This window comes from Anopheles bellator, chromosome 1 (genome assembly GCF_943735745.2).
Source record: "Anopheles bellator chromosome 1, idAnoBellAS_SP24_06.2, whole genome shotgun sequence".
Lineage (NCBI taxonomy): Eukaryota > Metazoa > Arthropoda > Insecta > Diptera > Culicidae > Anopheles > Anopheles bellator.
The window spans coordinates 59,901,718-59,966,888 of NC_071285.1; the positions used below are offsets into that span (position 1 = coordinate 59,901,718).

Here is a 65,171-nt window from a genome sequence, read left to right on the forward strand (position 1 = left end):
TATCTAACTTATCAGTTAGAGTTTGGCTTTGCTATTGATTTATTTCCTGCCATTGATTTAAATAGAAATAATCACTTTCGTTCTAACTCACTCTCGATGTTTCGTTGATGTGCTTATCCACACTCGCCTCTCGTCGGGACCAACCAGAGTAACAATATCTCTCTTTCTCTGTTTTTTCGTCTATGTGGCCGATAGAGACATTCGTTGTCAAGAAGGTACGAAGTAGATATTTGTAAGTGACTGTTCCACTTTCTGCCGTATTAATATGCTTTCGTCCATTGTAGTTACCTGTCGTTCGGTATCGGTGTGCCGATTAATCTCAACAGAGCAGCAATGTCTTCCGCCTCATGGCTTGTGTACATAATCCACCAAATACGAACACGTTCTACAATTCACAGGTAATGGACGCGTAATGGACACTAAAACTACTGCTACAGCAGTCAACGATTTAACAATTTAACAACTTAGACTTGACGATTACTTAGATTGCTTAGATTTGACGGCTGGGCAAATCAAAACACTGCTTCGTAAACACGTTATCGCTAACAACTCATGATTGAAATAGAAAAATCCCCTTCAGAGAGAAGAGCTAAAATTTTACCGCTTTGCTGCTGAACTCTAGTTTGCGACTGGCGATCCTTTGTTCTGTCGATCGATGATCGATCGGGTTATCATTCTCGCTCACGCTCTATCTCATTCTTCGTCATTCTTCTGTCCTGTTCTTCCTAGCACGACGACGACGACGCGTGAACTCTGCGTAAACTCTAGTCGGTGGTGATGTTCCAATTACACTGTGGTTGTTCATTCGAGTATTATTCGCTTCGAGTTCTCGCACGATTCAACCGTCTCTGTCGGAATGGTTACCTGTGTCTTAGGGTAATTTTAATTGCTCCTTCTCGACGGAAGAACTCTGTTGGACATTCCTCTCTCTCGCTCTCTCTCTTTGTCGAGGACCGTGTTCGGTAGCACTAGTTTAGTAATAATACTTTGTACTAATTGTGAGTTTATACAAATGACCAAATCAATACTAGAAATATCTAATCACTAAATTGAACAGTGCTTGTGTTTATAACGTGAAAATATACTGCAGAAAATTGCTCAATCGAGAAAATGCATCTGTCCACCGAAGACTGATGGCAATTTTCTGTCGCATCGTACAGCGAGTATCAAACGCAAATTCTGCGTCTTGCAACTTGCAACGGTGTGATGGGATAGGCAAACAAAGCTGTTCCGAGACCGGTGGCTAAATTCGCAGTCGTAGTGCCAATCAGCTAACAGTCCCACTGGAACCGGTAAACCTGATTGTCAGGACCGCAGAATTGCCATTGCAGTGTTGTCGCTACACGACACTGCAATCGCATTCAAGCCGCTCTTCAACTACCGATAACTCGGGAGGCTAGTTTACTCGAGGAATCTGGCGGCAATGAGGCAATGTCGGCACCGAATTAGAACGATGCTCAATTTTCTTTCCCCCTCTCCGCGCACACCCGCGACAGGCCTTTCCTAATGCTTCTTGATGGGGTCCGGTTGTCCATAATTCCCACAACGCATAGGCAAGCGACTTCGACAGTGAACCAGGCTTATTAGCATTTGCATGACGGGAAAATGGTTGACCAGTGGCCACCGTTACATTTTATCTTCACCACCGGGACCTGAAACCGATTTAATGAACGATTCCGCCGATGGTGCATAACCGTTACCGACATGTTCACGGTTAAACTTAAATTGAACCCAACAAACGGAAACGGACGCTGCATTTAGAAGCAACCGTATCTTGTGCTTGCTATCGTAACGGATTGAAGGAAAACATACTTGGCACTGAGGCCTGTCTCTAATTAGGACCTTATTTTGTTTAGAAAGACTGTACAATGCTCTTATCTTCCCACGGGCCAAACAAGCTTACCAAGCCGATTGTTGGGCTGGTTAAACTATACCGAAACAGCCCCCAGTTGTATAGCCCACGGATAACGAGCAGAGATCAGGAATTATCATCCGTAAATGGAATTATCATCGCGAATTACAGCTGCCAAAGCATCGAAAAGTATCATCACACAGCATGGTGCGATGACGGAAGAGCAACAATGTCCGTGTCTAGTCCTGGCGGCACAAGAGAGCTCGAGCCAGCTTTGAGTGATCTGTGAAGGTTCCTCTTCTTCATACCCGATGCAAGCTATATTCCAAGACGCTGATACTTCCAGCGCACAATGCCGGAGGCTGCACTCTGTGTGCCAGTTGAAACCATCTCTAAAGTCCTCGGATGCCAGCAACATTGGTGGGTGGTTTGGTAATTATCAAAGCCCGCCAGCAGCGCAGTTCTGGCAGCTGAACCCCAGCACCCTTGTGCTTCGGTGCGAGTTTCACGGACACGGATGGTACCGCGGCGTGCGGTACTAAATGAGTTCAAGCAGGTTCGCATTTGTGCCAAGATAACTGCCATAAATCTCTTTGCCACGCTGCTGAATGTTGCCTTCGAATCGAATTTACAACCCATCGGTATCCCAACGAGAGATTTAGAATCGACTTTCCTATCCAAGGTACGCTGAAGGTAATTAAAAATACTCCTGCAGCACCATCGAAACGAGGTACATCAAACAGCAAGACGGTTTGAAGCTGACCCCGAAGATTCGTTAATTCAATCTATAATTCATACGAAAGCCGGGGCCTCTGGGGAGTTCCTGCGAACGGTTGAAACATAAATTCCAGACCAAGACCATTTATGCTCCTTTTATTGGCCACCGGGGAAAGGTGCCCACGGGTCGCGGAAATTAAATAAATTAATTTAAATGTGCCAATCAGGAAACATTTGATTTTTATGCCAATTAAAATTATGCCCCCTCTTTAGGCGTCGCAAAACGGGTAAATCACTGCGACTAGGAACGGGAAGGATTATGACTCATTAAGTTATTTTTCCACCAAATAGCAGCTGTAAACACCGTTTTAATTAAATACAAACATGTCCGCCCGCCCAGAACCGATTATTATTTCCGGTGCACAGGATGTACACAATTACATGTTTACCGGAGGATCGGATGCATCCGGTAGTTCATTTGATGCCAACGATGGATCAATGGCACCATATAATTGCCATACTCGAGAAATTTTAAAGCCAGAATCGTGACAAAATTGATGTGTTTAAATTTAAATTGCGTTCTTTAAGAACCAATTATAACGTTTTACAAAGTACTTCCTATTTATCGTGCAATGAGCAGCAATTTGAACTAACACTTCGAAGAAGGACTTTAATGCGTTGCAAGCTGGACAAGGTTTAAAGGTTAAAAACAGACCATAAGAGCATGGACAGGTTAAAAGCAGAGCAGGGACTTCTCATGCACAACCTCAGCCCCTCCGGTGAGGTAAATCAACTAATTTATTTTAGCACCAAAGAGCCGCCGGCGCTATACCTGCGCTTGGTATAATTAGACATCCTTCGCCCATACATTGAAAAGCACGGCATAGGAGCATTTAGAATGTCGAAAATTAGAGTGCCTAGAGCTGTTTGTTGGATTAGTTTTAATTTGCAAGACAAATAATAGCTTCTTCGGCCGGATTCTGTCGTCAAACCTCGGAGGTAGACGGACGATTTCCGTTAATTGTTGAAAGTGAAGCATTATTTTGCAGGGTTATCCTCTGCACGGTTGAATTACTGCTGGAGTTGCTACACATGAGACATGAGTCATGAGGGCACGGCCTTAGTATGTATAGACCTGATCTGGTAAATGAAATAAAATAACAAACTTGACACAGGTCTACTAAATTAGGGCTGACAAAACCTTATCAGCGAGGATTCACTCTATGAACCAGACCAGAACGAAGCGCCGTCCAAAGCCATTTATAAACACATCCTCACCCAAACCGGAACCTTTTCCATCGTTCAATCGATGTCGCCACCGACTGGGGCTTCCTTGGAATCGAACTGCTGACACGTCTGGCACGTCGTGGGCAATGTGTCGATCAGCAGCCGTGAAATTAGACAATTTGTGCGCTAGAAAACAGAGACCAAACTTTTGGAGTGTTTCGAGCGAAAACCACCCAATCAGCCCTGGGACCGTGAGGGCTTTTCGTACAACAGGATGACGTTGTGTTCCGTACCTTCCGAAGCCGTTCGAGGGCAGATGCTTGGTTTGTAACGTGGCCAATTTGCCTAAGCCCATAATAGATTTGGATCGAACCGATCCGGCTAGACGTGTAGCGGTAAACGAACCCAGCGTATTCCCAGAACCCAAAACTCAATTTCTCAGTTGATAAACCATCAAAATCAAACCCCTTCCGAGGCCAGGCTCGACCCGATCCGAGGTGCCGGATCTGATTGGCCGTATTTGGCGGCCATCGGACCGGTCAGCAACGGATCAAAAAATCGACCGATAAGCCCGGCTTCGATTCTTCGAGGCGATGCGCACGAGAACTGGCCTATATATGTTGGGTGCGCCAATTTTTCGCCATCGTCAGAATTTTATACTTATGCAAATGTGAGTAGAAAGATGTAGAACGCATTCGAACCGCACTTCGAGGTTCAGATTTAGTGACCCTTGTTTGCCAGTGAAACCCGAAGGCCGATGTATTCACGGACTACGGGGGAACAGGAGCAAAAAGGGAGAGAACATAAAAACTCCCATAAAATGTTTAAAACATACCACACAAGATCGAGAAATTGACCATAGGAAGGCGTGAAATATTTGAGGTAAATAGGAAATGAAGCAGAGTGTAACTGTCATTCAAATGATTTTTTTACATTTAACTAACGCTTTAAAGACGAACGACCGCGTTACTGACTAAGCGTAAAACTCGGAAGTGCGTTAAAGCTCAGCTTTCATGGGGTCACTTTGAGATAGAATCGGACACATTTCCTTTTAGTTGGTTATCTTTTCTGCTTTAAATCCATCATCCCAAATGTAAATTAGAAACAGTGACGCTTCCCGCATCCGGAGCATGGCTCTGAAAGTAAAAGCCAGTTCTTTATCAACGTTTACAACACCATAAAACGAACAGCCGTAAAAAGTTATCTCCAGCACCGTCACTGGACACGTTTCATTTGTTTAATTTCCTTCTAATTCTATTAGCTGGATACGTTGGGGTTTGCATCTTGAGATGAACGTGAAAGAACATGAGTTCATGAAATATTCAACCACAAAAATAACTTCTTGGCAGTTGCTCATGGCGGAGCTGGCAATGCTGCTCGCAGAGGTGAAAAACACTAATATTAAAAGATTGCCAGGTACTTCATTAACATGTGGTAATCCGAAAACCATTAGTAAAATATGCAGAAGGTTCTCGGCTGAGCAAAATATGCAAACGTCAATCCTCCTTTGGCCATCGTTCCGTTGACCTTTTCGCTGTTGCTAATATTGCATTTTTAATGAGGCAGTCACTTCTACTGACAAGAGTCCGCTTGTTTCCAGCGATCAAAAACTCAAGAGCATACGCAACGAATGCAAACGACCATCGCCCATTCTCAGCTATTGTTCCACATTCTCCGGTAACTCAATTTCAACACTGCATACCTCATTAAGACGAAAATTGAACCGTGCAGCTCGGCCAGCCAGGGATCTCGGCCTCGGGCTGGGCCCTAGTTTCCTCTGGACCAATCACACGAACAAAGCCACGCCGGCGTCAATTTGAGGACTGTCAGACGCAAATCCAATTACTGCAGCCCACGGTACATTCACTCCGGAAAAAGATGACACCGGGATTCATTTCGGAGCCGCGAGAGTTCTTACGCTGGGCGGCAGCGGTCCAAATTGTACGTTAAAAACATCCCGTCATCTATCTCTGCTTGGTCTCCAGGGGTCATCAATGGACTGGAAACTAGAGATGGAAAAAAGTGGAATTTGAAGTGCAAAACCCGCGCAGCTTCGGCATTCTTGAGGACGTTCTGTGGTTGGCGCTGAACACACTTCAGTGGCGGCCTCACTTTCGGGCATCTCTTCACAAAAATGGCGCGTACCTACTTGAGTGTTTCTCTGGCCTCGAAGCACCGATCTCCTGAGAATTACGCGAAACGCAAAGTAGCGCGCAACGAATTTATTTTCACCCCACTTCGTTCCGCCTGTACCACATGCCGGCGATGGAAAGGTGGTTGTTTGACACTTCACTCCAGCTTGTCCGCCAAAGTAACTGACAGTTCGCGAAGGTTTCGCCTTTTGGCCAACACTTCCGGAGTATGAAAGGCGGCAGCCGTTGAAATTAGCCTCCAAGATATACGCTTTATGTTTTACAGTTCCAGTTCTTATGGTCCCAAGGTTATGAATCTTGCACCATGAGCACCAATCTTTATCCCGGGTAGGTTCAAACGTGCTCCATAGCCCAACTTGCGTGGCGTTGTAGTTATTGTTTCAACAGGCGCTCCATTCAGTACCAGGTAGCGACGCCCTAACACAATGCCGCAGTGGCATGAAAGCAGTTTTTGACCTTGGCAATGAGCTTTGGCCCCCGCGAGCCACCCTAACCCGGCACTCATTGATCCAGCATATAGATCTCTTATCTTTCAGGGCACAACGCTAGCGTTCGAAATTGGCTTGTGGTTCTTACCGTTCACGCGCCGACCAAGGGCAGCTTGCTCGCTTTAATTCCCTCTGTCAGCCGTGGAAGAAGGAGTTCCCGGCGGAGTGTCTTGATGCCACAAAGCGGATCGGTAGGCCAGATATTGAATGTTCGCGCGCTGTATATGTTAAAATTGAAAGTCCCCACCCTCATCATAGCTGTCACCTCGATGCCATTAATCATGGTTATGCTGGACGAACGTGTCGTGCATACAGCCTCGAACCGCGACAACGATTTCCCACGACATCCCGCGGAAGTGGTGACAAATGAGTGTGGAGTCGTTTATCATGCTTCATACCTACTCTGGTCCGCGTGTTCCGCCGCTCGCATTGGCGGACCAAGAACGGAAGACGTCGTGGGGTGAAGTCGTGGCTCCAACGGAACGTTTGGCGGATGGCTTCCGCTTCACTTCCAATATGCTAAATGACACGATGACGAAACTACCTTTGCAGTTGCGGCATCGGAATGCAAATTTATTTCGTCCAGGGCGGGACGTGCATGGAAGTGGTTCAGATTCCTGTGAAATCGAGTGCATTATAATTAAGTCAACGTGCACTCGCTTCCGGTTTACGCGAACCGTGACTTCGGTACCGGCTCCTGCAGAGCAGTGGTCCCGGTGAAGATAGAAAAGAAGTCCAGTACTTATAGTATAGATAGTACACTTGATACAAACCGCACTTTGCCAGCACAGCTTATAGTTTATTGGCAAGAAGGCATTGGCAATCATCACTGTGACTTTTTATGCTGCATGGGCTTGATGGCTAAAAAAAAGGTAAAGGTGCTTCAAAAGATCACAAACTTATATAATAAGCTTTCCGAATGCCGATGCCGGTTTGAATTAACATGCGTGACCAGCCGGTTTTCTCCGTAAGTAAGGCTTCTCGATGGATCGAATGTTGCTCTCCTGGTCCGCCAAGTTGCGCCGGAAGCTATTCTCACTCCGCAGAAATCGTCCCAGTTTTGGAAAGCTCGCCAACGACAGTGCGGCGCACGCATCTGACCCGTGGCATAGGGCCACACTCGTTTGCGCCAAATGTTGGCAGTGATTTATTGCTAATGAAGTAGGAGAGCTGCAGGCAGCAGCCTGTACCCATTAGAGACCCTGCAGCCACGTGTAACAGTATCCTGGGACAGTCCGGCCCGCGATGATGGGAGCTAGTGGACCAAAAAGGAAATGGATAAAAAATCGTTTAACTTTCCTTTGGCGACGCTCCACAACCGGGCTGGGCCACTCAAAACCAGCTCAGGTGGTCAGGAACGCTGATGCTGCTGCTGCTGTGGCCAAAACGTATCCTCCATGATACTATCCGGGTCTCTCCTGGATGATGAAATCCCTAAGCAACGCCGGACCCAGCGCATGTGGCGTGAAAAAACCGACCATATCCGGCCATTACAGCAAAACGATCCTTGCACGCGGCCATATAGCAGGTGCAATAATCTAGAACAAAAACTACACCAACTTCTAACTCTCGACGGAGTTGACCTATTTCCTCTACGGCAATGCTACAAATTTTCTGTTTTGTTTTAATTCTCATCTAACTTAATTTATCTCATCTGTAAGACCAAATTTACACAAATTTGCACAGTAACCAAATTGTGAACTAATTGTCGAATAGCGAACAATTGTTTCCGCTACGCAGGATATGATACGTTCGACTTATGTGGCTGCAGATGTTCTCGGAATATGAAAAGGATTAAAGCCTTTTCAATGTTTCCAAGTAACTATTAATTCCCCGTTTGTAATTTGTTTTCCATTCTCCAGCTCATACCATCCGTTTCCGTATGTTTTTCCAATTGATTTAACATTAGTGTAGGGAACAAGTTTTTAGTAGCCTTGAGAATGCGTTTAAAATGCACATCAATCTCGTGATGTATGTTACCAGTTACCAGTATATGTGTAATAATTTCATTTTGCTTCTCAACGTACGGCACGCTGTAACAGGTTACAAAAGCCTCTCTCATCTTTAACCGACATGAAAGCATCAAACATGGTGTCCGAATTCAAATTTGCTGTTTCCGGCGAATGTGTCACGCGTGTCCTATCGGTTGATGATAAATGAACGTATTCATCACCTTCCGCGAAACGGAACATCGTGGCCCGTGCGCGTACATCAGGTGCGAGACGAATATATGCAATAATCCACGATTTGAATCGTTGATGCCCTCGTCTACGAAGTACGGGGCCAGCCGTTCACGTCCGTCGAGTTTTTCGTTTGCGGTTGCCGAGAGAGATGGATCCGAGCCGAGGTTTCACGCGTGACGGCCCCGGTTGCGGTGCTTCATCTTGTTTGACGGGCGAATGACAGACGAAATCCATCACACGGCGCCGCTGCTAACATGGAAACTATGGTCAGTACCTGTTGCCAGGAAGAGCCTGTAGCGTAGTATCGACGGCGGTCCCTTTAGATGCTCGAAAATTGGCAAACCCGTAATGGTGTTTGGATTGCCAGGACTGTAACTTGCCCTCGACCAGCTGGGGTGAGTTTGCTGTTTATCTTGCAACGCTCGCCACAACGAACTAGAACTTTCAGCTCCAGTGTGGGCAGATCTGCGGAGACTGCGGAGTACACGCGATGTTGTAATGCTGATTTCGTCTTTTGCGTTGACTAATACAAATATGTCCGATTGATAATATTAGGGATTGTTGGCAGTACCTTGGGTAGAAAATTCGCTTATTGAGGGCTTAGACACGCCCGATTTTGTGTGACATTAATGGATATTACCCCGCGTTGTTTAATTCGTTCCGATCGACCGATCGACCGTAATCGTATTATCCCTGGCCATCCCCAACCGATACCCAAGCCAATGAAGCCGTTTTCTCGATTAATCTGTTTGTACCGGTCAGGCACAAAGCGCGTCTCCTGTGAGTCGACACCTGACGTGCCGTAATTAACCGCACACCAAATTAGGTGTGCGGCCACCAGCTAACCCGCTCAGCGCGGTATTAATGCCACTTGACTTCCTGACCCGCCTTTTCGATTTCCCTGTCAAAACCATCGAGAAAAAAGCGCACCCTGTGTAACGGTAGGAAGGTGTTTGCCCGTGAACCGTGTCAAACCGAGTCATTCATGTCCACCAACAGCCGGTAATCTAATTGACTTCCGACGGGCTCGATAGTTGCTTCACTGCATCGCATCTGGCCCGAGGAAAAGAAGAGCACAAAACTAAAAAAAATTTGCGCCCAGTTTTCCCGCAGTTTCCACAGTGCGATAAAAACAGGAAACTTCTGTCACAGTTAACTTACCGGAATCTCTCCAGTCCTTGGAACAGGTCCGTGCGATGTAGCGAAGAATAGCAGGAGGCAGAGTGGAAACCCTCCGTCATCAAGAACAGCTTCTGACCGTATGCGCCAGCTGGCCGGATGCCAATCCGGAAGGGCCAAGATTAAAATTACCTTGCTCCATCTCTTTCTGCTGCGGTGCAACACATTGCTGAGCGGATTCAAATCAAAAGTTTTTCCCATCAAAACATCTTTTCTCGTTCCGTCGGCCCCGGGCCCAGTTCCGGGGTAGAAAGTTTTGCACAGTGCCAGTGCTAAAGAGTTGACCCCTAGGCGGCGTCGGTTGTTGACAACATCTTTTTTACCACGATCTTACACTCCGGCGAGCATTGAACGCATGAAACATGATGCGTATCCGTTTAAATCGAAAAGAATTGAACCGTTCACCAGAGGACAACGGATGGCGCGGGAACCCGGCGGGCAGTGCCACGGTTTAGAGGCGGAAATCGGACAACGCCCGTTGACCCGTGCTGCTACGTGCGGTCCTCTGTGGGTGTTTGCAAAAGTTTCCCAGGAACTTGGGTCCCTTCCGACTACCATTGTGACCGCTTATTTGTGCGTTTCGCACCAGACACCAGGCGTCTCCATCGATTTTTCCTCGCAAAGTTGCGACAAATCTGTGCAAAAAAACGAACCAAACCGAGCACACTCGAGTGAAAAGTTGAGTCGTAAATTGTTTTTACGGGACAAATATTACTTTTCCCGGCGGTTTGCGGTGGTTGCCTCTTCCGTAATCCGTTTCCGCCGAGCGGTCGGAACGTTTGCGTGGCAAACTGGCACGAAACCTTCTCTGAGTCGGGGTTCTGGTGGTTGATTACGATTTGAATTTATTGAATTGACCTCATTACTCCATCCGACAGTAGAACTGAGCGATTTCGGACATTGATTTCTTCTTAGAAGCCTCATATGGAAAAAAAACCATTAGCCTGTGGCCAATTCCCGAAAACGTCCACTTTAGAATAATGTTTCGGTGAACATGACTGCCAATATTGTTGTGTTCATTTCCATTTTTTAATAGCACTTTAGAGGACTTTGAGCGACGCACCTGGCGTAAACGAATTACGAAGCGTTTGCGGTTTCAATGTTAATAAATCATCGTATTATCGCCGCCCAATCAAGCGCGGTGCAAATGAAACAAATTTAATTTAATCGCTCATTAACGCCCATTAAATGTCAATTAGTTGGCCGATTCAGCGACTCCACTCGGCGAATGGCACGAAACCAACGGCATACCATTCTTGATTTCCGGTACAAAATAACGCATAAAATCAGAATACTAAAGATTGCTGCACCAAAACTTAGTTTCCGGTAAACAAATTAACGAACGTGAAGGGGATCAATTCGCAACCTAATTACAAGTTTCACTTTTCCGTTCTCTAAAAATCGCTTCTGACAGCGAAAAGCTTATAGCGTTTTTTTTTTCAATCACCCACCGATTTAGGAGCAGCCGGGTGCTGGAACCCTAGAGGATGCCAGGTTTTGCCCCGGTCATTCGTTTACGAGTGTAATGCAATTTTCTTAGATGTACCTGGCAGGCCGCCATCAGGGGCTCAACAATCCCCGGGCGGGACAGAACTACCATCCTTCCGGTCAATTTTCAATTTCCGACCACAGCTGGTGTGCCAGCCAGTTGACCGGCGACGGATAGTTGCCAAAGCTAATATGGGAACGAGCCGCACCGTGGCCACCAGTGGAAGCGATATTCAAATGTCGCAAAAAATGTGGCCGAGCTCAACATCATAAAACGGCCACTGGAAGTGCAGTGCCCAGCGTGGATGTTTTATGTATACCTTTTCTTGCGCGTCCGGTGCGATGAGGATGAAATATTAATCAGATAATAGCATATCTATTGGCTCAGTAGACGCCATCGTCATTCGATGGGCTGGAAAATTGACACTTTACTCGTAACGGCGCTGGACCCCATGACAAGATAATTGATGTTCTGCATTGGCATTTACCAGTTGCCAATGTGTGACTAAAAGTTGCTTGTGATGTAACAAACCCCGATTTAGATATTGCTCGAACTAACTACTGTTTACATTAGTACAACCAGTGCTTCCATCCGCTTACAGGCGGCTCAAGCAGACCTGACATCCGGAAGGAAATATGTAGTCCGACAGAACGGAAAACCCAAGAAACCTCCCCAGGGTGTTTTCCATTATTGGCCCCATATAACGAAGCAGGATGTGTCTGGCGCTCACTGGCCGATTACTCAGTGCACGATAGTCTTCCGCGTACAATCAATTCCATTTCCGTAACTCTATCGTTGCGCTCCGTCGGCACGATTTTCCCACGACCCACTGGCCACGATCTCAAAAGACCGGTGGTGGGGTGGAGCGAAAGAAATTGAATTTCCTTTTGGATTAATCTCAGACAGTAAATCTCGTTTCCCGCCAACCCGTACGGATTGTTCGCAAGATGGACAATAAATTTCCCATTGTTTCGTGCCCGAGCCATTGCGCCACTGCTCGGACAGCGAGATGAGCCATCAGTGCAACGTCGAATGCAACGTCCGAAGCGATCATTGATCGACCGGGTGAGTATTCCCAGGGCAGATCTGTGGGAGATATCCAAGACCCCGCCAGTTACTGACTGGAGTCGCGGCATCGGTGCATCGGTCGGTTTGGAAGGCAGTGCCTGAAGCAAATTCAAGATAGACGGTCGGTTATTACAAAGTTTCCCGTCTTTCAATCAACTCCATCAATCTGACAATTTACAGCTTCAGCTTCAGCTCCAGCCATTCTCGCCTGCGTCTAGTCATTCGACAGATGTGCGTAAAATTAGGAACAGGATACACGCCATCCGACTATGATTAATCGCGAAACATGTCTTAGAGGCAACGAAGGCAAAACGGAGCCCTTCCAGTCAAGCCAACCGGATCGGGACCATAATTGACGGAATTGATTGCACTAAGATGATGTCTCGCTTAGCGCGGCGCATAATGCAACCCAGAACCGAACCGCGGGAAAAGAACTTCACTGGAGCCGGTCGTTGCTTTCTGTCCGGGCATCTATTGAGACCTCTGGCCCACCAGACCCGCCGTCGGATCGGTTCCATTAGATTTAAATCAATCAAACGAAACCGTGCCAACAGAGCAGCGTCTCGGTTGCGCTGCCCGGAATGTTATGCATTTGAGCCATTTTTATTCTTGCAAGCCGTTCCATTTCCTTATCAAGACAAATCGTTTTCATGCCACGCGCACCGCTGGCCCAGCTCCGAGTTGCAGCCCCGAGCTGTAGCTCTCGTTTTTCATCAAATATGCCCCGACAGATGTTCTTCGTTTTTCTTTACATTAAACCCTTTCATCGAACGTTTGTTTATCTTTCCCCATTTCGGGGGATTTCCATCGGATTTTTCGAGGGATTTTTGGAGAGAAATTCAAAGCGACACTTTTCCTAAAACCCCGACCTAGGTTATCAATACGTTTGGCAGAGCCCAAAAAGGTCGCACAATCTGACACTGTTTGGCCCACAGGCCCAAAATGTAGGGCCTCGTCAGCAACATTGTCCCCACGGCCAAGTGTACGTTGTGACATCATTACTGTCAGCTTAACGGAGAGCCGCTGCTAAATCAAGCGATGATTCTTTTTCTCGCACAAATCCGTCCAATCAACCAATCCAATTTTATGCGATCATCCGCTCCGGATTCCACGGATTTGATAACGCGGAGCGTGTGAAGGAACCCAGCAGAAAGTCAACGTGTATGCAAAATGCGAAACCATCTACCGTCGATTGACGGACGCGTTACCCGTTGGTGCGTGTTCCAAACCGTCCCAAAGCTAGCACACAAGTTAGGCCCCCGAACAACATAAGACCCGAGCATGTCAACTTATGAGCCCCTTCGCTTATGCTAACGTTCTCGAGATAGATGAGATAAATAAATGTTGCCCGGCACAAACGACGTCACGGAGTGTTTTGGTAAATATTTGCAAGTAAAATAAAAATTTAATTATTCGCACATTAGACACCGCACACATCGTTAAGCGCATCTTCCGGCGGATGGCGAAGGGTTTGCCGTTCATAGCTGACAGTTTAAAGGCTCTGAAACAACGGATTTCGAATGGTTTCCTCGGAAGCTTATCATCTTTAATGCTGCCTAGCAAAGAGTCATGAATGTTAAAGAAACACAAACACACGGCCGCGAACTAGTTCTTCCTGTAAACGCAAACAAGGACAGCGGTTGTGGGGAATCGTCTTGCTCGTGGTCACCATCCATCTTCTGTATGCTTTCCTTCGGCTGGCGGCAAGTATAAATATTCTGCAAACGTATCGTAAAACTTGCCAAACACAAACAGTGCCTCGCCAAGACACAGCACCGGCCGCTCCCCAGCATCGGCCTTCACCAGAGTAACATTGTTTAGCACGCCGAGCGAAACGTCATTTGCATACGCGCGACATAAGAAAGAAAGTATGCAATTATGCGAACTCCGGACAAGTCGATGGCAGTAAACGATAGCGACAAACTCACGACCGTGCCAAGATCAGCGTTCAAGGTGGCTTATCCTGTGAGCCCTCGCAAGGCTACCAAAGCAAGTCAAACAAATTCCCTTAACCTAATGGCTGGTTAACGGTAGGACTTCATCAATGTTGGCTCGAGACAAGTAGTGTCTTCGTAGCCTTAAAGTCGTCGCTCACGTTTTTGTGATAGACACGTGTTCACACAAATATAATTTATGTAAAGCGTTTTTTGTGCCGAAAAACGTCTAATTACTGTTTCACAATGGAAACCTTAACAGGTAAAAGGAAACTCAATAACATATTGGCCAAAAAGGGAGCCAGGTTGCCAGGTTGCGCAGTGCTTACCTTTACAGTTAATTCGCTTTTACTTTTCGATCTTTGATGTTCCCTGGTTGGCGTTTTACATTTTGAGCAACGTTTTTATGGTCACTCTCACCACGAAGGTACCGTCCGCGGCATGACAGCAACAATTAATGTAAATTGTAATGAAAAATTCCCTACGCGGTACCCGGACGCACCGAAATTTGTTGAGGAATTTGATTGGTCCCACGGATCACTTTACTTTCGTTCGAATACAATATGCATCGGAATTCAATTTGCAGAGCGCAAGGTCCTGGCCAAAGTTGTAAGTTTTGTCAGCGGCGAGAGCTCCGTTTGGGGCTCAAGACCATCGGTATTTCACATAGCACCGAGCCCATCAAATTATTCAAATTCTAATTATTTTGCATCACTTTACATTTTCATTCTCAATGCAAAACAGAATGGGAACGTTCTTTTAATTCGTGTTCCTCACTGGTTCAACCGCACAATTAACCAAGTAGATGCACTATTTACTTTGTCCATTCTGCGCAAAAAGAAATTTGTATTTTCACCCAAAAAGATGCAAATCGATAGCAAAATTAACATGGACCTCCGGCTTTGCCTTACCGTAACCAGTACCGAAGCGTGTTTTGCCAGTAGTATTTTAGTAATAAACGTTTTCTACTTGAACCTCTTCTATTAATGTCCGTAGTTCACGAATACGAGGAGTTCTGAATTTGATAGACAAAACATCAAGTCCGCTCGTCAGCCACTTTGCACGAATGAGGTCACAGGCGTCGCTGGTGTCCATAAAAAATAGTTTCTGCCATATTACTAACAGCATGTGTATGTTTGCATCCTACCTGACCAGTAGATGAACCAATGAATTGACCGTGCTGTGCAGGAGTTATGCAGCACAACGAACCAAGGGGATTCATTTGGAAGCTTTCGCGAAAACTATCCCACCAACTCCGGTAAACTTTGCGGACAGCAGCGAGCCAGAAACCTCGTGCCAGTCCTCTGCGTTCCCCCGTTTCATTTCGTAACCCATTTCAATGTGAACGGAACGATAAACTTCTCTCAACGTGCTCCGAGCTGTATACACAACGCGTAACACTCCTGGACGAATTTAATTACTTTTTGATGCTGCGACGATTTCATAATTTCGACATTCGTCCTACGCTTCATCGCATTTCCTGGCCACGGAGCACGTACTATTTTATGCCATTGCCGCCGCCCCACGCAACTAAGTGACTACGGAATCGGAACCTCTCACGTTTAAGGCCGCTTTCGACGTGTTCAAGGGATGTTGCAAGATTGTGCGGTCAAACTTTGTTCCCTAAGTTTTGGGCACCCACCTGCGCCTAACGTCACCCATATGGTAACGATATTAAGTTGGATGCCGGAACTAAATTCAATTTAACGTCTTAAGTCTCTCCAGCAAAAGCCTTCGTGAGACAGTCCAAGAAAGCCGGATTTTCATCAACAACCCAATCATAGAATCGTATGTCAAGCAGGCAGTGTCAAAACAATATTACCATGGTAATGCATGTCAGTGAGTTTCCAGTCGCTTCGTACATGAAGCACGGCAGTTTGATGAAAAGTTATCCCAGTGCACCACGGAAGTCACGTCTCTAGGCCAACGATAAACGAAAGTTGTTCGCTTTTTAATCTTACCTCTAGACTCGAAATAGTTCTTACAATGGCACAGTTATGGAAAAGAATTAAAGTAAAAAACTGAAAGAATGATTTCCAAATTACTGACAAACAGAAAAGCTAAAATTACATGTAAACATTCATGCGATGGCCACAGCTTACGCTGCATTCCTTAACGGGCCAATTTTTTGGCTTAGTTTTTCTTAACACTCCGTTTATTCGGGGCACCCAGGGCTTTCTAGCAGTCACGAACTTCGCCGTACCCGACGCATGCTACACCAAAGTTCCGCTGGTCTCAGAAACAGAGCGTTTACTGCGAAATTCCCGGTATCTTGGCCCGTTTTGTGCAATGTCTCGGCAAACGGCAAAAAATGCTCCGAAACTTTCACCAACTGCAAGTCCTCGTGCACCAGTAACGGAAGCAAAACCGCCCTGCGCAAGGAATTGCATCGCTCATAATTAAACGCCGGTTGAATACGTCCGAAAGTACGTATAGAGTACGAGCGCACAGTGCGGCCCGGTCCTTGGTGCTTTCTGTATGATGAAGGGCAACTATCAACTAACTGCTTGGTACCCCACATGCTAGCATAGGTCAACTGGTGATTTATGGTAAACGTGTCTTGCACTTTTTTGCTGCTGCGGCCCACGTTTTCGGTCGCTACAGTTCCTCATTTTTTACGCTCGGAATTTCGGAGCGGACGACTGCAGCAAAAAGCCCCGCTCTCGCCCAGCAGCGAAATCATTTCAAATCCTTCGTACGAGAGCAAAGCTTAATTTGTTGATCCTTGGTACCATCGTCACCGTGATTAATTGGTCAACAAGTTTACGTCGGAGCAAATCGGAGCATAATTAGGTAAACTTTGCCTACGCGGGTCGGCTGCTGTTCATGGGTACGTGGAAGGCCAAGTGCAAAAGTTTCGCCGTCCGGCCAGCAAGCAACGCAGCAGTTTTCGATTGACCAATTTAAATGAGGACCATCAATACAGCAAAAAATGCAATCCCCACAAGCAAACTTTTGATGCATTACCGAACCCTGTTCTTGTGCCCCGTGGTTTACAGGTGCTGCATCCGGGGACACTTTGTGTATGCAACTCTCACCGCGAAGGTTAGAGGTTGAAAAGAAAAGTTCCGCTGTCCGTGACTTTGTGACCAACCTCGTTAGTGTGCATTGTTGACGTTTTACTGGCAACTGTTGATAAGGTAAAACACTTCCTGTTGCAATTTTATAGTTTTCCGCTTCCCCGAAAAGTTTTCCGTCTACAAAGAGGAATAGCTTTTGCACTTATGCTGTGTTTTTATAGCGCCAATCTATGAAACAGAATTAGTCAAACTTACATCCTTTAGGGAAACTGAAGTTTTCGGGCTTCGTACACAGTTTCACGTTTTGACATATACACTTTTACATTTACTATTTTAATTTGGATTTTTATGGGTTTCCCTATCAATTTGCGCCGAGATGCAAAACAGCTAACAAACTAAGGCCCTTTTCCTGCTACTCCCTGGCGCTCTATTCCTTGTCATTCCGATCTCTCGGCCGACAAGCTCGGCTGCACACCTCATTATTGTACCTCCTAACAGCAACGCTACGACATGGTCCTTCTCAATTTCTGACCGTGAAGCGTACAGTTCCATTTCTTCCTCTAACCTACCGGCCCGTGGCGTCATTTAGATTGAATTGCATTCCGTGCACAACCTTTTGCCGAGGTTTTATGCTGCCACTTTCGCTCGACGGACGAACGCAGTGTCTGAGCATCTCCTGCAACGCAACAATCCAGCCTCACAACACACATTGAGGGAAACGGTCCATGTTTTGCATACAAATCGATGATTTTACTGCGGACCAGCGCCATAAATTTAACGATAATGTGGCAGTGATTAGCGCCTGCAACGGGTGCCCACTTGCAGCCATTCAAACACTCTTTCGGACTGATCATACACAAATGGTTTCGCTTTAAAATGCATAACTGCAACGGTTGGCTCCTGTTGGCCCACTCGTGCCATTTATAGATTTGCATAATATTTTGGCATTCGTTTATTGCCCCGGGATCGTTGTTTGGCATTTTCGGACCGAGATGATAGCCTTGCAGAATCGACGACACTATGAAATGCATAACTCCTGCTTTTATAGCATTGCAAACTCTCGTTTTGATAAATGCTTTGAATATTCGACCATTCCACAAGCAATTAGCATTCTGTGAAGGCGAATTTCCGATCTGTAGCCAAAGCTATCGAAAGCTAGTTCTCGTCTGATTACGTATCCCGATCTTCGACTCAGCATTGAGGTGTCTCCGTGCTCAAATAGTGCCAGTAAGCGGCTTACGCCCGTTCGCCTGGTCGGGCAGGATGTCGAGTTCGGTCTCGTCTTTCTCATTATCAATCCGCTTATCAGTGGACAAGATCATTTTTGGGCTTTCTCCCAGTTTATCGGTCTGTGTCCTCGAAGGCAGCTCCTCCTATATAACAGTGTACCAGGGAGCAAACATGGGACGCAAAAAGCAAACGGAATTGCAAATGATGTGCTGAAAACTGGGACAACCCCCAAAGTTGGTCCAATCCCGGTGTTCCCAGGTGCTGTGGTTCATTCATTATGCATAGCTTTTATGGTATTAATCAGTGTGTATGTCAGACTGGCCAATGAATTTTTATTACACAGTCCGCAGTTTCAACGCCAGCAGCAAAGGGTTCGCTATGCTGCGCTCCGAGAAAGCGCTGATGTAGTAAACACAGCGTGCCGTCCTCCGGGGACTCATTAGTGGCTGGCCCGATGAGACGCGGTTGTCCACGGCTAGTTGCCTGGCTGAAGTGTAATCTTCTCGATAAAGAACCTTGCTGGTGTCTCACGATGCAGTACTTGGAGTAAACAAAGGTCCAATTAACAATTTGCGGTTATTCTCTTGGAGCTCAAGTGCCTTCAACAGAGTGCTGCCCTCAATTCCCCGATAATGAAAGGTACTTCAGATTAGAGATGAAAAACCAATATGTCCGTCGTTCAGAAAATATTCAGTACTGTTATTGTACAATCTTCTAAGGGTAATCAATGAAAGTGGTCCTTTTTGCCACCAGTTCATTTAACACAATCAGGACACAAATACTGCAAAGTAATCAACAATCTTTTCCAACGGATTGTAGTGAAGTTTATTGATCAAAGAACTTTCGCAGTCGTCCCTGGTAGGAGGCAGCCGATAAAGAAGCTTAAATCAACTGCGTATCAACCATGCGACCTAGCATCTGTGAAAAAGGATTTTTGAATAGGACACTTTTGTTTTAGCTATTGCAACCGTTCAGAAGGTGCCAGGAAGGTACCTACACCTTGTTTGGATTATAGCTGAATGAAAAAATGAACGATCATACGATTACTCCTGCACGGGGGGCACAGATCCCAGGGAACGGCCATCCATCATGCCGTGGATGTCGTTACGTGAGTTTTTCCTTTTGCCATGCAAAACGAAGGCCAATAGGATGGACCCTGCAAGGTCCGAGATTTGTTTCAATTTACACAGCTGTTGCTGTTGCTTCAATTTACAGCTTCATACGGATCCGCCAATCGACGACAAGGACACTTTTGCTGTTGGTCCGAGGCAAGACAAGCTTTCAACCGGCGGGGTACTGGACAAATAGGAAGCCCGACAACGTGCAGGCCAAAGGGCACTCTAGCGTTATTAAATTACGTGATTGAAGTTCAAATGATATAATCACAAGCACCCATCGCAACGAGAACCAACCGACGTGGGAAACACTCTCGACGACTTCTGCCCTGCTGCAGATTTATGTACCTACCTAGGCGGAAGAAAAAATACAAAGACAGGACGTCATCCAATGATGACGTTGGCCGGATCACCGAATGATGGCGGGTAAAAAACATTGAAGCACATAAGACTCACACGGCTGCCGTCAGGAGGGCGTGCCAATGTGCATCCAATGTGATGCTAATAATTTTGCACATGTAGCCGCGGCCTGCACGAGAGTTCTAACGATGGCAGTGGCCGAGTGTCGCAGGACCCCGGGTACAATCACTACGGAAAACATCATGCCGATCGTGCCTGGCGGTGCGCAAAAAACCAGTTCGCAGATAAATTGCAGGCAAATAGCAGTGAAAACGGCACCAAGCGGCACGTGCCCATCGTTAGATTGTTATCAGACCGTAATGCTTGGCCCAAAATGTGCGACGCCAGCTGGAGCGGCCCCGGACATGGTTCAGAGAAAGTCAGTAAGCCCTGGCTGACCAGCTTAGGAGGTAATGATTTGCAGAGAGGAACGCGGTCCGGTCCGGCATCTCCATGGCTTTTCGGCCACAGCCGTTCCCCGACGGTATAAATCATCGCCCAAAGGGGCTGACGCGTATAGTCCAACCGGTTCGCCGCGGGGCTCACTGATATTCGAAGGTGGATTTATCTGCCCACGCTCTCCAATAAATTCCCAGCATACGTCATCCGCGTTCCGACTGGCGCGTTCGGGGTAAAAAACTATAAAAGCAAGCCCCAAGAAACAACGGTCCGACATAGAGCTGCTTCAAATGGCGTAGAAAGTGTCATCGTGCAAGATCCATTGTCGTGAAAGAAAGGAAACAACTGGCGCGGAGCAAGAGAGAAAGTAAAATAAAAAAACAAAGCGTTTTCGGTCCGGACAAAGCCAAACCGTTGCGAGGCGCCCAACCCGCGGTAGTGGACGAGCACAGCGCAATGATAGAATATGCACCAGATCACACCGGATTCAAATAGGTACTCAGCGTGTAATAAATCTCTATTGTTGGGTGCACTACTTTCCCTTTTGCTTTTTCGCTCACTATTTCCACTGACTGCACAATCCCAAATCCATCCCATCGTTTGTCAGGTCCGCACGGGTCCGCATGGGAGCGAACCCCGGAATGGACGCAGCAGATGGGATGAAATATGAGAAACATAATACTTGGAGTCATTCCGATACGCCATTACTGGATGAGTTGCATTTTTCATCGTTCGCTCCGACTGGTCGGAACGACGCACGTATCCGCAACTCATCCTTACACGGCAAATGATCTCTTCATCCTGGTCGATTGCATGGCGCCGCGGACGGTGCACCGGGAGCCTGTTCTTTCGGACTGCCACGGGCGCCGATCGAACCACTCACGCGCGGGGTCGTAAAAACGCACAGAAAGCGATGCAGCGTCCCCTGATGCAATTCTGGCGCTTTTATTATTGACAAGCGGAAGGAAGCATGAAGACACTGCGCTCCGTAAGAGCTTTTCTTTGTTATTCGTTCGTTAGGTGTGCTTTCGTTCTTGTTTTATTGAACTCAACGCAGAACAACACACTTCGACGCACCCCTCCGGTACGGTATCTGGCGTGTACTTCGGTTTTAAGGATCCAGTTTAGTGGAAGTTTTGTGCGTCCTGTCCTGTTTCAACCGCTGCAGGATTTTCACTTGCTCCTCAACTTTTCGAATCTTGTCTTCGTATAGCTGCAGGAAGAAGAAGAGCCGACGGTTACCAAAAACGGCCACGCCACCGAACGGTGGAAGTTAACCAAACCTTAAGCTGACTGGTGGCGGGAACCTGATCCGACTTTTTAACAGATGATGATGATTGTTCTTTGGATTCGCTCGCTTCCGTCTTTAGCGGGAATCGTTCATTACTGGCGATGGTTGCCACCTTTCGCAACTCCGACACGGTACGGTAGGTGTACTCGTTAGCCCCAGCCCCAGGTTGCAGTCCCAGACTGGAGTAAGTCTAATGTAGCAGAGCAACGAGAGCGGGAGAGAGAATGAAGCGACAACCCTTTGCTTTCCAAACTTTGGAGGCAAAACTTTCCCCTGTATCGTTACAGTAATCCGCAGTGGATGGGTACATGATCGGATTTAAGTTATCTTTTATCTTTTGCCTGCAGAATGATGGTCATGGTACAATGGCCGCAGGGTCAACTTACCAGATCGATTTCGTCGTAAAGTTTCTGCTTCTGTACTGCCAGCTGCTCCAGGGCGGCGTGGTAACGATGTTCCATGTGTCCCCGGCTAGGCTCTGGCCATCCGGAGGAATCTTCAGTGGGCAGTCGGGACGCCTCCACCGCGAGGCCACTCCTGTACCGACCGACCAATTCCAGCTCTTTCAGTTTGATATCCTCTTCAGCGAACAGCAGATCGGTCTCCTCGCGTTGTTTCTACCGTTGAGAGACGACGGAAAGCAAATACGACCCCACCCCGGAACCGGAGAGCGACGTTCGCGAAGGAAATGAAAGAAAACCTAATTTTAAAGCGAATCCATTCGGTGCCCGGTGCAAGTCCGAGCCAATCGCGCACAATGGCACGTTGTGTATTGGTGGCTGTGGCCCCAGGGCGCAGTGCATCTTACCTCGCGGTCGAGTTTCTTGAGCAAAGTTTCGAGATCCCGCTCGCGAATCGAGGCGTCGCTGACGAGTTTGGCATTGTGCAGATCGAGCGACAGTTCGCTCTCCCGCTCGCGCAGCTGCTTCCGATGCAGCAGCAGCAATTTCCGCTGCATCTCCAGCCGCTGCTCTTCCCGGCTGATTGCATCTTCAAACTTGCGCTCCACTTCTGTCGAAGCACGGAACGGAAGTACACGGAGAAAAATTGTTAGTCATCTTTCTTGAACCACACTGCGAAACGTGCTACCCGCGCGTAAACTAAAGTTCCAACAGGACCCCAATGGTAAAGCACGGGACCGTGGCCTGTTAGAAGTTGTGTGGAGCATATGATGCCAGTCATGTCGTGCTGCTTGTGTTCCATTATTTATCCAACTATCACAGCAATGTTGCTGTTCCCGAACAAATCGGAAGTTTGTGCCCTTCGATGTGTTGGATACATTCGTCGAAGCAAGTTCCCACGCGTTGTCTCAACCTACGTGATTCCAAAATGAATTCAACTCCATTCGGCTCGGAACGCAAGCTTAGTTAAACCGTAAAATTGTGGCAAGTGAACGAACGCAGCATCAGAATTCGCCCGAAACTATATTCAATTATCATTTTGAAAATGTTTGTAAAGCAAACTTTCACCGCAGCGATTCGTCTTGCATTGGACAAGAAAATGGCCACAATTTAAAGAAACCGATTTCCATCCCTTTTTAAACACTGAACTGCCTACGACGTAAAATTTTTGTTTTCGATCTACTTTTCGTACTTTCAAGGTAGCCCCAAGGATGAAAACGGGGAAAGTTAGACGTAATCCTCTTAGTTTGGTGCAATATGCTTAGTTTTACAATATGCTTCACCTTCGGCCGACGATTTTAATGCGATTAAAAGGATCCATCTGATGCACTGTATAGTGAGTTGGGTTTTAAAACCCATGACCAGCGGGTGACGGTGCACCAAGCAACCGAGGCCAAGGGCGCATCATAAGAGGCTTGTCATGCACTAGCACCGATGAGCTCACGCACTAAGCTTCGACTTACTGATCCACGAAAAAAGAAAAACAAACTGGCCACCTGATACTAGTTCCGTAGGAGGAGGTCCTTGCAATTGTTAATTACTTACCCTGCAAGCGCTGCTCGTGTTCCTGTCGGATCAAATTATTCACCATCCTGTCCTGTAGCGAGTGCTCCAGCTTTTCCAGCTCTATGATTTTCGCTTCAAGCCGATGCTGCTCCGCCTGAAGAGCCCCAACTTGGACACACCGAGCTTCGGTGAGTTTTTTGGGAAAATTGCTAAAACACGCGTACGTCCTTGATGGGCCGTCACCGACGCATACGGACGTATCGGACGCTGTCGAAGGACTTGACGATTCGCAATCCACAGCACTACCCCCTGAACTGGGTCCACCATCCCCGGGCCGGAATGCTGCCCCCGCTGACGACGACGATGAACCGATCGAGTTCAGTGGAACGAATGATTTAATGTAATGCTGAGGATGGATGAATCCGGTGCCTTGCCGGTCCATTAGATCGTACGCACGGCGTATCAGACGCCGCACATCGATAGCGGCGTCTGGCAAATGACGGAAGAAGTTTTCGATCTCTGCCGCAGTCTGGAGAGCCATCAACACGCCACGATGCACACTGCTATAGGCCACAATTAAAAACACCGGAAAGTACGGTTCGTTCGATAGCACATGATCCCACAGACACTGCCAGTGGTGCGAGTCCGGGCAGCACGCGGCAAAGCCGCTTTCCATCAGCGGTAGGGCGTAGGTGCGGGACTCTATGTGGTGCCGACGATAAAAATGCATCAACCGTGGATCACACTCAGCCAGCACGTTTGTAACCATCGCCAGGTAGTTGAACGGTTCGAGAGGAGCGAACTCGAACCACAGCTGGCACTGGTTCAACAGTATCGTGGCCACCGTTTCGAACAGCGTCAGCGCATCGTTCGGCAGGCTCCGGGCGAAAGGCAGCACGAAAGTTGGTACATAATCAACCAGCCCGAACACGGGGCACCAGTGCGCCAGACAGGAAACAATTTTCTTCAGACTACGAACGGTCCGCTGGTCAGCGACCTCGGCAAACCGTTTGTCGTAATCTACGACGCAAGGATGCTGGCCACGCTGCAGAAACGCACCGAAGCTTTCCGCATCACCCGGCAACTCGAGGACGCCGCGCCAGATGGTGGGCCGATGTTTGGCCGGATACTCACCATACTCTTTCAATATCGGAAGCAGTCGATCTTTCGGTAGATTGTGCGCTATCTGCCAATAAAAAAGGGAACAAGCATAAAAAAGTGCTTCGAGGCCTAAAAAATAGAAAACAATTACGATGCGAAAAAAGTCCCGCCAATGAGGTCATCCCAAAACACAGTCCAACAGAACAAACATGCCGAAACACTCGCAAGAGCGTAATTAGAGGGGCAATAAATTGTGGTCCAGAAACTTCGGCGGCGGAACAGAGAAAAATAAAACTACAAATGCTCGCAGAGATGCGTAGCTTACCTGCGACTGAACAGCGTCCATTTGGCGGTCGTTTTTAATTCGACGCCAGCTCCTGGGTTGAGTGCTACCACGGTAGTCAGGGCGGCCGCTGGAACTCGACCTCACTGCGCAGTAATGGGCCGGTGAGCGTGTCGTTGGACCGGATGTGGTTTCGGCGGCATCTTCCGGTTCACGAACGATCTGCATTGCGTAGCGCTGCAAATTGTGTAGTCGCACTTCGCCACTTTTAAGCACACTCGCCAGCATTCTTGCGTTGTTGGCCAAAGCAAATTTATAGCATCTCGTGCCGGTTGGTCGACCCATCTCAAAACCCAATAGCGACCGGACCACCACCGGGCGGTTAGTACGTTGACCAAAATTCACCAGCACTAAATCATTGTCAATGGTGTGGGCGACCAGCGCAATCGCCGTCGTTGACCAATGACGGCGGCCGTTCAATCCGGCACCGGTTACACCGGAGGCGAACTTTACTAATGGTGCAGCAATGTTTGGTGGTTCGACAGGTGGAACGAAGGCAAAGCGCTGGATAAACAAATTGGAAAGCACCACTAGTCTCCAGATCAGCCACGAGTCGAGCGCTAGAAATGCCAACGTGCCATTGCCGCAAAACATCGCATAGTGGCGACCGTCACTGGTCACTTGCGCTCCTCGTAAGTAGCCCTCGTGGCGTTTAGCTATAATGCGCCCAATCAGCATTCTAATTTCGTTACTCCCAGAAGATGGATCTTGCTTGGTTCCGGTCAGCTGGGTTGTTTGCTGCAGCGCACAATCCACCACTTCCGCTGATCGACTCTTGAGGTGCAGCTCGATGAGCTTTACGGCGTTCAGTTCCTTAATCAGTTTGAAGTTCGTTCGATAGACTTTCAGTATGCCGGAGGTGGTGTGACTAATCAAAGCGGGGCCGTGAGTACTGCTAAACCAATGAGTTTGATCCAGCGACACTGAATCACTCGATGAAAGATTGTAGTCCAGACGAGACACTTCCGCGAAGCTATCGATCGCATAGACTTTAGCACCGTTCACTGTCGTGACGAGCAGATAGAAGCTTTCGGGAAATTTTGATCCACTGGAAGCGGCTCCCGCGGGTGATTTCTTTAAGCTTAACACCCTTCCTGCATGAACCTTCAGTTTCACCTGGCATTGCGCTGTGTCTGGTGGTTGCATAAAACCAAGAGAGGGTGAGAAAATGACAGTTTCAATTGTAAATCTGAAAACGTGATTATAAGTTCTTATCAACTTACCCAAATCAACGATGAACAGCATCCCACCCCTACTGCCCAATGCCACGAGATGGCTTCCTAACACACCTTCCACAACGGTCACCTTTTCCACCAGCGCCGGTAGACACCAATGCTTTTGATGAACCAGATCAAACACGAACAAGTTGTCCCTGCCAGCATAGTCAATATGTGATGTTCGAAGTTGGGATATCGAAAGGTGCTTACCTGTGATCGGCAGCGATCAACCGGTCATTGTTGGCAGTGAATCCTGCCGCCGTGAAACGGACCCGCAGCATGGTTGCGTCGTTCTCATTGCGTACGGTGTGGTGAATGTTCAACAAAATTCTAACATCAATATTTGGGAGATTCTTATCAATTCATTTTGTTCAGAGAAAGACGCTACAGTCAATATGAACGTACCCTTCATCGCTGGATGTGCTGAACTTAAAATCCATTTTCCTTATTGCTTTACGCGCGTTAACTTCCATTATTTGCTATTAATGACAAATTATGCAACAGTTAAGTAGACTTTTACAATGATCTTTTCTAGATCGCGAATATTAGCCAAGATCACTCATCGCTTGAATCGCTTTGTTTACCGATGCGTTGATGCGATGGCAATGTGTGCGTCACCATGGCAACAGGTGGCGCACACGCATGCTGAATCGTAGAACGCTGACACCAATACCAATTCAAACACAACAGCTGGCTGTGCAGGATTCTTTTTCGAAGGCGATCCTTTTTCGGATGCGTGAAACTTCTTATCATGCATCAAAAATACAGGAGTATCGATGAAATAATTTTACTTGTCGGTTTGTTATCATTCATGTCATCATTGTCACTTTGCACAAATGTTACTACCCACTAATGTTGTCCTTAAATGATTAAATATATACCAGCAGACAATTGTAAAGCTCTTCAAAAGTGGTTTATTAAAAAAAGACGACAACAATAGGCTGGAAAACGAAATTAAGTATGAAAATGCAAACAATACATGATGTCCATGCTGCCCGAGAGATGGTCGGATTAATTGACTTTCGCTTAAAGAAGTATATGTAAATATGTATATGCATTCGTCCTTATATCATAGATGAGTTCGATGAATCTGTTCACGTGAGTTCAATATCTCTACAGCTGATAACAGGTATTAGTCGGATCACTTATGTTTCCGCAAATCGGCGAGTAATCGCAGAAGATCGTACGAAATTGAGTCAGAATTTATTCGTTCAACGTGTGCGAAGGAGATCGTGTCAAGAGTCACCGCGTGTTTGCTTATAGAAGAACCAACCCTAACCCATGAAAATTTTCCTCATATTTGCTCTACTATATAGTTTGACGCTCTAGAGAGCTATAACGAAAGGAAAATGCCATGGAAATGCCGAAAAATGCTTACAACCAGTCATTCGAAGCACGAGCAACTTGCGACTGTGTGTGACTGGAGAAAGGGAGGTTCAGCGTCGGGTGTGTATCGTCTGATATAAATATAAAAAGGCTATCACAAATCTCTCAATTCTTGAGCTTGTCCTGCAATCCGCCCCGCGGTTTCGGTGGCCGGGATTGATCAGAAAAAAGTGTTCAAAAAAGAATAGGAAATACGAGTCTGCGTTTTCTAGTAACAGCACCAACCGACGCGCTGTTCGTCGCCGTGCGCTATGTGGTCTCTGCTCCAAGATGGTGTTTCAAGTCGACCCGTGCCGTCGCTAAGTATGCTATCATTTTCCACTGGAATGCCCATTTGTACCACGCCGTTCACGCCTGCAAACCAGATAAAGGGGAAAATATTTCACCGCACTGCTGCACGCCAAATGAAGCGGGATGTTCTTACGTGTGGAGTAGCCAGAAAGTACGAGTGAATCGTTGGACTCGTATCGCTTCAACGAAGAGCACATGTCTTCGCCAGAGAGTTTTATTAATCCTACCGCTATTGATATGAATACTTGCTCGATACCCTGTATGAAGAGGGACAAAAGAAGTAAATTAATCGTTAGCGCACCTCCTTCGCGGGCTTTCCACCCAAACTCACCTGATCGTGTAGGGCAGAGGTCTCGAAATAGTTGCCACCGATCGAGTTTGCGTACAACATAGCTTCTTCCCTGGAGACGGCACGTTTCGCTTCCAGGTCGAGCTTGTTGCCTACCAGTGACAGTACCATCGGTTCCTGCACGTTGCGCTGCAGTTCCTGTACCCAGCCCTTGATTTCGTTGAAGGAATTGTATTGCGTGAGATCGAACACAAGCAGCGCCGCGTTTGCGTTACGATAGTACAGTGGAGCCATGGCCTTAAATCTTTCCTGACCAGCCGTATCCCAAACCTGTAGTGAAGCGTTCTTGCATCATCAACACCTTTTCAATGCCACATGTCCATGGTAAGCATACCTGCATCTTTACTTTGAAATCTTCCAAATTTACTTTGCACGTGAAGAACGATGCGCCGATGGTGGGCGAAATTTCTTTCGTGTACACATTGGAAACGTAACGCACAACCAAACTCGTTTTACCAACACCTGCGAAAAAGAATTAAGCTTTAAGATAAGTCTCGCCGTTGTTGACACAAACCGCATTGAATGACTTCTGTGGGCAAACAGGGTAATACTGGAACATGAACGAAATGTATTGTTCAAAAAGTTAAGATAAAAGCTTATCACATTTTGTGTTGGTCTCGGGTTCTTATGTTTTGAGCTGCGTGGCTACGACTATTTGCTCAACAATTATCTGCCACGCCAGTTTACCCGATCGCGGTCAAGAAATGCACATGACAACAAAAACTCCTAGCAAAGGGTTATGTTTTTCTGAAGGATTAGAAGTGCTTTCATTGGTAAACTTGCATGCAGATAAGGAAAGCTGAGAGATTTGCTCGAAATAGAAGTGGATAAAATGAAGAGAAATAGAAAACGGAGCAAAACGCTTAGCAATCGCTCCTACGGGTGGACCAGCCTACTGAGCCAGTAGTGGATATATCGCCGCGAATCGCCACAACCCCTTAGCCGCGTACGCTTTCTGCACTGATAAGCACAGCTGCGACGTGCATAAGCAAGGCAGACCCCTTTATGCACAAACAATCTGCAACTGGCTAAAGAATGTGAAGCAGATAAATGGAGGGAAATATCCCTTCGATTTTATTACGCTAAGAAAGGCGCAGTACTTTGCTATTGAAGACAGCGAAGGAAAAAATCATGAAGGCAAGAGTTGCAATGCTCTTCTTTAAGCTATGAAAGTTTACCAGCCATAGGCGATTTTCTTCAAGGTAAAGGTCACTAGGCGGAAGCGTGTTCGAAACTTTGCACGAGGGGTCACTTGCTGCGAAATACTCACCTTGCGATCCGAGCACGACTATCTTTGCTTCAATCGCTTTCATGTTTTATGCTGTTTTATTCGTCTTGCTTTACACGGCGTTGACGAGTATCTTCGCGTTTCTCTTTGCCGGAGTGTTACAGTTAGTTGGTTAATTGAATTACAGTCCCGTTGTTTTGGTCCACGTTCCCGTCCGAACCCCGTTGAAATGGTCGCCCTAAAACAGAATTTTGACCTTGCCACCAATTTGCGGTGACCTAACTTTAGAAAATCTCCAATTTTTCCACTTGTTATTGCTCCAGTCCTTGATATTATTTCTTCGAGCGACACGTTTGGTAGATTTGGCTGTGGACCATGCACTTTCACTCTTGTTCCGCACCATTAGTCCGGGAACTGCACCATCCTCGCAAGAGCGCACTTTCGGTGAAATCCAACAAAGTTCGATGGTAAATGGTAACAATGGTAAAAAAGGAGCGGTTGAGTTTCGAGTAATTTGCGATCCACAAACACTGAGTTCTTCTTTTCGTTCGCTTTGATGAAATGCGTTGACAACCGTCAGAAATGCAAAAACAAAGCATTATGAAAGCGGCGACATTTCTTAGCTGAGTTTTGCACCGTATTTTTAGCCATATTTTCTTGCATGAGAAAAAGCTACATTTTCTTACATTGAAAAAGCATTATTTATTCAAAGCAATATTCGAATGACAGCAGACGTTCCCAAAGGGCGATGGATGAAAAGTCACTGAATGTCGTAGTTTTTCTAGAAAACAACATTACCATTTCAGCAGTCGCAGCGTCGAAAGTAGACGGAGCAATTCCGTGTGTAACGTGATTTTGCGGAGAATATCGCCCATTTCCTGGTTCTGCGGAAGAAAAATAATTCAGTGCCACGGTGGGGCATACGAAGCAAGAAATGGCCAAGGTTAAATACGATTGGTATCAAACGGAGACGGCCGTCACGGTGACGGTGTTATTGAAAAACGCTGCAGAAAAGAACTATTCCGTTCAGCTGGAGCAAAATTCGCTTCGGTTGCAGGCGGACGATATCGAACCGATTGTGTTGTCCCTCTGGAATCCGATCAACACCGAACAAAGCAGCCACAAGGCCACTCCGAGCAAGGTCGAAATCAAGCTCGCCAAAATGATCGGCCATCGATGGGATGCCCTAGAACGCCAGCAACAGGCCCACGAACAACCGTCCACTGCCGTAGCTCCGGCGAAACAAAAGCACGATTGGGATAAAATTTCCAAAGAAATTGAAAAAGATGACCCTGTAAGTGCGTCAGTGTGCCGATCTTCCGGTATCGTCGCATGCCTGTCACCTTCCGCATTACTCAATACGGTTCCGTAATTCTAATTTTAGGAAAAAGACGATGTAAGCCAACTCTTTAAGAAAATCTTTGCCGATGCGAACGAAGACACCAAGAAAGCAATGATGAAGTCGTACTACGAATCGGGCGGTACCGTTCTCAGCACCAACTGGGCCGAGGTTGGCGCCAAGCAGGTGGAGGTTCAACCGCCGGATGGTTGCGAGTACAAGAAATGGAATTGATTCACTCCCGATTGCTTGCACCGTGAACATGAATAGTGCTATGGCCAATGCATGTGTTTCCGTATATTTGAAATTGTGACGTGTTTTCAGCTGAACTTCTTTCTTAGTGCAACATTGGATTTATTTTCTTTACCAAACCAATGCTTTTAAGCGTGTCTCAAACAGAAAAAAACATTTGCATCGTGTTGTTGTAGTACTGCGCAGCAAGTTCAGAAATTGATTTTTTTTTCACATCAGCTAGCACTTCGAGAACTTGGCTAAAAATAAATATTTTGAGGAAACAATTACAATTCCTATGTTACGTTTTTCTTCCCAATGACAACAATGCATGTAAACTTACCAAATCATTACTGGCTCACAGCGTCCAGCAATGAGGGAGTTCGGGTCCCATTTTTCTTTTTTCTTCACGGTCGGAAACTTGCTTTTCACGTACTTCGATCCGGCATGGGACGGCCGAATCTCGCACCATGGGCTATCGGTTTCAATCATAATCCATTCGTCTGGTATACTTCCAGCCACCGCAAGATTATCCTCCGTCTTTAGTGAACACCCATTGAGACCTATGTAGAATCCTGCGGCTATCAATGCCTCAGCCGCAACCAACGGGCCGTCATACGAGTGCACTACGCCACGCTTCGGCAGTCGTTGGAGATTGCGCAGCAAAATCGCAATCAAATCAACATGTGCATTGCGACAGTGTAGAAACAGCGGCAGATTGTATTTTTCCGCCAAATCCAGCTGCTTTTCGAAGTAACGTTGCTGAACGTTCTTTTCGCAGAAATGCAACCGATCGTAATCCAAGCCGCACTCACCGATCGCGATCACCTTATCGCGATGGCTCTCAATCTCATGACACAAGGATGCGAAATAGGCATCCGGATCCGCCTCGCATTGGCCGCAATAAGTTGGATGGACACCAACAGTGCAGTACAGTCTCTCTAAAGAAGTAAGCAATACTAGTAAAAATGTAAGCACGACAAGTGGAAGGGTGGTTAGTATGCTTACCATCATTCTTAACAATATCAAATGCGGAGCCACAGTCCGAAAGCGTTCCCACGGTAACAATGATTTTATCTAAGCCACCAGACCAGCCACGATTCAGCACGTGCGAAAGATCCGGTTCGTGTTTTACTTTGCCGTTATAAATTCCCTGGTACATTGGATCTGTTAAGTTTGCACCGATGTCTGTAATTACGAAAACTATTGACCGTCTGATACAACATAATCCGTTTGATTTAACCGGTGCGTCGCTTACCTATCATTTTCATCATTTTACCCCCGAGAGCCAAGCCGAATCGTCTCATAAAACTATGACTTTGGTATTGGAGGTTTTATTTACGACATTGTGACAACAGTGACAGGTGACAACCTCCCTTCGGGCACAACAACAATAACAATTTTGCTCTCAAGCCCAAATAATCAAAGCAATTGTGAGCTTTGTTTATCATCATAATCGCGAAATCCGCGTTTAGTTTGCAAACCGTCTGTCGTACCCAAACGAAGTATTGCTGCAAATGAGCTGCGGAAGTTATGTTTTCGCTGGTAGCAGATTATGGCGACAGTGAGGGATCGTCTCTTTCCGATTTTGCAGAGGCAGATAGCAAGGATGAACCGTTAACCGATGAGAGATCAGGCAGCCATCCGATTAACACGTAAGATGGGGACCTACCAGAGGGATCGACAAGAACCGCCAAGTGCTCTAAAAATTTGGTTATCCTGTTTTCAGTAGTGCGATCTCATCACTTCCCTTACCGAGTGCCAGCGATATGCTGCAGTCGGGTACGCATCGCGTAATACCAGGCAGTGTTTTTAGTAACCCTTTCCGCGAGGCGGAAGAAGCCAAATTGGCCAGTCTCGAGAAGCACGTAAAAATGGTTGATCCCGAGGCGAACGTTTCGGAGCAGAAAAAAGTATGCTGGAGCTATAAAAAGGGCCGCTGTCGGTTCGGAAGCAAGTGCAACTTTGCGCACGATTCTGACCTTATACTGCGCAAGGAGCTGCCGAACAGCGAGCACGAACCAGAAGAAGGGCCAAGCACCCCAGAAATATCATTGGTGGCGGCACAGCAAACGACGCCGAATAAAAAGAAACGTCCCGGATTGAGTCGGGAACTCGTGCCTCCAAGGAAAGTGCTTAAAATGTATCACAGGGAAAAATACGGGATGCTGAAGTAGCCCTCGGTGCGCGTCATTTTTGGTGTACGTAGTGGTATTTCTTTATTAGCCCTTTGTAAGATATGCGTTAGGGAAACGAGATATATGTTTTATTTACAGCCGACAAGTTCATCATTCATGCGATTAGAAATAGACGCTTCTATCATTCTCCGTTTAATTTTTTTTTGTTGGATTGGACAAAAAACCAGTATTAGTGATCCGAACCTCTTTATGGGCCTTCGAGCGAAGGTAGCTACTTTTCCACACACGAATCAAGACTTTCTCCCCCTTTTTCTGCATCAAGAGCCTTGTTCCGGGAGCGCTTTCCCAAAATCTGCCCAAGGCGGGATGAACACCTGTTGAGGCTATTCTTCTGCGTCTTTGCTTTCCATAGGCTGGAACTGCTAGGTTAACGAGCACCACGGAGACTAAATGCCGCGCCGCGAACCTACGCAAGGCGCACACAAGCTTCGTCAGCAAACCCAGACGTTTGGAAGAGCTTTTCGAGTTATGAAGTAGAAACCAGAGGGCCGGTAGTGAATCGATGATGAGCAACTTTGGTGTGGCCGTTACTTCCGAGATATCAGTACTGGCCAGATCTTGCACTACTTGTACTAGCAGTTCCGGCGAGAAGACACGTTCTACTTTGATTCGATTCATAGCATATACAATAGTTCTCACCGGTGCGCCGCTGTAATGCCGCTCAAGCAATTGCTGGATTCTGTTAGCGGAAAAGTCACACTTGGTATCGATGTAGTACACCAGCTGACGATATTCGTAGGCTACGTGTGCAGCAATAGACAGGCAAAATTGGGTCTTTCCTGTGAGCGATTCACCGCATAATTCGTAGATATGGCCTCGCAGAAGACCGCCTTGTAGTAATTTATCCACATCCGACGTTCCGGTCGTTGTAAAGCTCGGTTGTCTTCTTGCGATCAATACAGCTTTAGAGATTAGAAATCCAGCGAAGCGCTTCAACAAACTTCTTTTAATGATGCCGATGCCTAACATGGTCATGTTGGTGATTTTCGATAACCGGTAGGTATCGATGTTAACAAAGCTGAACACGGTCGTTATGTAATTTTTCTGCAACAGTTTTATTACATACTCAGTGAGTGTAGGATGTAAACCTTCTTTTAACAAAGAGGCAGCCATTGCTTAGTACTGCGCCAATTTACGGTTTTACGTTATTCGGCCGAAATGAAAGGTTTTGCGAAACTCACTTACTGCCAAGGTTTATAGAGGTAAGTAGTTGAAAATGAGCAACTGTCAAAACGAAGGTATATAAAAATGAGGCACCGAATGTTTGAATCAGTTTTAACCTTTCAGCAGTACATAGTGTACGTGAAGTGAAAAGGGTCTTACGGATTGAACAATAATTTCAATTTAGCTACTCATCTATCTTGAACAGGTTAAATGAAACGTAAATAATTAATTGAAACGAGTTGTCGTTTTTGAAAGTTTTTCTCAAACTGGGCCTAAAGGCCTCTTGGGCCTAAAGGCCTCTGAGCGCTGCGAGTTCGCTCATGTTGGCAGCACAAGCAGCAGCAAGCAGCAAATCACTCATTCTCTTTTCCGGCAGCCAAGAAGAAAGAAGCATTTTTTCGTGACCCTTGCGTTCCGTGTGTTCGCAATCGGAGTGAGAAGAAAATTACCTTCTGCCTCACTGCTCCGACAAGACAAAGAAAGTGCGAATATCCGAAAAGAGTGCGCGAATGCGGTGCAGTGCTTCATTACGACGTGCAAGTGCAAAAATCTGCGCGATGAGTGTGCTTATCGTCCGCGTAGGATCGAAATCGCCTTCCAGTTGAGGTACAAACGCTTTGCAGCGCACCCGGGACTCGCCCGAATAATCTTCAAAAGCAAGATGGCTGCCGCAAGGGCTTTTTCAAATGTATCGCTCACAGAATGGCAGAACGCTACTTTCGTACGGTTTAGCGTGCGATGTGGGCAATCTTGATTCGCGTGATTTCCTGTGGTGGAAAAACCTGAAATATTTTTTTGCTTCGTTTTTCTGTCATGATTTGTTGAAAATAAGTGAGTGGTTTGCGAAGCAACCTCGAAACCGGTAAATTTGGTAACCTCCATCACCACGGACGAGATATATTTGAGTTTTAAGGATAGAAAAAAATCCAACGAGTGAGGACACAAACAGGATAGCTACGAACGTACTCTGATGTCATCTGGAGGCGGATAAGCGGATGAAAAGATTCGATTCATTCGAGATCCATTGCTCTCCACGCTTGCTCGGCTTGGTCCAGGGTAGGCTGTTGAAAGGCTATATACCTTGGTTGCAAAAGAGGAAGAAGGAGAAAAAAGAACGTATCGAAGTTGGCGCGATCCGTTGTTTGACAGCTGCCAGTATGCAGTTTGCCGCCTGATTCCATCGCTAGATTTGTTTACAAAAGCACTGAAAGATGCGTTCACGCTGGTGCGACTCTTGGTGCAGTTTACGTTTAGTTTCCACACCTGGATTAACCTGAATGGTGAAAATCTGTTCTAATTTACATTGGCCCTTGCATTGAAGATTCCAACATGATGATAAAATCTACTTTTATGTGTAATGAACGGTTCATGTTTCTGTTTTGGAAGCATTTACTGTTAATAAGATTACATTCGAGGCATTTGTCTGATTGGTAACAATTCCCGTAAATTCGTAACACGCAATATCATTAACACACTGATGGAGTACCGTATCTGTTCCATTTTGTTCTTCCGGTAGATGCGTAAAAAATGAATGAAGCCGATACGGCGGGAGGGCAACGGGGTTGTAACCAAGTCCTTCCTGCTGGGACAGATGCGAAAGTACTCAAGGTCTTAAACACTGGCCAGGTAGGAGAGCACGCTGCGATGGTATATCATGGAAAGGCGTAAATTCCTAAATTATGTCCTTTTGCTTCCAGTTGAGTACTGGTTCTCGCGCTGGCGTCTCACCGATGTCGCGTTCCTTACATGAGAATAAACAGAATCTGGAACACCAGCAGCAACAACAGCAAGCACTGACAGGCTTACGGCAGCAAGAGCAGCAAAAGCTTCAGCAAATGCAGCCCGTCGGAACGCCGTCGTCATCGTCACTGTCCGTTGCATCTAGTAAAAGTTTTCCACAACAGCAACACCAGCAGCAGCAGCAGCAGCCAAGTCAGTCCACATCACATCCACCATCTTCGCTGGGCATTAGTAGTGGCAACAGTAATAGTGTTACAAGCAACGTAAACATCGCGACGAATGTGTTTAGTGTTCAGCAAGAGCCAACCCAGGGTAGCGGCAATAGAGCCTCCTTAACGGCGAGCTGCAGCGACGCTAAAAATGCCACCGTCGTCGGTATCGCGAGTGATGGACGAACAGAAAGTTTGCAGAGTGTTTGTGGAAGCGGTAACAGCAATAGTGATGCTGCTTGTAGTGGTGAAATCACAGATGATGGTGAAGTGCTTGCGGCAGTTGACACCAGAGCAGATTTAAGTGAACTACCAGCGGGAAGTACGTTTCACGCCAGTGGTGACGGTGGCTGTGGTTCCGTCGCAAACTTGTACATAAAAACTGACACCATCTCCCTACCGTCCGTTGGTGTCACTGCCGGTGTTCTAGGGACGGTAGAAGCTGCTGTTGCTGTTGCTGGTAGTGGAAGTAGTGGCGAAAGTGCGTCGGCGACAGATCGCATCGGAGTTTCGGTGCCACAAACCAGTGTTGTTTCTCCAAACGCGAGTCGCAAACGTATCAAACTTGAGGCGGGGGCTGACGTTGAACATGACATCAGTGCGCTGAAGAAGCTTATCCTCGAACAAAAATATATGCGACTAAGGAGTATCAAGGAGAGGTAAGTGATCGCAATCGTATCGCTAGTTACAAGGTTAAATTGCAGTGAAATAATTGTTTTCCCGATCAACAGATACTCTGAACATGTAGCAGAGCTTTTTTTTCTTCAAACTGGCGGAAGTATGATGGAGTATCCTGTATGGAGAAAGAAACCTGCTACACCGGCGTTTACTAACTTTATACGCACGTATAAGTTGGAACCCCTGTCCAGCAATCTGGAAGAGGCCGGCGAAGCGTTGAAACAAGTATGATGGCAGTTAATCATATGAATTTTGTGATTCAGTTTTCTGATGATTTAACAATTCCCTTTTCCTCATGCATCATGCAGCAGTCAACACGAGCAATATCATCCCCTGTTGGTAGTGGTGTAAGTGTGTCAAGTAGCATCAGTCTTTCGAGTGGTCATGGAAACAATAGCAGCAGTACTTTATCGGGAAGTTTACCACAGGGAGCGGAAATAAAAATATCCGGAGTAGGTGTTACTCCGGTGGCAGTGTCCACCACGCTACCTGCAGCCGTTGCACAGCTAAGTCAACAAGGTAAGAAAAATTACACATCAATTTGGATAATCCTATGCGAAATAGCTACACATCTGAAAAGACATAATTTTGTGTTACAAAAGTTTGGTTTTTGTAAGTGGAAAATCAAGTTGAAGTATTCCACGAGAGAAGAATGATGTGTGACTAAAGCTTTCTTTTTCATGATTTTGTTCAATGCAGGTATTTGAATATGATTTTCAAGAGAAATGATTCCGCTTTTTTGCATACCCCTATTCTTCGAAAGTCGAAAGTTTGAAAACAATATCTCTTATTCTCTCTTATTCTCCCTTTTTACAATCAAACACCGGCCCCGTCCTATCACTCACCACATCATCTTCCTTGGCACAACAATATTCTTCCTTCGGTCGTGTTCCCAATTTCGGAGCAGGACATGTACCCGGTAGACCCCAGGGTGGTCGTCATGGGATGGTATTTGGGCAAATAACTGTGTCGTCCGCGTTAGGAAATTCTTCACAGCCTCTGGTGCCAGGTAGCGCACCCATTTTCTTTGACGCTTTACTAGTTGGCTAATCTTTGTTCTATGATTTAACATTCAAATTATTCATTTTTGTTTATTTGGACCTTTTTCAACTAATTATTCCATGCAATGTTATAGCAAATATGATGGTACGGTTCTTTCCCGACCAATGTGCTATTGTTACAAAAAAGAATCATTGAATTGGTGTAAAGCATGGTTTTGTGAGAAACATTGCTTTTATAATTTGATTTTATACAGCGTTTGGAGCAGTTCATTTCAAGCTTTTTTAATGTATTAATATTTTGTACATTTTTCCCAGGCAAGATGTGTAGATATTGTTTTGGCGAGAAAAAACGGTTGCGTTACGCTATTTGCGCATCATTTTGCTGGGTAGTTTTACATTTGCTCCCTTCATATAAAACCGCATGAACCAGGTGTACTATCTTCTTTCACCATTGTTTTCGTTTCGTTCGTTTGTAGTCTTATTACAGTAAAACCGTGATTAATAGTAGCTTTTGCTTCATGATTATTGACGCCTTCTTGGTGGATTTTCTTTTTGTTCTGTAATAATTAAAGTTAACATTGGATGGCGAATTAAACTTCCTTTGCTTTTTGAATGAATGTTGATTTTATTTTGCACTAAGTTGTTTACTTTACCCTTTTCTTGTTTCTCGTTTTCCGGCAATCTGTGCTCTGCATCGTTCGACATCTAGGTGGTACCCCTATTATCCCTGACCCAATAGGAATTGGTGCCATCGGAACTACAGGTACGACGCTCGAAAGGAAAAAGTACGCATTGTCGTCGACCGCAGGTGGAGCTACAATAATCGAACAAGAAACGGTTGGCAGTGCATCTCCGCGTAATTTGCACGCCTCGAACGGTTCACTCATAGGAAACACTCGCTCAGGAACTGTTGGTGTTTCCAGTACGATTGGCAACGATCGAAGTAACAGTGGTACTAGTTGTGCCCGTGTGCAAGGGCTGCTACTGAATAGTGTTCAGCGGCAGAATGGAACGATGGGTTATGGAAACGGTGGTAGTTCAGTTGGCTCCGGAAGCTCTGGTGGCAATAGTAATGGTTCAGACCAGTATACTAACAAAGCAAAACAGGAAGTGTACGTTATGCAACGAGTGCAGGAACTGCAGAAGGAGGGTCTCTGGACGGAGAGACGGTTGCCAAAAGTTCAAGAACCACCACGACCGAAAGCCCACTGGGACTATCTGTTGGAGGAAATGGTTTGGTTGGCGGCCGATTTTGCACAGGAGCGGAAGTGGAAAAAAGCCGCGGCTAAAAAGTGTGCCCGAATGGTGCAGAAGCACTTCCAAGATAAGGCACTGGCAGCGCAACGTGCAGAAAAGGCACAGGAGCTTCAGCTGAAGCGGATAGCTGCATTTGTAGCGAAAGAGATTAAAATGTTCTGGTCCAACGTAGAGAAGCTGGTCGAGTACAAACAGCAGACGAAGCTTGATGAGAAGCGGAAAAAAGCGCTCGATCAGCAGCTCAGTTTCATTGTCGATCAAACAGAGAAATATTCGCAGCAACTGGTTGAAGGGATGAATAAGACGGTTCTTCCCTCGGCGATAACTGCTCCACCGACAGCTGCGAGTAGTAAGGCAGAAAGTTTGAATTCCTCCCGTATATCGTCACCTCTGCCAGGTCGGACGGCGGCAGTCATTGGATCCGATGACGAGTTCTGTCCGGAGGCGGAAAGCTCAGATGATGATGAGGAAACGATAGCAAAAGCTGAAGCCGAAGCGGAAGAAGGAACCAAAGATGAAGTTGCCGCTCTGCAAAAGGAATCGGAGATGGATTTAGATGATTTCTTGCGTGACCTTCCTAAGGGTTATTTGGAGAACCGCGATAAAATAGTTTTGTCCGAGCGGAAAGATTCTTCTGAAGCAGAGGAAGTGCAGCACGGCGACAAGCGTGGTGTTGGCAGCAGGGAAGCGGAGGACGACGCAGATAAGGATTTCAGTGCCGATGAGGACAGCACAGACGATGAAGACACGATTCGGGAGCAGGAGAAGAAGGAAAAGAACGAGGACCATAAACGGGAAATTGACGAGTTGAATGTAAGAATATCATTCATTGAGGTCGAATTGAGGTTTTCCATTCTCACTCATGTTTTCGATTTTTTTTTTATCTCAACACATTACCCGCAGGCCGACAACGAGATGAGCATCGACGAATTGATTGCGAAGTACAAAAATCGCCCTCCACCAGAGCAAGTCATGGATGTCGATTCCGATGACGACGAGGATCCCGATGAGCAGGGTAACGAGGTAAACGATCGTACGCGAAGGAGGCAATCACGGAAACGAACCCCATCGGATTCGACTTTTACGGAGGAAGAGGACGAAGAAGAAGAAGACGACGAGGAAGTTGGTAGTGGCAGTGAGGAAGGACTAACTGGGTCGGATGACGATGAGGAGGTCGAAGAGGAAGAAACGGATATGGAAGACGATCAAGTGGCGATCAAAGAAGATCAACAGGATGTTATCGGTTTGAAGAACCTATTAGACGACGGAACGAGCAGCGCCAAAACTCAGAGTGAAAAGGATGATATGCTGAATGATGCGGCAGCGATCGCTGAGAGCATTCAGCCCAAGGGCAACACTCTATCGTCGACGAGTGTGGTGACACCGATTCCGTTTTTGTTGAAACATTCATTACGAGAGTATCAGCACATTGGCCTTGACTGGCTGGTGACGATGCATGATCGGAAGCTGAACGGTATTTTGGCGGACGAGATGGGTCTGGGGAAGACAATCCAAACGATTTCGCTTTTGGCCCATTTGGCGTGCGTTAAGGGCAATTGGGGACCGCATTTGATCATCGTACCCTCCTCGGTAATGCTAAACTGGGAGATGGAATTCAAAAAGTGGTGTCCCGGATTTAAAATACTCACCTACTACGGCACACCGAAGGAGCGCAAGCTGAAACGCACCGGTTGGACGAAAGTGAACGCGTTCCACGTGTGCATTACGTCTTATAAGCTGGTGATTCAGGATCATCAAAGTTTCCGACGGAAGAAATGGAAGTACCTCATACTGGACGAAGCGCAAAACATCAAAAACTTCAAATCTCAGCGCTGGCAGCTGTTGTTGAACTTCCAGACGGAACAGTGAGTATGCAAAAGCAATGAGCATGATTATGATAGTTTTGGATTTTGTGGCTTGTTAATGATGACAACCTAACACCATATTGTGAACTGATTGGAACAGGTATTCTGTTTTAGAGCACCTGATCCATTAGTCGGATGACAGTAGGAGGCATTTGTCTGATACTTACATTCCAGGGAAGGGATTCCTCATTTCGGAACTTAGCATCTCTACTCGTGTACTGATGAGCGCACTCATCCCACTTCAATCATTTCACATACTTATCTCAATAAGAAACTTGCTAAGTTAATGGCAAAATCCCTTCCCAGAATCTATTATGTGCACGCGAGCACTACACTGTAAATGAATGCAGAGTTCTACCGCATATCAATGGGAAAGGCCTTATACAATGTAGTTTTTGTACGTTGCGCTTTGTTTCTAGACGATTGCTGCTGACCGGAACACCTCTGCAGAACAATCTTATGGAGCTATGGTCATTGATGCACTTCCTGATGCCACACGTCTTTCAGTCGCACCGCGAGTTCAAGGAGTGGTTTTCGAACCCGATGACGGGCATGATTGAAGGCAACTCTGAATACAATGACACGATCATTAAGCGCCTTCACAAGGTCTGTACTCTGTACGTAATGTAATATTATGATTATTTTCCGCATCGTTTTCTGCGCCATCATCTTATCGTCGGTTTGTTTCATTCTCTTGTTTCGTCACTCTTCGTTCTGCTAAATTTTTCATTGTACACATTTTGTTTGCTTTCGTTTTCTTTTGACGCCAAATCGGGGAGAAAATCTGAAATGATGTTTGTTCTGTTGTAACAATGGTCGTCCTGGTCAATAATTTCGTTTTCTGTTATTTTGTGGTTCGTTATATTTTGTATTTAAATTTCTCACATTTCTGCATACGTTTTGTGGTGGTGAATAATCATAATGTTATAAGGTACTTTGACTTCTTCGTCCACTCGGCAGAGGACTTAATGGCTTCTTTTTGGGCATTCTTTAATTTCTCTAGGTGCTAAGACCGTTCTTACTCCGTCGATTGAAATCCGAAGTTGAGAAGCAAATGCCCAAGAAGTATGAACACGTGGTAATGTGCAGGCTATCGAAGCGCCAACGATTTCTCTACGACGATTTTATGAGTCGGGCAAAGTATGTTTACTTTCTTAAATTATGCAAAAATAAAACCCATGAACCGACCTTTTTTTGTCTCAGGACAAGGGAAACGCTTGCTTCCGGAAACTTGCTAAGCGTTATCAACGTGCTGATGCAACTGCGTAAGGTGTGCAATCATCCAAACATGTTTGAGGAGCGTCCTACGATATCACCATTTCGGATGGAGGGAATTAGCTTCAAAACGGCCTCGCTTGTGTACAATATGCTCAACTACGATCCGTTCACTGTGAGTCTTAAAATGCCACGTAACAACTATACATTCGTTTGAAATCAACTTTGTTTCGTATCTTTGTTTACTTTCCGATAGCAAATTGATCTGTCTTCCGTAAATTTAGTTTTAATACAACTGGAACTCTTGCTGTCCGCTTACGTAGCACATCGTTCTCAGCGGCTTTGTATGCCCCGGCGTCTGATCGAAGAGATCGACTCCACACCCATGCCTCCGCCGCGATGTCCGACCGGAAAACTGCGTTTACATGTTCGCATACCGCACCAATGGGTGCAGGAATCAATCAGTGGCGGTCCGCGAAGTACGGGCGTACGAGTAGGCACTAGCCCGGCAATGAAGACTGATGGGACGATATTTGTTCCGCTTGTAAATGCATCATCGGCGTTAGATAAAAAATCCTCCCTTCTCGCCAGCGGCTTCGATGAAGCGCGATGGAGACGTTCTTCAACGGTACTGGGGACAGCACTAGTGGCGGACTCTAGCACCGGAAACAATAATAGCAGGAGTGTTTCACCCAGCGTTATCTTGCGAAAGCGTTGTGATATTGGTACCAGTAGTGTGTTGCCCACAAATGCCGTATCTCAGCAGCACCACAGTAAACTGAGCAGCGGGCAGGTTTTACATTTCATTCCTCAGGCGGCTACGATCGCTTCCACGTCTTCTACTTCCTCCTACGTCATAACCGGGCGTGTGCCGGTTGGGACAGCTGGCGTCAGCAATCGACAGTTCGGCACGGTACAGCGTACTTTCACACCAGCAGCTGCTGGTTTGGTGCAACGCCTAGTGACAAATCAGCAGTCGACGCCGACGCCAGCAACAGCATCCCGATTAGTGCAAAATGTTGGCCAACAGACACAGATTTCGTCCACTCTAGCGGCGACAATCATGCAGCAGTTGAAGCATCATTCGTATTCCTCGAAATCATCTCCCGCATCCAGCAATAGTGGTGGTGTGATGAGTGCTGCAGACAGTAGTGTTGGGGACGAATCAGAAGAACACCGAAGAGCTCGAGACCGAACAGAATTTTACCTTGCGCGCATCGAAATATCGCGAAAAGAGCGACGAAGCCAAATACTGGAACTGCTTGGAGGAATCAACACGAAACGATGTGATGCGGTACCGATCTATGGAGAGGATTTGCGGGAATCCCTCTGTGCACTGTTTGCAGAAGAGTTCCACACCCGGTCAGAGCTTATACCTTTCGGAGTGGCTGGAGCGTACTACATTCGTAAAGCGATGGCGTTGCGAACTTCTGTCAACGCAACGCAGCCTAACGATCCTTCCGCCTCCCAATGGACCTTGTCAGCCACTATCAAGACGATCGAACAACGAGCTCAAGGGCTACGCTCTACTATTTCAAACTTTGTCATTTTTGTACCTGCCGTATGCGCGCCTGCACCGTGTTTACTCGTTTCTCATCCCCATCCTTCACGGTTGAACGGCGAAAAGCAGTGGGAAGCTGCAATATCGGAAAAAATTCAACCCGCCATGGAACTACTGCATCCAATCATATCGGCCATGAGTACACAGGTTAGTAGGGGCAAGTGCGTAAATCTGCACGGAATTGCTCCCAAAATCGATCGTCTTGAAGAGTGCCTTTTAATACGATTTTTGCAATGGAGCAAAAACAATACGGCGCGGGCTGAACTTTTTACGAATCTTCTACTAGTTTTCCAAATAGAAGCAAATTTCGCTCTTCGCTACATTGAGTTTTGCATCATTTTCGGTGTGAAAGTTTGCGTGCAGTTTTTCTCATGGATGCAACCTATTTCTTAGACGATTACTTCTTATTTCCGTTTTTACAGTTCCCTGATCCACGCTTGATTCAATATGACTGTGGCAAGTTGCAAACCTTAGATCGGTTGCTGAAAAAGTTAAAATCAGAAAACCATCGCGTCCTCATATTCACCCAGATGACCCGCATGCTAGATGTGCTGGAGGCGTTCCTAAACTTCCACGGTCACATTTATTTGCGGTTAGACGGTACGACCAAGGTTGAGCAGCGACAAGTGCTAATGGAGCGCTTCAATAACGACAAGCGCATGTTTGCGTTTATTCTATCCACCCGTTCCGGTGGCGTCGGTATCAATCTGACCGGTGCCGATACTGTGATATTCTATGATTCTGACTGGAACCCCACCATGGATGCTCAAGCGCAGGATCGCTGCCATCGAATTGGCCAAACACGTGACGTGCACATTTATCGCCTCGTGAGCGAAAAGACGATCGAAGAAAACATCCTCAAAAAGGCAAACCAGAAGCGCATCCTTGGCGATTTGGCCATAGAAGGTGGTAACTTTACAACAGCGTACTTCAAGAGCTCAACTACCGTGCAGGACCTTTTTGCGGTTGATACCGCCGAAGACGATGCGTCGACCCGGTTGGCAGAGGTGCTGGATCGCGATCGTGAACGCAAAGAGCGCTTGAATGCGACTTCTGTGACAGCTGCAGCTGGATCGTCTTCCGCAACAGCCGTGGGTACGCCCGAAGCTATGGACAACAGCAAGTCAGCAATTAATGTTTTCGAGTGTGCGCTGGCCGCAGCCGAAGACGACCAAGATGTGCAGGCGGCCAAGTTTGCTAAGGCGGAAGCTTCCGCCGATTTGGATGAGTTTGATGAGAACATTCCAATCGATGAAGAGAAAATGGTTGTGGGTGGCGAGGGCGTCAAAGAGCCAGAGTTGAGTAAAGCTGAAAAAGAGGTGCAGAATCTTATTAAACAGGTATGTACTATTTAGAGGATTTTTCTTCTTTTCTTCCTTTTACCAGCTGCTGCAACTTATTTCATGTTTAGAAGAGTTGGACTTTGCCATTGGTACCAATTCGACGTTGCTAGTTGGGAAACTGTATATACACCGAAGATCCAGACCGCGCTCGAATCAACCCTGCACGTGTGGGCGAGTGCTATCAAGATTTTCGTACAAAGCTTCTTTACTCGAATTATGATCCATAGTACCGGAAGATAGGGACTAAGAACATTAGCCACTACCAGAAAGTGATATCCGGTCGCCTTTACTCATATAGCTTGTTTCATTTTGTTTTCCTAGCTAAGTCCAATTGAGCGATACGCAATGCGCTTCGTTGAGGACACGGAAGGTACCTGGACTGCGGTGCAGTTGAAAGCGATGGAACAGGAGTTTGAGCAGAAGAAGCGTGACTGGGAAGCAAATCAATTGGCGGAGCAGAGGCGTAATGAAGAAGCTGCACGGCAGCGCGAAGCTGAAGAGCATGCCGACCTGCTGACCTTCTCCCGCGAGGATGCCAAAAATCAGGTTAATAAAACTCATCCTACTAATAGGGGCAGTAGGAGGGCTGGTAGAGGTAGAGGGTTACGCAGGTTGCAAAAGCGTGACACAACGAACAGGATAACGAACACGACAAATACGACTGGGGCTGTACTTTCCGGACCAAGACTAGTGAAAAGGATGACGGATGAACATAGGGACAAAATGAGGACGAAGCGGTCTGCTGCCCGCGACACAGCAACGACTATGACAACAGCCAACGCTGACGCAAATGGGTGTACTACTCGTGTAGCTAAACGTCGAGCTCAGTTATCTGTTGACTACAATTCAAGAGATGCAAGTGTTCGGCGACGATTCGACGGATTGGTGAAAGGTAGAGGTACCAAAAACGCTGATGATGGCAACATGAACAAACGGCAATCGTTGGAAAATGACAGAAAAACTGGAAAATTTAATGTTTTGAAGTCGAGTGACGAAGGGCAAGCCAAACGTCTCCGTAGTAGCCGTTTGGTTGCGTTTGGGAGAGGAGCATCTTCACAGGGGAAGCGAACTAGGCTGTCTAACGCAGTTTTGAAGGAAGATAACGAAGAGTCTCTAGAGGACTCAGATAACGATGAAGACTTTACTGGCATTATAACACAGCCCGACGGTTTCGACGATGATGCTGGTGATGGTTTTATAGAAGAGAACCAAGAAAGTCCCAAGAATCAGGAGGATCAGCCGGATTCAATACTAACAGATGAAGTAATTAACGAAGGTGCTGGAAGTGTGAAGAAGCGAATACAAAGTGTTAAAAGTATGTCGCCCCGTAGCAACAAAACTGGAAATGCATCAAACGTGGAGATTGCGGCCACGAAAACGATCACCTCAAAACCAAGAAGACCTCCGGTGGGCGTGAAAATTGTTCTAACGTCGCAACCTAATAAAAGTAATCACATCATCAAACAGCCGACGGTCACTCTATCGAACGCCCATTCGAACCGAGCAAAGATCTTGCGTCGAAGCCCCGCGAGACCAAAGCTTAATTGTTCTGATGCGATAGGAGGTGCGTCAATCCATTTCGATGCTCAGCCAGCGAATGAGCGAGGGGCAATTGATGCGGCCAGCACTAAGATAGCCGATGAGTTTGATAGTGAATGTAGCTTGGACGTAATGATCGATTCCAACGATGCCCCGGATTCGGATTCGAATCAAATGAATGCATATTACAACAACTCAAATGTACCGCAGGACGATGAAGAGGCTACTAGCGGTGAAACCCCTGACGTGGGGCAGCAATCGCAGCCAAGCATACGACCAACATCACGAGCAGGACGTTCGAGAGATGGTCGGAGCAAAACGCCGGTTGCTGCTGCTGCTGTGCTGGGGAATGCTACGATTGAACAAGACGCAGGAGATGAAGATGAACATACGTGTACACCGCGTACAACTCGTTCGCGCGGAACGGTCAAAATTAACCTTTGGACGCTGGATGATAGTCCAATGTTGCCGGTATATAAGAGAATTCGATCCAAAACTCCACTGCAGCAACCAGTAGTGTGTGTTGATCGCAAAAGTGGTTGCATCAGGGAGGCAGGCGAAGAGAAGGACCATTTTCCGACTAGAGAAGATGATGCATCAATTGTATCGCACAGCGAACAAAACCCACCAAAGGCTGCTAAGATTGCTGGTTGTGAAAAGAACCACACCGAAGATAACAAGAGTGGCACAAATGAACCGTTAGTAATGGTTGCCAAAGGTCAGCGGTTGAAAGATGTCGCCCTTTCGCAATCGGCGTTTGCAATAAGGGAGCTCAAAATCGTAGTTAGTGACGTGAAGCAAAAAGCAACAACGATGGCACTTGTTGGCGATGGCTTCCGGACACCAACGCCTACTCCACCGAAGCTACGAAGATTTAGACGATTATCCCAGGTTGGATCAGCTCCTTCGCCTAGCTCACCAACGGGCACCTCTCGCACATTAGATTCATGGTTGGAAAAGGGAACAAAAGCAGTAGCTGTGCAAGAATGCGATCGATCTTTCGTGAGCAACAACGATCGGGGCGATCATGATTCTACGATGGAAAACCATCATTTTTCCGATGTTGCTACGAGCACCATTGTTCAAGCAGGAAGAGAATCTAATCATGTTGTAACCATGGCAAGAACGGTGCCGCGTTCGGGTTCGGAATTGTCGGAATATGGCACCTTAGTAGCAAAGTGCAGTTTGCCACAATCGACGGTCACTTCAGGTAGTGACACTTCCACAGTCATTACCGAAAATGGTGAAAACTGATGGAGGACTGTGTGTCGCTCCTGCATTTGAATTTCACATTGTCGCGACTGACACATTGACGCAGAGTATGAGTTGAGTCATATTTTAACGGAAAGCCCTGCATCTGAAACGTGAAACGCTTCTGAAGCGAACATAGCAAGATGGTTGTTTTTTCGGACCTGCTCGACAGAACAAGATCATAGGCCGATATTGTAAATAGTTTTTTAAGCTTTTGTTTTAAATTTTTACAAACACCACTTCGATTTTGTTTTTGTCTGTTTCCGTCTTTGATTTACACATCCCAAAAGTTAACTTTGCCGAACTATAGACCCGTTGTTTGTTTTACTCATCGACATAGGCATACAACTCTAACGAATGTAGGCCAACATTCTATTCTAAACCGCAACATGCTGTTCATGCTCCAGTTATATCTCGGTTAGGTGAAAGTTCACCCATAACTAGCGCCTTGCCCCAGGCTCAAACGCTCTCTTTGTCACTCTCAGCGTAAACTGGGTGTACGGTTTCTTCTTGTGATAGTGTTTATTTGTAAATTATAAACGAATATTTATTTCCATCATTACATTTATTCTCGTCCGCCTCACATGAACCCGTTCTAGTTGCTATTAATCATGCGTTTGTTTTCTCTGCCCTCGGGGTACGAAAAGTTCGCTGATTTCGCATAAAAGTTGAAGGAATTCGACTAATTTCAATACGATATGCATCAATTGTGTTGATTTAAAACATGTCTACCTTCGCCAGTTTTAAGCGCTTTGCGGCTTGTGGCGAAAAATATAAAATTTTCGGTTATTGTACATAAATGAGCTGGATTTATTGACGAGATCTGCCTGGGAGATTTGTTTTGCCAGACCTTCTCTCCAATAGTGTGGTGCCTTTAGCTGTTATTACGAAACAGACAGAATGTCCCACTAAGTTTTTGGTAATTGTTTGACGTAATCCTTCCAATCAAATGTGTTCTCCATTCCTTTAAATTATTCGAAGCATTTCTTGAAAACAGTCTAAGGTTGATCGTCATCCAATTTCAAGCTTTTTTACGAACAAGAAATATTTTATTTCAGTGACATTTACAACTTAGATTTGGAACAGACTAACGGAAACATTGACAAAACTGTTATGAGAAGCTAACATTTGTGTATAGAGTGAATGATGTGTACTTTCGATTAATTCACTTTGCATAGAGGACTCTCTAAAGAAAAGCACTAAAGCCCGACTGTTGTAATATCATGAAAGTAATTATAAATATTCTAATTAAATGAGAATAGAAGGATCGAACTTGGAACATACATAACGGGGAAAATCAGATTAGGGAAATAAAACGCTCGGCGCAGCTGCTCACACTGTGCTGTTGTATGAAAAAATAATAGAATGATGTAAATCAAGAAATTAAAACAAAATGAAAGCCAGGAAAAGTAACAAAAGTGGAGAGCTCGTGCATATATACGATGAAAGCGTAACATAAATGCGGAAAAATAGAAACCGCCAGTTTGCGAGAAAAAATTAATAGAATAAAAAATTGTCCTTGCTGAGTAATTGCTGAGTTGATGAATCATTCAAGTACCTTGAAACTTTATGCGGAAATGGTTGTTACCGGATGAAAATTGTTTGCGAAACTTGTTGGTGTCACGAAAAAGATCATTCATTTCCTTAACACCGTCGAATCGAATGACTTTTCGATAGCAAACCGCAGATTGCACAATTTTTGATATACCATGGCGTGAGGAGAGTTTGTCGGAAAGAAAGATTGAAACATGAACGATGCAACAATGAAATGACGGTGGTGGTATCAATATCCTAATATCTAGAGCAACAAAATGCGAAAAGAAAAAATGTAGTCAATGTGCAGTAAGCAAAGAGCAGAGAATGAGCGAGAGAGAAAAATCACCCAATAGAGACAAAGATGAAAAGAACAAAAATCCTAAAAGTACTTGCTGTTTATTGTGCGTTCCGATTGAACTGCTACGCAGAATTGACCCAGTAGATTAAGGATTGATAGAACTGATAGGATTTGGCTATTTGTTTTCACAAAATTTGATAAAACCCAGTTTTTTTATGGCACCAAAAATAAGTCGCATGAAAGCGTATACGGATATCCCACTGGTATTGATAATTAGAAATGGAGTTTCAATGCTTCAATGGAACATGAAGCTTTATCTCAAATTAAACGTTGGGTCAACGAACGAAGGCAGCAGCACAATCACGAAACAAGTAACAGCTTTCGAACGTACCAAAAGTAAGCAAAACGCTATTCAGACAACTCAACAAACAGCAAGGGGATAATTTATTTTGTTAATTTTTTCTTGTAATTTTCTGATGCATTCGAATGATGGATTACGAATAATGTGTGAAAACAAACAAACAAACAAATTGATAGTTTTTTCGAACAGATGGCGAGAGGATCGCAGTAAAGTCAAACACGGAGAGCTCGTAAAAATACTTGCGAAACATGAAGTGGTGAAATTAAAAAAAATCAGACCATCGTTTAATGTAACTTTGTGGCAAAGAAATATTCAAAAACAAATCATACACTATTAATAGTGTAGTATCAAAGATGAAAGTAGTGCGCGGTTCGTGCTTACAAAAGAAATGTTCGAAGGCATCAGAAAATAGGAAAAGAATTGGCGCGCATTGGCGAAAGAAACAAAATTAACAAAATCGATTATAGGGATTATCCGTTCGCTCTTTTCATGTTCTCTCTCTCTCTATCTCTCTCTCTTCCTCTCTCTGCTTCTGCCCTTTTCGTTCACTCGGTGTATCGCGGAAATGCTCTAGATATGGATATCGGATAGTACGATGGAGAAAATGCCGGTGAGTACGAGAAGAATTTGCACATGCAGAAGCGGTTTGCACTTAGAAACAAGCTTCCGGCATCAGAATCTTGTAATCACAAACGAATAGGAATCATTGTTCTTGATCTTTGTAGTGCGTCCCCCCCCCTTATTTTGATTCCGATGCTTGTTTCTCGTGTGACGCAAAATCACAATTTTTCAATATTAATGTCCGTGATGATCAATTCCATAGATGTGGTGTCCGCCGACACCTCCGCAAGATGACAACGATCTGTATGTGGACTATTCGCTTTCGTTCCTGTACGACACGACTAATCTTATACCGGAAACCGAACTTCCTACGGTTTACGTGAAGAAGGCGGACAAGCGTAGCCGTTCGGAGGCCGGTTTCTACCCGGATGGGCGTCGCCCGGCAAAGGTTCGTCGTGAGGACACTTACTACGCTCCTCGCTCCCTCTTCGACCGGCCCACGGCACAGATTGCGAAGATCCGCAAGGAATACAAGCTGCAGCGCTACAAAGGCATCATCAACCCTTTTCCACCGATGCCGGCGCAAAAACCGAGCACGGTACCGATGAAAACCAAAACCGAATCTGAGGGTGTCCCTGAATGGATGGTGTACGAAGATATGGCAATACTGAACGTTGTGCAGAACTTGCAAGGATTGCCGCTGAATTTGATGCTTATCTCTCCAGGCCATACGGCAAACTGGGATTTGGTTTCGGACATTGTGAACCAAACGTCGCGAACTTACCGCCTGCCGAAGCAGTGCCGTAATCGCTACGAAAATGTCATTCTGCCGCGTGAAGAGGGCAAACTGATCGAAAGCCCTAAAAAGCCTAAGAAGAACAAAAACCCCCTCAAGCAGCCGTCGTCGGGGTCGTCACCACCACACCCATCGTCCCCGCCGAAGCAGATCCGCTCAATGCGCACGGCACTGCTATATACGAGTGATGCTAACACCTCCTTCATCAAGTTGATGCGCCAGAAGTTCGATAATATTCGAGCGGCGTATGGGAAACGGACACTGCAGGTGAAGCATCCGCTCTCGAGCGGCATGCCAACGTCGTCGATGAAGAACATCAAACACGCTCAGGTGTTGGCGAAGCACGGCGTGTCTGACTATGATACGCCTCTGACACCGGGAGAGATAGCTAAGAATCGCGCGGAACGTTTTTCGAAGGAGAAACTCAAACAAACTGCCGCCCAGGAGCAAGGCGCCCAACAGCAACAGGGACAACAACCAGCGACAGTGCAAGGTACGACGCAAAAAATTCATATTGTGGCGGTTGCGCCGCAGACGCCAACAACGGCATCAGTTGTTGCTACCAGTAACATACAACAGCCGCAATTGACTACGGCTGCTGGCGTGCAAACATTAGCGGTGGCTCAGCAACAACAGCAACCGCCGCAGCAGCAGCAGCAGCTCCAGTTACAGCAAGGACCAAGTGGCCAACAAATTGTTCAGCTATACACACCGAACTCTGGACAGTCCTTGGCGGCGACGCTCGTCAATGCCGCCATGGTATCGTCGCAGGTGTCGCAGCCGTCAGTGATGTCCCCTATGCAACCACAGCACCTGTTGCAACAACAGCTGCAGCTGCAGGCGCATCCCATCGCGCAGCAACAACAGCAGCAACAGGCTACGATTGTCGTCTGTGGAGTACCCACGAATGCAACGTCAACCGTTGCTACGATTGTGCAGGCTTCTCCCCTGCAGGCGGCCCGTGTTACTAGCGCCACTGGTAACCAGCCGCAGGTTGTTAATATTTGCTCCAGCAACGGCCAGCAGCAGATCGTAAAAGCGATCGTGGCTAGTCCAGCCACACAGAATCTCCTCTCTCAGCAGCTAGCGCAGGCTGCTCAGCAGCAGCAAAGCAACAACAATGGTTCACAGCAACAACAGACGCAACCATCACAGCAACAACACCAGGTATCGGTTGTACTGACGACACCCGTTTCGACACTATCCGCGACGAACTCGGTCCAGCTGCAATCGCAGCCTCAGATTGTTTCGATACACCAACCGGTGTCGGCTCAGCAGCAGCTCCTACCGACTAGCTCCACGGTCACACAGGCTTCATCCACCTCTCTAGTGCAAACGCTGTCCAGCCAGTCGATTCCGCAGGTCGTTTCCGTTGCGCAACTCGCGTCGGTTGGGTCAGCCATGACGACGGGAAGCAGTGCCGCCACCATTCAGCCCTCGCAGGTCACTACGCTTACGACGTCAGCGTTGCGAGCCCAACGGATCGTAGCACCGCCGGGCACACTGCAGGAGGTGGTTCTTCACCAGCGGACCGGCTCCCAGAGCCCGACCGTCGTCAGTGTGAGTAGTTTGGGCGGTGGCTTAACGCCAGCTCAGCTGCAGACTACTCAGCTCCGTCTTTCGATGGCTGGTGCCCAGCAGATGTCCGGTGTGGTCGGCAAGTCGATTGTCGGAACAGTGACGAGTGCGGGTAAACCGGTGAACACGTCACAGATTCAGTTCTACCGACAGCAACCGGTTCGCCAGCAGCTGAAGGTGCTGCACCCGGGGACGGCGACGACACCGAGTGGAGCGGGTACAACGACAACAGTTCTACAGTCTGCCGGCCAACCGACCCTCGTCAGTCCGGCTATCATTCAGGGCAACATAATTCAGACAGGAACGGTCGGTGGCCAGACGGTTCAGGTGCAACAAGCAACCGTCGGCACGGGTGCAGTTACAACGGGCCAGAAAGTGGCCGTAACGGGAGGGGCCGCCGTAACGCAGGTGGTATCAACCACAGGAGTTAGCGGCACTGTGACACAGCCAACCACGGTGGCCAATGTATCCTCTGCCGCTGGCAACACCATTGCCACGGTGCAGGTGCAGGGACAATCGCGAATGCAGTATATTAAGCAAATGGCCACCAAGCACATGATAACGCGGCCGGTGACGGAGAATGAAATGCAGCTGATGGTAAAACGACAGATTATCGGCCAACAGCACAAACAGCAACTTATCCCACAAACCCAAACGATCTTTGCCCCGGCCAATTTGCAAATGCAGCAAGCGGGAACGTCCGGGCAACAGATTGCGACGTTGGTGAAAACATCCAGTGGCACGGTTGGAACCACCGGAATGACGCTGTCGCAGGTGAAAGCAGGACAGCTCAAGACGATCGGTAATCAGAATCAGGTTCGCCAGTTGCACTTGCAGCAGCAAATACTGGCGCAGCAACGCAAGGCGGGCGGGAAACTCACACAGATCACGCAGGTGGCAGGCAAGGCAGGCCAGCCGACTCAGCTGTTCGTGCAGGGTCCGAAGAACCTTCCAGCGGGCACGGTGACCGTGCAGCAGATTCAGCAGGTCATACGGCACGCACAGCCCGGGACCCTGGCCAGCGGTGGACAGATTGTTTTGGGAAAAGCAGGTGTTAGCCGCATGATTCCGGTTTCGGTTTCGCAACAGGCCAACCAGCGTCAAACGATTCAGGTACTAACGTGTTCCACGATCAGTATAAAAACGCAAACTTTGCTAACGGACGACTTTTGCGTTCATTTTCTATTCACCGTAGGTTGTTACGGCCACTTCTGCAGCACAGGCGATAGCAGCAGGAAACATTCGAGCGCACGTCCCGGGTCAGAATATTGGCACGATAAAGGTGGCCACTGGTGGTGCGACATCGGCCCAGCAGCAGCAGGTCATCCTGAATGCAATACAAAGTCAACAGGCTCAGCGCTCGAACGCTAGCCCCGTCCGTCTGCAAACCACGTCCAGTGGCTCGTTGGTAGCCGTAACGGTGCAACAACCACCGCAACAGCCGCAGATAATCGGTGCCAGCTTACCCTCATCAAATACACCCAATAGTAGTGCGAACAGTGCCACCAGCAGTGGCGGCAACAATGTAGTGGCCACTACTGCGGTGGAGATTGTGTCTTCTCAGGGAAGTCAGTCCCAGGGTGGCGTGCTTGCAGGTGGGCAACACGTTGTCTCTAGCGCACCGCAAGTCCTGGCACTGCAGCAGCAGACGGCGCAAATCATCACTACCACATCCGCCATGGTGCAGGCAGGAAGCGGCGCCAGTGGAGTATTGGCGACGACAGATAGTGGCAACATGGTAGCCGGAAGTGGCCCAGCCGCTTCGACGGTTGTCAGCCAGGCAGTCCAGTCGTCCGTGTCGGGATCTGCCTCATCAGCCTCTGCAAGTGCGGCGGTTGCTGTTGCTGGCGGTGCTGGTGGTAGTACAGCATTGTCAACGATGGCTTCACAGCAACCTCAAGCGACGCAACCTACGCCACAGCAGCAGTCGCAGGTAAGTATGATCAAGAAGAAACAATCACCGAACGTTGCAAAGTAAGATAATGATAAGTTTTAAGGATAGAGAGCGTAAGATAGGTTTAGATAGAGTGATTGCGCGCGACCATGTATTGTATGTGTGCGATGAACAGCAGAAACACTGAAGCATACCCGTTCCGGAGAGCCGTGTCCTGTCGTGTGTGGATGAACGACGTTCGCTTTACTATAAAGGAATTAAGATTAAAAATGTGGTGTCTTGGCACATGGTGGATGGGAGTGTTGGAAATGTATTTCGCGTAGTTTTTTAACGAGATTCCCATGATGATGGTGTTAATTAACACGATGATATGGAATTTTCTTCATTTTGCATTAACCGGACAATCCTCCTACGTGTATCATTCAAATACATCTTTCAGGGATCAAATTCCCCCGTTGATAAGAGTAGTCGGTAACGTTCGTTTATATCACGCAGCTGGGCTGGGTTCGATTCCCGGGTTAGATTCATCGTATCCAGCATGAATTAGGAATCTAATAATAGAGGCTGTTACATAGAAATCTGGACAGTAAATGGCAGAAGAGTGTCAATACTATTTTACTTTTTTGATTTTCCGGCTCCACAACACTTGTATGTATAATGTTTTACTTAAATTTGAGTAAGAAACAGCTATTTATCTTTTTGTTTAGCTTTGTGTTTCTCTCAAGCTATTGTATAAATAGAAAAGCGAAGTAAATATTATCGAATCTTTTCGGATAGTTAACGAGTAAGACAGAGTAAGACAGAGAATTCGCTCCAGGAAGGATCTCAATTAGTGCGAAGAGAGAGATGGCAAGAATTAGTCAATGGCCAACAGCAAAAGGCAAAAAGTAAATGTCATAAGATAATTCTGGATATTAAAAAAGAAATATTTCCAGAGAACACACCCTAATGAGAGACCTCTAGTAGTACAGACACGCGTGTTGAAACAGCCAGAGGTCGGAAATATCTTTGACGCCATGTTCGCTTTTTCAATTCAACATCACGGTTTCGTTTTGTTTCTTTATTTTTTTGACTAGGCGAGGTGAGTAACACAAAAGTATGGAACTGTGTGATACATACGGCCTTCGAGAGGGCCTGCTCATCTTACCTTGACTCACCTTGATTCTCCATTCTTCTATTTCTGGGACAATTTCTTTCAGGACATGTATGTGTAGTATTATTAGGATCATGAACGAGGAACATAAACTCACACGGCAGAGGCACATTATTCGTGGACAGTGGGGTTCATTGTGTACACATAACATAAAATGGAAAATAAAGAGAAAACTCGAAATTTCGCCAGTTGTGCGTTTTGTGAGATTTTTAAAGCGGTAAGTCGGACACGTTTTCGTAGTTCACCCACTCACTGACGGGGTTAGTGCCGTGTGAAGTAAGTTGCTTCGTTGTCTCGAGGTCGCCCGTGTCCTTTCGGTCTGCACTTTCGTCCTCGTCCTCATTCGGTGCTTCCGGCAGGGGTTGATCCTCAAAATCGACACTGTTTCGGCCACTGCCACTCACGGATTTCGCCACGCTTGTGACACGACCATTCACACGTTCCAGCAATCGCCGAAGCCATCGCTGTACCAGTTCATGGTGCTGTGCGGCGCGAGCTACATCATGCACAGTTCTTTCCGTTTCCCGATCGGAACAATCGAAAAGGTAGTTCTCGTCCTCCACCGTTCCGTCGTTACTTGTGTTGCGCAGCGGTCCCGTTTGCTCGAGAAATCGTAAAACGGGTAGTAACATCTCTTCGAAGCTTTGTTCGGTGCTGTCGACAACGGTGCTGGTGAGCAGTGATCGAAGATGTTCCGTGTATTTCAGGCCACCCTCGCGCGCAAGTGTCGAGTGTGAGTAGCACAGCCGGAAAAGGTGCAAGACCGCGCCCAGATGTATTTTGGAGCTGCAAAACGAAAAATAAGGATGACATCTCGGGGAGTATAGGTGAACTACGCCACGCCACAAGCGCTTACAGCTTCACCGCTTGACGCATTGTCTTAAGCATCTGGCAAAGTTTGGCCACGTTCGCGTGATTTCGTTTGAGCAACATCAGGACACCGTCCAGGGCGCGCAGCGACCGGTCCTGTAGCTTTACGACGAAACGCCGCTCAAAGAGCCGCATCTGACCGGTGGCAATTTCCAGTTCAGTCTGCAATGTGATATGTGATGCTTAAACGAATCGAAAATCAGTGCCGCACATTCCCGCTACCCTACCTCGAGTTGTTTCAGGTCGATCCGTAAGTCGTGATGTATTCGGACATAGTTCAAAAGTTCGCTCACCGGAGGAATACTGTTTATGGTGACGCGGGATTTCGGAGTTTCCGCCATTTCTGCAACTTCACCAATGGTCGATCCTGAACCGAGTCGGGTTAGAACACACTCCAGGACTGTAGCAAGCAGCGGCAGCTCGTCAGATTGAATGCGGAACCGATTGGTGGTTTTGGCCGCCACGATTGTCATCCGGCGGCCATCGATGAGCGATTGAAGTCCGAGTGCGCTAAGGCTTGCTTCGGCGCAAAGCTCGGGAAACAAAGGTCTCAACCCCGCGCCACCACTACTCGGAGCGGTCAGCGTAATCTTATACAAGGATTCTTTCGACGGTGGACAGCTTTTGACGAAGAGCGCCAAAGGAAGGTAGGCAACCCGTTGAAGAACCCTCGTAATGCTGTGTTTGTTGGTGTACGAGCAGGAGACGGTTACCGTTAGAGATCCCGGCGTGGCCGCTTCGTACGGGTACAGCCACGTCTCGAATCGTTCTGTATTGTTTGGCGTCACGTCACGGAAGAGGAACGACTCCGTTGTGCACTGAACGGACGGATCGACCCCAATGGTCACTTGCAGCATTTCGAGGTTAAGAGCTGCACGAACTGCCACACTTAGTTCACACATCTCCAGCTGACCACCATCCGTCGGAGGAATGTTGGTCGGGTACACAGAAGCGGTGGGACTCCCGATCACAATCTCCATCGTAACGTCCTGTTCCACATTGGCGATGCTGGCATCACTCGGATCGACTCCGACGCGAATTTCGCGCTCCAACCCTAAGAGTTCGCGCTGGCACCGCTCGAGATCGAGCGGTGCCAGATTCAGGGCAGGAACTTTGAAGAGCTGCGGCTCCGAGCCGAGGTACCCGATGAGGAGCGATCCAGTTGGACCAAGGGTCACCAGTGCTCCGGGAAGTCCACGTACGTTGGCCCGCTCAATGGCCACCGGGATCTCTGGGAGCTGAGCAGACCACAGTATCCGGTCGTTTTCGTAGAGCAGGAGCGATCCGCTTTCCGACACTACAGCCGCTATTAACCGGGCATCAGGTTCTGTACGGGGGCCGAGGAGTGAAGAGGATTCAAAAATTGATGCCCTTTTCCTAGCTTTCGCGTCTTACCCCAATACCAGCCGACAACGAATGTGTGGAAACAGATCGGCGAATAGTCGAGCTTCTTGATAAATCGCACCTGGCCAGTGTCGGACACGCACAGCAGATTATTTTCGCCTAGCACAACGATGACCGATTCGGTGCTGCCAACAAGAAGACAAACACGAACCAAAGTAAACCACAGTCCCAGTGTCGACGAGCAACAAACTCTGGAAACTTACTTCGAAATCTGCTGGACGCTCAAATCCAGAGCATATTCGCCGATACACAGGGACCAGATAGGATCGTGCCGCCGCAAGGACTCGATTGTCTCGGAGATGTCCTGGTACCGGTAGCATTCGAGCACCCAACTTGGGGCCACCGTTACGAAGCAGTCAACCCGTGGCAGATAGTGCACAGGCGACAACAGATGCCGGTCGGTGGCCAGAGTGCGCTCGTAGTTGATGCCGTCCTGTTCGAAGAACCGCAACGAACTGTCCAGATGCTGCACACACAGGAACTCGCGTCCTTTAACTCCCCCAAAAGGACCCTGGCACATGGAGAACGCCGGTTTTTCCAACGAGTGCTCATACAGCGGAATTAGCTTCGTATAGTCTCCGTGCTCGGCGATACCATCGACGGTTACGATCTGAAAAATGCACAGCCTCATCGGATGCAGGACGGCCAGTTGCAGCCGGGGATCATTTTTGCTTGCCCTGGAAAAAGACATTTGCTACAGAATCCTGCTCAAACTGCAGAAAAGGAAATGCACTTACGTGGTGAACTTGCCACTCGAAACACCAATCACCGGCAGTGGGAGCATCACCTCCAGGATGACGTCCGAATGCTGGAATGCGTTCTCGAAAGGCCTTTGATGGCTTTGATGCTGCTGGTCGTCCGTGTCCAGGTCTAGATCGGAGGCTCGCTCACCCGATGGCTGATAGATGCACAGCTGACCCGAGTGGCCACCGACCACAATGCTGTCCTTCTCACCCTCCTCCAAGCATAGCCGGGAGCAGTGCAACGAAAAGGAATCATACGATGGTTCCACCGTGGGGCACTGGGTTTTCCACCAATTTCGCAGCTTAAACAGTGACATTTTACGACTACGACTGGTCTAACGCTCCGACGGGTTCCGACGGATAAGCCCCAACTGTTTTGTTGTGGACCGTTCGTTCCGTTGCCATGACGATAGAAATGGCGAACGTTCTCGTGACTTCAAATGTCGGACACCGCCTATCGGAACCGTTTATTGATTAAATGAAGTAAATTGATTTTTGAGTGCATCTTTTAAATGTTCTTCATCAGTGATTCTTCTTGTTATCCGGTAATTACAACCGTTATTTGTTGTCCCTTTTTTGCTTATTTTTGGTCAGAAACGCATCAACTTGAGCTCATTTTCGGTTAAATTGAGCCGAACGAGGAGATTCTGTGTCAATGATGACAATGACTGCAACAGAAATTCATGATGGTGCCCTACCTCCTGGCCAATATCCATCGCTTTCGATCCACAGCGACAGGTGATCCTCCATTTCAGAGAGGAACGTGCGTCATCTCCGGACCATTATCTTTTCGATCCACCGTGGTTAGCGATCCTTTATCCGTGATTCTCCGGATTCTACCAGCCCGTAATATCCAGTAGCTATCCCGCAGGCTTGGATAGTTACGCATAATTGCACTAACTATATAATCGAACTATTTTTTTCAACTGGAATAAGACGTCATTGGCGCACTGAAATGAACGAGGCTGCAAAATATTCACACGTTGACAGGTAATAGATAATACCAGCTGCTTCGGTAGTTAAATGCTCTTCTATTGCGTCACGGACGAGCAAGGACAGATACCGCCCATATCAAATACGCAACCGTCATAAACCACCTACGTAAGGCACATATCGACTGCCGGGTTGAGTGCTCTCCCGGTTTTCCCGGTGGTGATGACATTCAGTTTTTGGAAACCGAAACTAGGAAACTGGTTCGGGTTTGGTTTTCCGTTGAATGATGGTCGCATATTAAGCCGCCAGCCCCGACGGATACATTTTTAAATTATGATACACCCAACACTAACGTGCCGGTTTGGCTCGTGCGGAGCGAGTAGAACCGTTTTCACTCGTTTTGCTCGACCCGATCTGCGGTGCAGGCCAGGCCATGAACGTGAGCCGCGGCTAGAAACGCGACCAACGAGAGGGGAGACGATCAAAAGAGGGCGAGAATGATTTATGCGCTTCGCGACACACTTGTGTTTCACAAATCATGGCGTGCTCAGATCGCCTCGGATGGGGAAAATTCATTTCTGAAATGTACCCGTGTTTTCAATGCCCAAAAAAATCGTTCGAAAAAACAGAGCAACGCGCAGTGTGCCATGGTAACGGTGGTTCTTCTCCACTTTCGCGCGCTGTTTGCGGAACGTGGAGACGATTCTAAGGTGCTTAGCAGCGAGAGCGTTCCAGCAAGTGGATGTTTCGGTGTGATGAAGATATAGTGCCGTTCTTGGGGACTGGGCCACTATTCCCGAGCGAATGCTCTGCAACCGATATGGCAGGCCGTGCGCGCACAGAAGACAGGTTGTAATTATTCTCATAAATAATCAACCCTACCACCGAATACTGAATACTGGTAGACGGGGCACGTGAGCGTGTGCTCGTCTCTCAGCTGGTCCCGAAAAATGGCTTCACTTCCTAAGCGGCCGCTGCTTGAGCACCGTTGCGCGCGCCCGAAAGGAGTTGCATTCCCACGCGCGCAAAAAACTGAAACTCTCGGCATGATTAATGTCTGCTTACAGGAAGGTTGGCACACGGGGTTGGCACACGGGGTTGGCTGGTATTTGGAAACGGATTGCATGCATTGCACACTAACCGCAGATGCACGAGATGCATCGAATTGCAACACTCACTCTGGGGCGGCATTCCGTACCGGTCGTGGCGGGATGGCTGCGGTGGGCTTCTGCTCACATTAGCGATAAATTACTTTTAATGGCGTCATCTGCAGTTATGTAAACAGCGAAACAATACGCGCGACCTCGCTAATGGGCTGCGGGGCGGAAGGGACCACGGTCTTGGCAGGTCACTCGTGTTTGGGAGGTTCAATGAAGTCCAGGCTATCATTATTGAGTGCCTTAGCTCATAATCCTTGTATTTGAGTATTTAGTTAATTTAATTTCCTTTTAACGGTTCTTCAGAAGCTAAAATCTAAGGCATTCAATTGAAACGAATTGAAAAATGAACTGGCGCAGGCAAATTATTGTCACACGTACACCGTGATTTTGCGGTCAATAAATCATGCTGGTCAGTGAAGTTATTAATTTTTGATAGCACATGAGCAAACGGTTAAATCGTACCCACCATTGTTCCTGAGTCCAAGGACTCCCTTGGGGCGGTCTCCTATAAAAAGCTCCACGCTTAAGGTAGAACTCCTGCAGAGTCGTTCTTCGCACGGTGGCACGATAGCTGATCATGACCGGCTGGACTATTACTTTCGAGGAGACATTGAAAAACACCAATCGAATGTTTCTGATGATCGGGGTACCGCCCTGTCAGGATTACTACCCACCAACGGTGCTGGCTGCCGTGCGTAGGAACGCACGGTTCATCGTATCGCTCACAGCTCTCCTGTACACCACCATCGGAGAGCTACTGTACCTTGGAGAGATGTTGCAAAGGGAGGTGAACTTCCTAGAAGTGACGTTCCAGGCTCCCTGCATCGGATACTGTACGATCGGTGTGCTCAAGATGGTGATCCTCGCCGTGCGCCGAAACACGATCGCCGAGCTCGTGGCGCTGTTCAACGCGAAATGGAAACGTGCGGTAAGGTTTCCACATCACGTCAGTCTCCGGTTTTTCCAGAGCGCCAGTCTTCTGTTCCCAGATCGTCAGCGACGTACACAGGGCGGTGAGTGAGGAGACGATGCGGCCAGCGATAACGGTCACCACCGTGACCGCGGTCGTGAATATTGTGATGGGAATCGCCTTCACGATTCTACCCATCGCGGAAATGATCTACCACCACCATCACACCGGGGCCTGGGTTCGGAAGCTGCCTTTCAACATCTGGTGGCCGTTCGATCCGTACGGCGGCTCAAAGTATTTCTGGTTCGTCTATCCACTGTACTTCGTTATCGGATTTACAGGAATCATCATCCACATGGTACGGTCCACACACGAAATCCAATGGTCAACCTGCACCGGTCAGGATGAGAAGGTTAACTTTCTTTCGTGGCTTCTAGGCGTTCGACTGTCTGTTTTGTATTTTGGCCGCTCACCTCTGCATGCACTTTCGCATCCTGAAGCTCAACATCGCCCAGATGGTGGCGACTGGGGAGCGTGACGTCAATCGGGCCCGGTTGTATGACGCCATCGTTACTCATCAGGACCTTATGGGGTAGGTGGCAATTGCAAGAGCGGTCTGTGGCGTAGAACGGCCTGCAAAAAAACATACACGTCATTTTCAGATGCAGCGTCTTCATGCAGAACGTGTTCAGCGTAGCGCTGTTTATCAACTTTTTCGGCAGCTCCATCATCATTTGCATCCAGGCGTTTATGATAACGGTGGGTAATGAGTTTTTCCGATGACCAGCGGTCAGCAAGAGGCGGAAGTGCACGGACTCTCGATAATGACGTGTCGGCGAGCGGAGTGCATCTTGCGAATTTTTGTGTGGCTCTTTTTTGCGCTTCACCGTCATAAATATTTTAGATGCTATCTTAGCACGTGCGGCTCCGCGACAACGTTTTATACGACCCCACTAGACTCTGGCCGCCACGGGAATCTATCTTATCTTATCGCAAACGGTTCTCGGTGTTATTTGCGTGTCTGTAGCAGCGAGACCACTGCTCCAAATAAGGGGTTTCGTGCTCATGCATGCGTTATGCTGGCGATTGAATGGCCAATCGATTGCACCGCGATATGGAGGCACGTGCTTTTCGCACGGTCTGTGACGCAATGGCCCACTCCCTGTTGCGCACCGAATCTGTCTTTGAAGGGTATAGAGAACCGCAATTATTGGCAGCGTAGGAATCACTTTGCTTTATTTTTTATTTTCAAGCAGACCGTCACGGGCTATACGCTTAGTAAGTTCGTGCTATTTATGCTGTGCTTTCTGATCGAACTGCTGATGCTGTGTGCCTACGGGGAGGACATTGTCCAGTCGGTAGGTAGCATGGACGACGCTCTCCTTTTTTCTCCTCTGAAACTGACCCCATCCGCAGAGCGGAGACATAGCGGATGCGACTTACAACTGCCTCTGGTACGAGGAGAACAAATCGTTCCGCATGTCCGTTTCGCAAATAATGCTGAAAAGCCAGGAGCCGATGATCCTGACTGCTTGGAAGATCTGGCCCATCCAAATCAAGACGTTCAGCAGCGTGAGTGTCGACGGGGTGATGCAATTCGTCGAACCTGTTTCACTCCGAACCGAATGTAAATGGCACAAACTCGTGCGCCCGGTTATCTCTCGTTTTAGATACTGCAAGCTTCCTGGTCATACTTTACCTTGCTGAAGACGGTTTACGGGGAAAAGTGAAGATAAAAAAGCGTGACTCAGCGTTCATCCACTTTGTGACACAATCAACATTCTCAACTGGCTGGCACCTTTCGATTTCACCATGCACGCGACACTAGACACGGCCATCGGATACGATGAGCCCGCTGTAATCCCCTGGCTGGCTACCTTGGCGCAATAAAACAATTCCTCGGCTGGCCAGCATAGATCGTAAATCATGCGATAATGACTCATCGTTTCGCGAATTGTGAAAGATTGCACGTATTTGGTGGCGTTCCCAAAAGCCACACCGTCGTTTGGTTTCCATTGCGTACGATACAGCCAGCTGGCAAGGGCCGGCCTCTGGCATCCGGCGTGAATGGTTTCCTTATCGCGGCCCCAGAACTGGCCGAGTCCCCCCGTACCGGCAGAAACACGGATGACCGAATGCGAGAAGCATTCGACTTTACCTGCCACGGCTCCCATGCTCCGGGCTTCTAAGGCGTCCAGTTTGCTTTCGTCATTCGGTTGCTGAAAGTCACGAGCTAGCGCGTTATCATCGTCGGCGACGGCAATCGAGAAACGGCCACCGGTTGAGATTCCCCGGCCGGAGGTATGCCCGACGTTGGATCTAATCACTGACCGGGGGCTGCAGTTTGCGCGGGAAGCTAAGTGCGTCAATCATCGTCTCGATCGAAGACACAGAGCGGCACGACACGCGTCCTGGAAACTGCGACCTGAAGAAGACTAAAAAGGGGGCCATTCACAGCACAGGAGATCCTGAAATGGGAACGCGGCCCGTGCTCTGACGGGAAGACAGTTTAATCGCGACATGTCTTACATCATTTTCGAGAGCTCAGAGTGCACTTATCATTCGATCACCGGCAAGACACTTTGGCACCCTCGCTTCGCCGGAACGCATTCCATCGGTTCGCAGCATTCTTTATCTTGGTATGAATTGAGCGATTTGCGCACCATTTGGGGGCGTTATTATCAATGGAGCCCGACTCTGTCTGCCTGTCTGTCTGCAAGAATGTTACTTTTATTAACGTTTATCAGCAAGTGCGTTTTCGGGAGTCGGCGCAATTTCGGCTAAATGTGAAACAAAGACGTTGTGGAGTTCAATGTC

The 65,171-nt window shown here is 47.2% G+C and overlaps 9 protein-coding genes across 10 annotated transcripts; 4 read left to right on the forward strand and 5 right to left on the reverse strand.

Moving 5' to 3' along the window:
- Positions 1–21,564: 21,564 nt before the first annotated feature.
- On the reverse strand, positions 21,565–26,752 carry LOC131216035 (TBC1 domain family member 31). The gene is made up of 9 exons (XM_058210432.1): positions 26,718–26,752; positions 26,523–26,642; positions 26,319–26,467; positions 25,078–26,228; positions 23,691–24,837; positions 22,553–22,755; positions 22,131–22,361; positions 21,737–21,934; positions 21,565–21,666 (listed from the first exon to the last, which is right to left on the reverse strand). The coding sequence occupies exons 1-9, from the start codon at positions 26,750–26,752 to the stop codon at positions 21,565–21,567; spliced, it is 3,336 nt and encodes a 1,111-aa protein (XP_058066415.1).
- A 449-nt stretch (positions 26,753–27,201) lies between these two features.
- On the reverse strand, positions 27,202–30,101 carry LOC131205903 (uncharacterized). Its single transcript, XM_058198210.1, has 5 exons — positions 29,609–30,101; positions 28,673–28,800; positions 28,321–28,608; positions 28,123–28,246; positions 27,202–28,052 (listed from the first exon to the last, which is right to left on the reverse strand). Exons 1-5 carry the CDS (start codon positions 29,649–29,651, stop codon positions 27,907–27,909), a joined length of 729 nt encoding a protein of 242 aa, XP_058054193.1. The 5' UTR covers positions 29,652–30,101; the 3' UTR covers positions 27,202–27,906.
- A 265-nt stretch (positions 30,102–30,366) lies between these two features.
- On the forward strand, positions 30,367–31,429 carry LOC131205904 (protein SGT1 homolog). The gene is made up of 2 exons (XM_058198211.1): positions 30,367–30,860; positions 30,951–31,429. The coding sequence occupies exons 1-2, from the start codon at positions 30,501–30,503 to the stop codon at positions 31,137–31,139; spliced, it is 549 nt and encodes a 182-aa protein (XP_058054194.1). The 5' UTR covers positions 30,367–30,500; the 3' UTR covers positions 31,140–31,429.
- LOC131205902 (deoxyribonuclease TATDN1) lies at positions 31,009–32,485 on the reverse strand. The gene is made up of 4 exons (XM_058198209.1): positions 32,395–32,485; positions 32,145–32,324; positions 31,480–32,077; positions 31,009–31,396 (listed from the first exon to the last, which is right to left on the reverse strand). Exons 1-4 carry the CDS (start codon positions 32,441–32,443, stop codon positions 31,297–31,299), a joined length of 927 nt encoding a protein of 308 aa, XP_058054192.1. The 5' UTR covers positions 32,444–32,485; the 3' UTR covers positions 31,009–31,296.
- A 94-nt stretch (positions 32,486–32,579) lies between these two features.
- Positions 32,580–33,464, forward strand: LOC131210731 (uncharacterized). Of its 2 annotated transcripts, none has more exons than XM_058204021.1 (2): positions 32,580–32,791; positions 32,866–33,464. In XM_058204021.1, the coding sequence occupies exons 1-2, from the start codon at positions 32,670–32,672 to the stop codon at positions 33,311–33,313; spliced, it is 570 nt and encodes a 189-aa protein (XP_058060004.1). In that variant the 5' UTR covers positions 32,580–32,669; the 3' UTR covers positions 33,314–33,464. The 2 variants fall into 2 exon arrangements, with proteins under 2 accessions (XP_058060004.1, XP_058060013.1); XM_058204030.1 differs by having other exon boundaries at positions 32,869–33,464.
- Positions 33,344–34,472, reverse strand: LOC131210721 (DNA repair protein RAD51 homolog 4-like). Its single transcript, XM_058204008.1, has one exon. It carries the CDS (start codon positions 34,445–34,447, stop codon positions 33,467–33,469), a length of 981 nt encoding a protein of 326 aa, XP_058059991.1. The 5' UTR covers positions 34,448–34,472; the 3' UTR covers positions 33,344–33,466.
- Positions 34,473–36,025: 1,553 nt separating this feature from the next.
- Positions 36,026–56,462, forward strand: LOC131216036 (helicase domino). The gene is made up of 17 exons (XM_058210433.1): positions 36,026–36,124; positions 36,196–36,368; positions 36,471–37,106; positions 37,179–37,350; positions 37,434–37,644; positions 38,836–40,196; positions 40,287–41,248; positions 41,668–41,854; positions 42,252–42,388; positions 42,452–42,638; positions 42,720–44,171; positions 44,447–45,364; positions 45,689–45,913; positions 50,927–50,962; positions 51,176–52,405; positions 52,490–54,400; positions 54,483–56,462. Exons 1-17 carry the CDS (start codon positions 36,026–36,028, stop codon positions 55,263–55,265), a joined length of 10,680 nt encoding a protein of 3,559 aa, XP_058066416.1. The 3' UTR covers positions 55,266–56,462.
- Positions 56,463–56,543: 81 nt separating this feature from the next.
- On the reverse strand, positions 56,544–59,668 carry LOC131205334 (protein PTHB1). Its single transcript, XM_058197398.1, has 6 exons — positions 59,346–59,668; positions 58,812–59,285; positions 58,600–58,733; positions 57,432–58,531; positions 57,191–57,366; positions 56,544–57,120 (listed from the first exon to the last, which is right to left on the reverse strand). The coding sequence occupies exons 1-6, from the start codon at positions 59,666–59,668 to the stop codon at positions 56,544–56,546; spliced, it is 2,784 nt and encodes a 927-aa protein (XP_058053381.1).
- Positions 59,669–62,021: 2,353 nt separating this feature from the next.
- LOC131216037 (odorant receptor 4-like) lies at positions 62,022–64,084 on the forward strand. The gene is made up of 7 exons (XM_058210435.1): positions 62,022–62,372; positions 62,434–62,712; positions 62,792–62,946; positions 63,017–63,113; positions 63,611–63,712; positions 63,771–63,926; positions 64,025–64,084. Exons 1-7 carry the CDS (start codon positions 62,022–62,024, stop codon positions 64,082–64,084), a joined length of 1,200 nt encoding a protein of 399 aa, XP_058066418.1.
- Positions 64,085–65,171: the final 1,087 nt, after the last annotated feature.

Bases quoted from the DNA above. Each gene is read 5' to 3' on its own strand.
- LOC131216035 (XM_058210432.1), bottom strand. From the start codon at position 26,752: ATGGATTTTAAGTTCAGCACATCCAGCGATGAAGG. The intron at 26,229-26,318 runs GTAAGTTGATAA...TGCAACCACCAG, and splicing joins GCTGTTCATCGTTGATTTGG to ACACAGCGCAATGCCAGGTG. The intron at 21,667-21,736 runs GTTTGGTTAACT...TTCTTCCTGCAG, and splicing joins CCGCCACCAGTCAGCTTAAG to CTATACGAAGACAAGATTCG.
- LOC131205903 (XM_058198210.1), bottom strand. From the start codon at position 29,651: ATGAAAGCGATTGAAGCAAAGATAGTCGTGCTCGGATCGCAAG. The intron at 28,609-28,672 runs GTATGCTTACCA...GCTTCACTACAG, and splicing joins ATTTCAAAGTAAAGATGCAG to GTTTGGGATACGGCTGGTCA. The intron at 28,053-28,122 runs GTAAGAACATCC...TCTGGTTTGCAG, and splicing joins ACTTTCTGGCTACTCCACAC to GCGTGAACGGCGTGGTACAA.
- LOC131205904 (XM_058198211.1), top strand. From the start codon at position 30,501: ATGGCCAAGGTTAAATACGATTGGTATCAAACGGAGACGGCCGTCACG. The intron at 30,861-30,950 runs GTAAGTGCGTCA...TTCTAATTTTAG, and splicing joins AAATTGAAAAAGATGACCCT to GAAAAAGACGATGTAAGCCA.
- LOC131205902 (XM_058198209.1), bottom strand. From the start codon at position 32,443: ATGAGACGATTCGGCTTGGCTCTCGGGGGTAAAATGATGAAAATGATA. The intron at 32,325-32,394 runs GTAAGCGACGCA...TCGTAATTACAG, and splicing joins TAAAATGATGAAAATGATAG to ACATCGGTGCAAACTTAACA. The intron at 31,397-31,479 runs GTAAGTTTACAT...ATTTATTTTTAG, and splicing joins TGTGAGCCAGTAATGATTTG to CCAAGTTCTCGAAGTGCTAG.
- LOC131210731 (XM_058204021.1), top strand. From the start codon at position 32,670: ATGTTTTCGCTGGTAGCAGATTATGGCGACAGTGAGGGATCGTCTCTT. The intron at 32,792-32,865 runs GTAAGATGGGGA...TCCTGTTTTCAG, and splicing joins GGCAGCCATCCGATTAACAC to TAGTGCGATCTCATCACTTC.
- LOC131210721 (XM_058204008.1), bottom strand. From the start codon at position 34,447: ATGGCTGCCTCTTTGTTAAAAGAAGGTTTACATCCTACACTCACTGAG.
- LOC131216036 (XM_058210433.1), top strand. From the start codon at position 36,026: ATGAATGAAGCCGATACGGCGGGAGGGCAACGGGGTTGTAACCAAGTC. The intron at 36,369-36,470 runs GTCCGTTGCATC...GCTGGGCATTAG, and splicing joins ACGCCGTCGTCATCGTCACT to TAGTGGCAACAGTAATAGTG. The intron at 40,197-40,286 runs GTAAGAATATCA...CATTACCCGCAG, and splicing joins GGGAAATTGACGAGTTGAAT to GCCGACAACGAGATGAGCAT.
- LOC131205334 (XM_058197398.1), bottom strand. From the start codon at position 59,668: ATGTCACTGTTTAAGCTGCGAAATTGGTGGAAAACCCAGTGCCCCACG. The intron at 59,286-59,345 runs GTAAGTGCATTT...GTCTTTTTCCAG, and splicing joins TCGAGTGGCAAGTTCACCAC to GGCAAGCAAAAATGATCCCC. The intron at 58,734-58,811 runs GTAAGTTTCCAG...TCTTGTTGGCAG, and splicing joins AGCGTCCAGCAGATTTCGAA to CACCGAATCGGTCATCGTTG.
- LOC131216037 (XM_058210435.1), top strand. From the start codon at position 62,022: ATGACCGGCTGGACTATTACTTTCGAGGAGACATTGAAAAACACCAAT. The intron at 63,713-63,770 runs GTAGGTAGCATG...CCCCATCCGCAG, and splicing joins GGGAGGACATTGTCCAGTCG to AGCGGAGACATAGCGGATGC. The intron at 63,927-64,024 runs GTGAGTGTCGAC...CTCTCGTTTTAG, and splicing joins AAATCAAGACGTTCAGCAGC to ATACTGCAAGCTTCCTGGTC.